The 60400-nt window shown below is 41.1% G+C and overlaps 3 protein-coding genes across 3 annotated transcripts; 2 read left to right on the top strand and 1 right to left on the bottom strand.

The window, feature by feature from the left end:
- The first annotated feature begins 17589 nt into the window (after positions 1–17589).
- Positions 17590–18900, top strand: LOC140225941 (uncharacterized protein F54H12.2-like). The gene has a single exon (XM_072305978.1). It carries the CDS (start codon positions 17590–17592, stop codon positions 18898–18900), a length of 1311 nt encoding a protein of 436 aa, XP_072162079.1.
- An 8259-nt stretch (positions 18901–27159) lies between these two features.
- On the bottom strand, positions 27160–45630 carry PIG-M (Phosphatidylinositol glycan anchor biosynthesis class M). The gene is made up of 3 exons (XM_072305976.1): positions 45346–45630; positions 30886–30930; positions 27160–28596 (listed from the first exon to the last, which is right to left on the bottom strand). Exon 3 carries the CDS (start codon positions 28569–28571, stop codon positions 27354–27356), a length of 1218 nt encoding a protein of 405 aa, XP_072162077.1. The 5' UTR covers positions 28572–28596; positions 30886–30930; positions 45346–45630; the 3' UTR covers positions 27160–27353.
- A 1798-nt stretch (positions 45631–47428) lies between these two features.
- Positions 47429–55895, top strand: LOC140225940 (meiosis regulator and mRNA stability factor 1-like). Its single transcript, XM_072305977.1, has 7 exons — positions 47429–47581; positions 49676–49797; positions 51516–51892; positions 52753–52896; positions 53840–54000; positions 54788–54911; positions 55707–55895. The coding sequence occupies exons 2-7, from the start codon at positions 49776–49778 to the stop codon at positions 55878–55880; spliced, it is 1002 nt and encodes a 333-aa protein (XP_072162078.1). The 5' UTR covers positions 47429–47581; positions 49676–49775; the 3' UTR covers positions 55881–55895.
- The last annotated feature ends 4505 nt before the right edge of the window (positions 55896–60400 follow it).

Below are 60400 nucleotides of genomic sequence, written 5' to 3'. Positions count from 1 at the left end.
TCTTTCTTTCTTTCGCAATTTTGGCACTTGCGTGATAGTAGTAATAGTCGCCACTGGGAACCATCAAACTGTTTGACAGGTCCTATTGTTCTGTTTGACAGGTCATTATTGTTCGGTTTCTATTGTTAGGTAACTATTGTGTTGGTTCTATTGTTCGGTGACTAATGTGATGGTTCTATTGAATAAAATATTGAAAAGAGAATAATAGTGGTAAAGGTTGATGGATGATCTTTTCTTTGTATGGATGAATTCTATTATGCAACAAACAAAGGAGATCTTTTATAAGAAATCCAGGCTTTTATATTGGTATTTTTGAAACCTTTTGTTTGGAATATTTTGATTGTTGTGAATAAGAAAAGGATACCATTGAAAAAACTACTCTTATTTCATAGGTATTGTTGTGTTCGAGGAAGAATAGGTCTCCTTTATAATAAATCCAGGCTTTTGTATCGGTATTTTTGAAACCTTTTGTTTGGAATATTTTGATTGTTGTGAATAAGAAAAGGATACCATTTTAAATACTGGTCTTATTTCATAGGTATTTGTGTTGTATGAATGAAAATAATGACGAAACCAAGGAAGTAAAAGAGGAACGCTCATGGGTTGATTGATTCCGAAATTGAATATTAAGAATTCTTTGTATGGTCGGATGAATTAAAATATTCGAGAGACCCAAGCGTTTCCAGACGTAAGATTATTCTCAATACATCAAGTCTTTCTTTACGGAGCTAGGTATAACAGTGAGCACCGCACCGCAAAGAGAGGCCGATAGTATGTTTTTTTTTATTTTTTTTAAATAAAGAAAGGATCTATCTGTACAGCGTTGTCTATATTAATGTGCTGACATCGCTCCACAGACGGACCCTTTTTTCTGAATTATTCATACGAAAAGGATAACACCGAGAAGTACATTTATAAGTAAAGTGTATTTTCCTATAAAGAGAATCTAATCCCTACCTAGTGGGACACGAAGTTTACAAATATGTAGGGGAGCTTAAAAAACTAAGGTATTACAAAATATGTAGTATAAAAAATCAAGAGAGTACAGAAATGTACTTTACAAATGAATCCGAGAGAAAACTTACAATCAAAGATCAATATTCTGTTTAAAAAAATATGATACACGAGACAGAGATATTACAGGAAAAAGTAGTGTTCCATTTGCAGGAAAAAAACTCAAGTCGGTCCGGACTAGAACTGAAAAGCAATCGTGCGAATCCCGTCCCGCCTATCGACACCGTTTAAGGGCTCAGCGACTGGATTATCACATTCATACGGTTAGATCCCGTACCGCCTATCGTCACCGTTTAAGGGCTCAGCGACTGGATCGAAAAAAAATCAGGAGCATACAGAATAACTCGAATAACTAGTAGCCGGACTTTAATTGAAGACCGAGATTTCTTTCCATGATCGTGTCGAAAATGAATCCTACACAACCGCGTTGAACTTCATAGAACTTGTATTGTCCTACAGTAATATCGTCATAAAACTGGTTATGCAGGACATCCTCAGGACACTTCATCCCAAACAGTTTTGTCTGGACAGCGTGTCTGTCGTATTGTGCAGCTTCATATTTTAAAGTATCACAAAGTTTGTCGAAAATGAATTGAAGTTTTCTCTCGTCAGCTAAACATCTTTTAATACAACAGTCGATGCTGGGTATAAGGTCCTTGAAGGTGGTCCATGTAGACTCCGTGATGAAGATTTGACGAGCGTAGAATCCAGGAGGAGCGAGAGTTTCCCCGATGACCACGCAGCTTTTGTCCTTTATTTTAGTGAACTCCAGTGACCGTCTCACAGATCCAAGCATTATATTGGGGCGAGGCACATTATGCTTGAGGTAGAGATCGATTTCCGACACGTTGGCGACGAGCTCATCCCATTCGTTGGGTTCAAGGTCGATTCCGTTCGGCACATCAGTATGTTTCAGAATTTTGATGCAGGTGGAGAAATTCGGATTTTGACGATTACCGACGATGATTTCCTTCGCTCCGGACCGTGTGAGGGAAAAGGAGTTGTTCATAATGGTGGGTAAGATCAGCTCACGAGGGAATTCCAACTTTTTGCGCGATGCCATGGTGAACGGAAGAAACAACGCGGGCACAGAAGACGCGACAGGTCAGCAGACAAGAGCAGGACTGATCAAGCGCGGAGGGTGCAAGAATCTCAGTGGCAAGGTCTCCATCCCCACTCCGCTCTCGCGACCCTCCCCCCTCCCCCCCCCCCCCCACCCGTGTATCTTACCCCTACTAGGTGTCAAGCACCCCCCTCTCTTTTTTTACAGTTTCCGACAACAGCACGATTGAACCCCTCCACTAACACCACCAGAGTGGGGGTTATTCTGGAAACATCGATTGATTCTTTTCAATAAGATGGTATCGTTCTTTCGAGGAGGGCCGGGAAAATGTTGAGAAACTGGTACATAGAGTGTCCGTTTGCCCGAAAATGGATGAAGAGAAGGCAATACTGACCGCATACTGAAGTGTTCAGACTTTGCAGCTCTTTTGGATTGAAAGTCCATTTTTTACAATTTTTCTGCAAAAAGTTCCTATGAGATTTGACGGTAGGTGGTAACCCATAACTGTCGAAGTACTCGCCGTTCCTTTCAGAATCAATGAAATAGCTATCCAATGGCTACCAGGCTTGGAGTCAGGATCGGTGTTAACAATCATGCCACAGGGTAAAGGCGTTGCGTTCGGGAGAGTGTTGGCTGCGCAAACCATTGTAGGAATCGGGAGTGTCGCCAGACCCGCAGCCAATTGAAGGGTGTTCATAGTGATACAACCAGTGTTTCAGCGCTGTCACATCAGCGAGAGCGCATCTGTAACCACTGCGTTTAAGCAAATTATGATGGAAACAATGGAGCTGTGGTTTGGTTAGATTTCTGACGGACGGGCAGTTCAGTTCCTCTAGATTAGTGACGGCTAGTCCTAGGAGAGTTGAGAGAAACAGTGTGATTTCACTCCCTTTCGCGTAAATGGATGTAGCCCGATCGGCGATTTCACGGACAGATCGGAGCCATTCCTCATACTCGATGTCACCATCGTCCCATTTCAAACCGTGAAAATCGTGGGTTAGATGACTGGCCTCCCTCCTCCGACCAGAGTCCAATTCCGAAAATTCGAAGGGAGGTTTGACGACCCAGTGACGGATAGCTTCCTCGTCTACACTGGAGATCGCGCACTCTTTCACTACAAAGCGATTTGAGTTTGATTTAAAACACTGGACCGAAATTACGAAACCGCATCTTTACTGCACGGCGTACTAGCTAGAATGAATGCACTGGTAGAGTCCCACAACCACTTTTATCTACGCGCCAAAATCAACTATAACATTCCTGTTCCTATCGATCTCGACAACGTTGTTTGTCAAATTCAGCATAACTTACGATGGTCACCGCGTTAGCAAGAGCGGCTTTGAATCTGAGTTCCAGCCTCAGATTGCCATGTCGCACTAGACTCCAGTGGGATTTTACGTGAGCCTCAAGATCGGGCGTAAAATCTAATGCTATCAAGGCGTACCCTTGTTCGTAGTCTGATCTGGATATTCTCATTGCCGGAATCAGAATAATGGATACCTGTGCCTGAGAATAGAGTGTGGTAGGCTCTGATGTACTCGTTGTTCATCAAAATCGGGTGTCAAGATCATACCGGGTATCTGTTGACCGTCGACGTGGAACGAGACATAGTTCATGCCGAATGTTCAAAGTTGAAAGGGTTAGTCGTTATACTGCCTGTGAAAGCTGCATTGGTGACCAAACCTACAATAATTCTCGTTGGTAATTGCCCATTCACTAAATTGTCCAATGACGCGCTCTGCACACCGGCGGCGATTGTGTTGGTTCTGACATCTACTCTGGTGATGGGGTATTTGGCAGTGGTTTTCTCTAGAGCTCTATAGCGTGATTCAGGAGGATGGTCGGAGAAACCTTCACACGGCGTACATAGAGGGTCGCCTCGATGATATTAATTTTGTAATCGTTGGCGTTCGCAATGAGACAAAAAAACGTCTCGAGACCTGACAAATTTCAGGCGCAGCTCCACTCCGTTGAGCAGGTATTTCTCTTGATTGAACAAGTCCCCGTGAACTTTTCCAATCATATCGACAGTCTTACTGCGCTTCGTAAATGCGCGCGGCGCGCTTTCAATCCAGCGCTATCCGCAGCATCCATCTTTCCAGGCTTCATCCTTAACCCAAAGGTTACACGTCACATGAGAATTCTTAGCGGCAGGGCCGTAACTGAGCAAGCTCTCAAGGTAGCTCCTGTAAGGATAGGCGTTGCTCGGGGACGAGACAATTTTTCTGGTTTAGATATGTGTCAACCTGGCTAAACAAAGAATGAAGCCAGTTGTTCACAGGGCCTACAATGTCGTCGTCGGCTGCGGCCAAAGCCGCGCCGTCCGCTTTCTTGACTATTTTGGCTTTGATACCGAGTAGTGTATGGCTCAAGTCAATGTACTCATCGCCTTGCCCGGGAACTACGAATTCCAAACTTGAAGATTCGTTAACGGATGAAACAGGCTTGTACTGAACCCATCCTCCGCTCTCAATGTGCGTTTTGTGTAGGCGGCAGGCTGAACAGATCGAGTTCGGATTTGGAGCAATCGCAACTGTTGGAATGGACAAACGCCATGGTTCTTAAACCCCGAAAATATCAGCTTTGCTTCGAATCACTTTTTTACTGCGTTTCGCTTTTCCTGCTTTCTTACTACGTTTCACTTTTTTACCACGTTTTGCTTTACCACGGCGGCCTTTTTTCACGGACGTCTTGTTTTTTACGAGAGCCCCGCTTCGACTGAGGCGACTTGCGTTTCTTTTTGGCTTTATAGCCCTTACCACGAAGGACTGCATCTAAAGCTTTTTCTCTTCATGTTTTGTTTGAAATCATTGAATCGTCCTTCAAAAGCTTCTTTAGGCGCAATGTTCTGTTCCAGATCACCCATAAAGTCTGCTCCCGACTGAAATAGCTCTTTACCGAGCATCTGAGCGCACGCTTTAAAACTGGCAATGACGCGCGCGAAACAACCCTTTGAGAAAACTGCCGATACCATGACCCCGCTGGTGCGGCGAGCCGCGAAACACACCACGATATTGCCCGCGCCGTTTGGTAATACATTAGCTCGGCTACTGAGACACTTTACGAAAATGAAGCTTAACGTTCAACTGTCCACTAGCGAATGGTACATTTTCACCCAAATCATCCCTTATATCCACTTCGATACGGTTAAATTCTCTTTTCATGAGAGGAATATAATGAGGATGAGTGAAAGTGTATGAAATCTGCGCTCCGGGCATTTTGCCGTGCTTTCCAACGTTTATGATGCGCAACAACGGCGCTAGAGTATCGCCTACCGGCTGCGGCTCTATTATATCTGTGTAAACGTACATATGACTCGGAATGAGAGCGTCTAATCTAGCAACGTCAACCCCTTCGGTTGTACCGAAGAGATCCTTCACAGGCATATAGAAGATTTTCTGGAGCAGAGGACTGAGGGTCATACAAACGACTTTAGGTTTAGGCACAATACGAATCCTACCGTTATTAATCAAAACATCACCTATCATAGAAAACTCTTGGTTATTTTTCATTTCTCCCATTAGGCTAGTGATTTCCTTGTACGGGCCGCCGTTGAGGTGTATCACTCCCGTTTCCCCAGGGTCCTCAGGCGTCTCTGCCCCTTGAACTTGGGTGTTGCCATTCGCGATGACAACGCGAGGTGTGGGTTTCAGCCGATACCTTACCCATAATTCCGACGAACTAGTATCAAACGAGATGGATAGTGAATCTCGACCAAACCACATTCCCAGTTTCCTTGCAAACTGATACGTTTCGCTAATTGGGTATTGAAACGGGTAATTTTGTTATCAGGGAAAATATCCATTGAGCTGTTGGAAGGTAATGTCACAAAAAAATGTTCACTCATGACTGGAGACTCACTACTTCACTTTCAGGCACCCAAGAAGAAAACTTACTAGGCCAACCTTTTCCAGCTGACGAGAACTTCAGGAATGCCCTTTCTTTTACGTTGATCGAGAATTTTATTATTTTGTAAGCCTTAGATTCGTCAATTCGCACTGGTAGTTCAGGTTCTTATGTACTCCCGTGGAACGGTAAGTGAAGCAAGTGTGGAAAATATCTTAATCTCTTCATTTCGATGCGTAAAAAAAGAATTTCGATGTTGTCAAGCTCAATTTTGCGTCCAACCCCCCAAAATCAAGATGGCGGCCAAAATGGGGGCTCGGGGGGAAAATTATGGAATTTGATTTTGATGTCATGATTGGGGTCAATTCTTATGTAAATTTGGTCGCAGAATCCGAATTTGAGGTCCAAAATACTCTCCGACCCCAAAGGGATGCCCCAAATCCAAGATGGCCGCCAAAATCTCCAAGATAGGGTCAAAACTGCGATACGTATGTAAAAGTGCCAAGTAGGGTGTCCTTGGTAGGGTTCTTTGGGTCGGAGATTTCACCTATGATGTCAAAAACTTACCACGGATCCATTGAAGCCCAAAAAAATCAAAATGGCGGCCAAAAGGGCTGCCGTTGCGGGGTGAAATATTTTGTTGAGGCAAACATCGTCGAATGAGGTGTCACTGTATAGGTTTTTTGGGTCGTAGATTCCAAAAATGAGGTCCAAATAACAAAATAAGCTGATAGAAGTTCTCGAAAAGCCAAAATGGCGGCCATAATGGCTGCCGCCCAGGCATTGAACGCGTTTGAACAGTAGGGTGTCCCATTTTGGACGTTAAAAAAAAAAAAAATGCGAAATCCAACAGAGATACCTGCCAAAAAGTTGTCTCATAGTTAGAAAAAAAAGCAAAAAAAATCTCAGGGTCGTAGCTAAAGTTTGAGTGGTCCCGCAAGGTACTTAAGATGTTTCACCGATTTCTCATCTTGGCAATCTTGGCGATCTTGCAGATTTTTTTTCGGTAAATGCAATCGAGGTAAAAAGTCGCAAATGCGGATAATGAGACTTCTGATACTATATTTTAAGAGAAAAATAACGGTTTGGACCCACGAGGATCAGAATCCCCCTCGTTCTTAGCTCTCAAAATGCAAAAATCAGCGATTTTAGCATTTTGTAGTCAAACCGCTGCTCGACCGTCGCTCGACTTAAATGTCGCGGCATTTGACGCGCTGTTTCACAATGATCCCATTGTAGGAGTGAAAAGTCCTTCAAGTATGTTCATTAGAGGTGTAAGAGAGTCACTTTGACCAATTTTTGTTGCTTTTAAACATTGAGCTCATCGTTTAAAATGTTTTTTATTTTTTGTTTTTTTTTTGTTTTGTTAATATAATTTTCCTGTTTTTCATCATTTTTTAAAATGGTTTAAAAAGCGAACAATATACGTAGATGGTCAAATACTTCCTCTAAAACAGTTTTTGGATTCAAAGCCTCCCAAAAAAGCCGATGTTGCCATATTTTTATCCCCGGAAAACACAAAAAAAACCGAGTACCTATTTCAGTATTTGGAGGCTGTTCCTCACCGAGCTCATTGAGCAAATTTCAGCAAACCTTGAATTTTCATACGTTATGACCAGATTACTAGTGATTATGTACATGTGTTTATCTATACAGCCTCCCACCGCGGCGCGACGTTGCCATATACCATCGATAAAATTCGATAGAAATCCGCGTTTCCTTAGATTTGAGCCATTTTTTCGGATATTGCACATGGAATACATATGGGTCATTCCACGTCAACGCAACCAAGCTCGAAACCCGACCCCCTCCGATTTGGCTGAAAATTGGTGTACGGGGTCTTTATATCATATTAAGAAACCTATTTTGAAGGGTTTTTCCATCTGACGCCCCGTTCGCGAGATATCGACCCCAAAGATGGGTGAATTTTAGCGGTATTCAAAACACCCCGTTTTAGCGATTCTCATTTTCTCGACTCTCCTCTCTTTGACTCTCCATAGCGAGACTCTTTATCAATCCATCATGCTTTGAAAGAGTGTTTCTAGACCACTTTTTCATGTAGATTCTGAATATGCCATTGAAATTGAGCTTAGAATTATTTAAATGGCCGTAATTCAGGCTTTTTTAAAATTTACTATTTCTTTGCCATTCAATGTTCAAACTGAAATATCCAAAATACAGTCTCTCCGATTTTGTGTGAGTTCTTCATAGAACAGTGCATAGAGCGCGCTAAATATGCTCGTACAAGTAGAGTAACATCCTCGAATTCTTTTTAGGGGGTCCGGCCCTTCCCGCATTGCAGGGTCCAGCCCTACCTTCTTCAGGACCCAGCCCTACCTTCTCCAGGGCCCAGCCCTATGTGGTTAGTGCTCGCCCCGCCTCAGGTAGGACTAGGCCCTGAGGCAGGTAGGGCTGAACCTTAACTTCAGCATGGGCCTGCCCCTTCGATGTTTAGGTGAAGCATTTTACCTACCCCGGGTGTAGGGCCGACCCTGCCCCGCAGGTCCTAACCCTAAACTCGTTTTTTTCCGTGGAGATAGAAGGGGATCATACCTTGTGCCAATATCTATTATTTTAAGACCCTGCGCTTATAGACGACCCATTTCTTACGATTTCTAGTCATGATGTTTGTGCACGAGGATGCGACTTTCAAACATTGACCGTGATCTGAGGACCATAAAGAAACAGTGCCACATTTAAAAAACACGGGTTCTCAATGCTGAATTTTTGCCCACCCTTAAACCTAGCCCTCCCCCCCAACCCCGTCCTTTTGGAAGGGTACCGATTGCTAAGAATGCTGCCTCGTAATTTCCCCATTTTTTTCTCAAACCGCAAAATGGAAATTCCTCTACCCTCCCAAAGTCCTTCAAGGAGTTTGCACTCCCTCAGATTTGGAGACATCACAAACATCATGCTTAGAATTCGTAAGAAATGGGTCGTCGATAAGCGCAGGATCTTAAAATAATGATTATTGCCACAAGGTATGATCCCCTTCCATCTCTGAATACTGTATTTTAAGTTTTACATAAGTATTCCATGTGCAATATCCGAAAAAAATGGCTCAAATCTAAGGAAACGCGGATTTCTATCGAATTTTTATCGATGGTATATGGCAACGTCGCGCCTCGGTGGGAGGCTGTGTAGATAAACACATGTACATAATCACTAGTAATCTGGTCATAACGTATGAAAATTCAAAGTTTGCTGAAATTTGCTCAATGAGCTCGGTGAGGAACAGCCTCCAAATACTAAAATAGGTACTCTCGGTTTTTTGTGTTTTCCGGGGATAAAATATGGCAACATCGGCTTTTTTGGGAGGCTTTGAATCCAAAAACTGTTTTAGAGGAAGTATTTGACCATCTACGTATATTGTTCGCCAAAGGAGTTCAATTTTGGTGTAAGATGAGTCGCCCTTTTTAAACCATTTTAAAAAATGATGAAAAACAGGAAAATTATATTAACAAAACAAAAAAAAAAACAAAAAATAAAAAACATTTTAAACGATGAGCTCAATGTTTAAAAGCAACAAAAATTGGTCAAAGTGACTCTCTTACACCTCTAATGAACATACTTGAAGGACTTTTCACTCCTACAATGGGATCATTGTGAAACAGCGCGTCAAATGCCGCGACATTTAAGTCGAGCGACGGTCGAGCAGCGGTTTGACTACAAAATGCTAAAATCGCTGATTTTTGCATTTTGAGAGCTAAGAACGAGGGATTCTGATCCTCGTGGGTCCAAACCGTTATTTTTCTCTTAAAATATAGTATCAGAAGTCTCATTATCCGCATTTGCGACTTTTTACCTCGATTGCATTTACCGAAAAAAAAATCTGCAAGATCGCCAAGATTGCCAAGATGAGAAATCGGTGAAACATCTTAAGTACCTTGCGGGACCACTCAAACTTTAGCTACGACCCTGAGATTTTTTTTGCTTTTTTTTCTAACTATGACAACTTTTTGGCAGGTATCTCTGTTGGATTTCGCATTTTTTTTTTTTTTTAAACGTCCAAAATGGGACACCCTACTGTTCAAACGCGTTCAATGCCTGGGCGGCAGCCATTATGGCCGCCATTTTGGCTTTTCGAGAACTTCTATCAGCTTATTTTGTTATTTGGACCTCATTTTTGGAATCTACGACCCAAAAAACCTATACAGTGACACCTCATTCGACGATGTTTGCCTCAACAAAATATTTCACCCCCCGCAACGGCAGCCCTTTTGGCCGCCATTTTGATTTTTTTGGGCTTCAATGGATCCGTGGTAAGTTTTTTGACATCATAGGTGAAATCTCCGACCCAAAGAACCCTACCAAGGACACCCTACTTGGCACTTTTATACATACGTATCGCAGTTTTGACCCTATCTTGGAGATTTTGGCGGCCATCTTGGATTTGGGGCATCCCTTTGGGTCGGAGAGTATTTTGGACCTCAAATTCGGATTCTGCGACCAAAATTACATAAGAATTGACCCCAATCATGACATCAAAATCAAATTCCATAATTTTCACCCCCCGAGCCCCCATTTTGGCCGCCATCTTGATTTTGGGGGGGTTGGACGCAAATTGAGCTTGACAACATCGAAATTCTTTTTTTACGCATCGAAATGAAGAGATTAAGATATTTTCCACACTTGCTTCACTTACCGTTCCACGGGAAGCTTTTTTTGAACATAAGAACCTGGACTATGGCACGAGTTCAAATTCGTAAAATAACCCGTCAATCTTTTCTCCACTCAAATCCTCGAGTTCATAAACGGGTATCGGTCTCCGGACTACCCCTTATTGATTTTGAAGATTTCCTCCGTAAAATATGTGTCGTAGCCGTGCTCAAAAAAATGGTACGCTTGCGAGCGATTCGCACGTGCATGCCGACCTTTAACCTGGCTGCATCAACGTTCCCTCCCTACCCTGTACAAATTTTTCCAAACTTGCAGTACATTTGTATCGTTTACAACATCGATAGGGCGCATTTTGATGGATGAGTGAACTGTATTATTATAGCTGTTTACCAAATCATCAAGAACATCGATATAGCGATAAGAATTTTTATAGGTTAGGTAGCGCCACATGCGCCCTTTAAGAGTCCTGTTAAACCGCTCTATCACCCGCGGCTTTGACATCGGGATTTTCGCGTCGTGTAGAAATTGATTCCATTCTTTTTAAAGAAATTCTGACACGCTGCTCCCGTAAACTTCGCTACCCTTATCGCTTTTCCAAGTGATATGGCCGCCGACCTTCGGCTAGAATACTTTCGAACGCCTTAATTATTTCAGTATTATGCTTAGATTTCAACGGTCTTAACCCAAGCGTACTTACTCAGGACGTCAATACATGTGATCAAATAATTGTAACCATCATTATACTTTCCGATGTTTTCTCATGTCACAAAGATCAACTTGCCACAGCTCGTCAATGTTGTCGACATTGTATCGGTTACGGGGGAATTTTTTACGGGCTAACCTAATGCAGAGTATAAGTATCCTGTGCTGCCAACCAATGCCTAACGTTTTCCAACGACTCTCCTGAGGCTTTGGCTAGTTTAACCACGCTGGAGAAACTCGCGGGTTAGCAGGATCATAATAAATTTTTTTCCATCTTCTGAATTTTAATTAAAATTGAAAGGCTCCCAAAACACACTTTTTACGTACCAAGAATGGCCTTATGATTTTTAGGATAAGGATCCGAATGTACTTTTTTGACCCTCTTGTGGACTATCTTAGAAATTGAAGGCTCACCTTCCGCTTCAGGTCTGGGTGCATGACCAGCCGACTCAGGTGTTAAAGTTCTAATAAGGTTCCCAACGCGACGGATTCCAATAAGTTCCTGTGGGATATTCAGTCTCGAAAGCTCACGATAAAACGGCTCGTATCCGGTCGGTTGACCGGTATTTTTACGTTTACGCACATGCATCGTTTGTAAATCGACGATGTTCGACCCTGGGATGGAATTATCCCCTATAGCAACCTTACCCGTTTCGTCCCATCGTATTTTGCCGTCCCGCTTTAATCTTTGTAGCAAAACTGAGGCCTTTAGACGGTATGTTGGTGGAACTGTCGCTAAAATATCTGTTTCCACAAACGCAGAATCTCCTTCCTCTTCTTTGGGCTCCCCCGCCCCCCTCATCCCCATGCCTACCGGAGTCACCACTCTCGTACATCAATTTCAATGGTTTACGTCTCTGCTCAACAAATTGTAAGCAGCGCTGTAGAACTTGCTGGTACTGCGCCCATTTTTCAGAGTCGGTCATGTTTGAAGAGCGAAGGATTTGAGACAGCTCCTTATGCAGATTCTCCAAAGGGTCTGCAGAAACTGAAGCGTGCTTCAATCTCTCAAAACTCTCCGAAGGGACCAAAATCATTTCTTAGCATGTTCCATCTCGAAAACTTAAGATTCAGTAGGTAAGGTAAGGTAAGGTTAGGTTAGGTTAGGTAGGTTAGGTTAGGTTTTTTTTGGGTTAGGTTAGGGTTAGGTTAGGTTAGGTTGGTTAGGTTAGGTTAGGTTAGGTTGGGTTAGGTTAGGTTAGGTTGAGTTATGACAGGGCAGATGAAAGGACTGCACTCAGGATAGGGCCTAAAAGTAAAGGAATGAAGTTCCCACCTTTCTGCAGTAAGATTTTTTTCTTGGACTTCCACCCCCCTTTTCTAAGTGCCAAATTTCTCAACAAGACTTTATAAGTACTCAACTTTTTCTTTTCTTCAGATTTAAGAGGGACTCTACCTTTCAGCAAATTTAAAGAACACTCACAAATACACTTTATCAATTGTTTGTCTGCCTCCATATAAAAGTGATGTCACAGACTAGTCATACAAAATCTTGTATCATCAGTTAAACTAATTTAATCTGCAATTTTTCTGTTTTGTAAACTGTCGGGACTGGGGAACTCGAAGTTTTAGATACTTGACCAACAATTAGGTTAAGTTTTTCCTATTAGTTTGTAAGATTTTCATTTTTGTAAATTTGTAAAAAAAAATCTCTATTTTTAAATATTTTTTACATTATATATTTTGAATTTTTTACTTTCTTTGGACATTTTGAAAGTTTTTCCTACTTTTGAACTAAAAATATATTTTTCATTTGTGATTTTGATTCTCATTTTTTTGCATCAATTTTAATCGACACCTTCTCTGGTTTGATCTTTAAATTTTGTAGACATTTTTTTTTTCAAAGTTTTTGAAATTTGAAATTGATGTTGCATGCGTGATATTTTTATTGAGAATTTCCTTTTTTTGTGTTGAGATGATGTTTTTTGTGGCTCAAATTTTCGAATTTTTTTGTGAATAAAACTTGAAAATTTTTGAAAGTGTAAAAAAAGTACTTGTTCTCATTTTATTTTTTCTATCAAATATATATTTGAAAACCTCTTTTTTTGAAAGTCAGTCATCAACATGTGCTCAAAGTGGAGCCATCCTTGGGCCTGTATTGTCTCGGGACCCAGTTATAGTGGGAAAAGTACTTTCGTTTTAAAATTTCTAGACAATTTGAAAGAAATGTGTGACACTGAATTTTCTGATATAATATGGCACTTTAGTCTATGGCATCCTGATCTAGATATTCCTAACATACGATTTGTGCAAGGACTGCCAGACGCAGACTTTGATACCGAAGGTCCAACTCTCATCATTCTTGATGATTTGATGAGAGAATCAGGGAACAGTAGTGTTTTGGTAGACTTATTTTCGAGGGGGTGTCATCATAAAAATATTAGTATTTTTTTCATAACTCAAAATATTTTTTATAAAGGAAAAAACCAGCGTGACTTGAGTTTAAATTCTCACTATTTAGTTTTGTTCAAAAATCCAAGAGACAAGACGCAAATCAGATTCCTCGCTCAGCAAATGTGCCCTCAGAACTCTAAATTTTTGCAGGAGGCTTTTTCTGATAGCACAAAAGAAGCTCATGGTTACTTGCTGGTTGATTTGAAGCAAAACACTCCAGAGCATTTGCGTTTTCGTACCCTGATTTTTCCTCAAGACGGCGGTATGGTAGTTTATGTACCTCGAAAATAAGTCCATAAATATTGCTGTCTCTCGTTTGTTAGGATCAGTATTAAAAATGACGCGAGAGGTGAAGGCTCATGCACACTTGCTGCAGGCTCTCTTGAAAGTTTCTCGTAAGCAAAGACTAGCTATACTAAAGGAGGCAGACAAACAATTGGTAAAGTGTATTTGTGAGTGTTCTTTAAATTTGCTGAAAGGTAGAGTCCCTCTTAAATCTGAAGAAAAGAAAAAGTTGAGTACTTATAAAGTCTTGTTGAGAAATTTGCCACTTAGAAAAGGGGGGTGGAAGTCCAAGAAAAAAATCTTACTGCAGAAAGGTGAGAACTTCATTCCTTTACTTTTAGGCCCTATCCTGAGTGCAGTCCTTTCATCTGCCCTGTCATAACTCAACCTAACCTAACCTAACCTAACCCAACCTAACCTAACCCAACCTAACCTAACCTAACCTAACCTAACCTAACCCAACCTAACCTAACCTAACCTAACCTAACCCAACCTAACCTAACCTAACCTAACCTAACCTTACCTTACCTTACCTACTGAATCTTAAGTTTTACGAGATGGAACATGCTAAGAAAATGATTTTGGTCCCTTCGGAGAGTTTTGAGAGATTGAAGCACGCTTCAGTTTCTGCAGACCCTTTGGAGAATCTGCATAAGGAGCTGTCTCAAATCCTTCGCTCTTCAAACATGACCGACTCTGAAAAATGGGCGCAGTACCAGCAAGTTCTACAGCGCTGCTTACAATTTGTTGAGCAGAGACGTAAACCATTGAAATTGATGTACGAGAGTGGTGACTCCGGTAGGCATGGGGATGAGGGGGGCGGGGAGCCCAAAGAAGAGGAAGGAGATTCTGCGTTGGAAACAGATATTTTAGCGACAGTTCCACCAACATACCGTCTTAAGGCCTCAGTTTTGCTACAAAGATTAAAGCGGGACGGCAAAATACGATGGGACCGAACGGGTAAGGTTGCTATAGGGGATAATTCCATCCCAGGGTCGAACATCGTCGATTTACTAAACGATGCAGTGCGTAAACGTAAAAATACCGGTCAACCGACCGGATACGAGCCGTTTTATCGTGAGCTTTCGAGACTGAATATCCCACAGGAACTTATTGGGAATCCGTCGCGTTGGGACCTTATTAGAACTTTAACACCTGAGTCGGCTGGTCGTGCACCCAGACCTGAAGCGGAAGGTGAGCCTTCAATTTCTAAGATAGTCCACAAGAGGGTCAAAAAAGTACATTCGGATCCTTATCCTAAAAATCATAAGGCCATTCTGGTACGTAAAAAGTTGTTTTGGGAGCCTTTCAATTTTAATTAAAATTAGAAGATGGAAAAAATTTATTATGATCCTGCTAACCCCGCGAGTTTCTCCAGCGTGGTTAAACTAGCCAAAGCCTCAGGAGAGTCGTTGGAAAACGTTAGGCATTGGTTGGCAGCACAGGATACTTATACTCTGCATAGGTTAGCCCGTAAAAAATTCCCCCGTAACCGATACAATGTCGACAACATTGACGAGCTGTGGCAAGTTGATCTTTGTGACATGAGAAACATCGGAAAGTATAATGATGGTTACAATTATTTGATCACATGTATTGACGTCCTGAGTAAGTACGCTTGGGTAAGACCGTTGAAATCTAAGCATAATACTGAAATAATTAAGGCGTTCGAAAGTATTCTAGCCGAAGGTCGGCGGCCATATCACTTGGAAAGCGATAAGGGTAGCGAGTTTACGGGAGCAGCGTGTCAGAATTTCTTTAAAAAGAATGGAATCAATTTCTACACGACGCGAAATCCCGATGTCAAAGCCGCGGTGATAGAGCGGTTTAACAGGACTCTTAAAGGGCGCATGTGGCGCTACCTAACCTATAAAAATTCTTATCGCTATATCGATGTTCTTGATGATTTGGTAAACAGCTATAATAATACAGTTCACTCATCCATCAAAATGCGCCCTATCGATGTGAACGATACAAATGTACTGCAAGTTTGGAAAAATTTGTACAGGGGTAGGGAACCGGTGATGCAGCCAAGGTTAAAGGTCGGCATGCACGTGCGAATCGCTCGCAAGCGTACCATTTTTGAGCACGGCTACGACACATATTTTACGGAGGAAATCTTCAAAATCATAAGGGTAGTCCGGAGACCGATACCCGTTTATGAACTCGAGGATTTGAGTGGAGAAAAGATTGACGGGTTATTTTACGAATTTGAACTCGTGCCAGTGCGAATTGACGAATCTAAGGCTTACAAAATAGATAAAATTCTCGATCAACGTAAAAGAAAGGGCATTCCTGAAGTTCTCGTCAGCTGGAAAGGTTGGCCTAGTAAGTTTTCTTCTTGGGTGCCTGAAAGTGAAGTAGTGAGTCTCCAGTCATGAGTGAACATTTTTTTGTGACATTACCTTCCAACAGCTCAATGGATATTTTCCCTGATAACAAAATTACCCGTTTCAATACCCAATTAGCGAAACGTATCAGTTTGCAAGGAAACTGGGAATGTGGTTTGGTCGAGATTCACTATCCCATCTCGTTTGATACTAGTTCGTCGGAATTATGGGTAAGGTATCGGCTGAAACCCACACCTCGCGTTGTCATCGCGAATGGCAACACCCAAGTTCAAGGGGCAGAGACGCCTGAGGACCCTGGGGAAACGGGAGTGATACACCTCAACGGCGGCCCGTACAAGGAAATCACTAGCCTAATGGGAGAAATGAAAAATAACCAAGAGTTTTCTATGATAGGTGATGTTTTGATTAATAACGGTAGGATTCGTATTGTGCCTAAACCTAAAGTCGTTTGTATGACCCTCAGTCCTCTGCTCCAGAAAATCTTCTATATGCCTGTGAAGGATCTCTTCGGTACAACCGAAGGGGTTGACGTTGCTAGATTAGACGCTCTCATTCCGAGTCATATGTACGTTTACACAGATATAATAGAGCCGCAGCCGGTAGGCGATACTCTAGCGCCGTTGTTGCGCATCATAAACGTTGGAAAGCACGGCAAAATGCCCGGAGCGCAGATTTCATACACTTTCACTCATCCTCATTATATTCCTCTCATGAAAAGAGAATTTAACCGTATCGAAGTGGATATAAGGGATGATTTGGGTGAAAATGTACCATTCGCTAGTGGACAGTTGAACGTTAAGCTTCATTTTCGTAAAGTGTCTCAGTAGCCGAGCTAATGTATTACCAAACCGGCGCGGGCAATATCGTGGTGTTTCGCGGCTCGCCGCACCAGCGGGGTCATGGTATCGGCAGTTTTCTCAAAGGGTTGTTTCGCGCGTCATTGCCAGTTTTAAAGCGTGGCGCTCAGATGCTCGGTAAAGAGCTATTTCAGTCGGGAGCAGACTTTATGGGTGATCTGGAACAGAACATTGCGCCTAAAGAAGCTTTTGAAGGACGATTCAATGATTTCAAACAAAACATGAAGAGAAAAGCTTTAGATGCAGTCCTTCGTGGTAAGGGCTATAAAGCCAAAAAGAAACGCAAGTCGCCTCAGTCGAAGCGGGGCTCTCGTAAAAACAAGACGTCCGTGAAAAAAGGCCGCCGTGGTAAAGCAAAACGTGGTAAAAAAGTGAAACGTAGTAAGAAAGCAGGAAAAGCGAAACGCAGTAAAAAAGTGATTCGAAGCAAAGCTGATATTTTCGGGGTTTAAGAACCATGGCGTTTGTCCATTCCAACAGTTGCGATTGCTCCAAATCCGAACTCGATCTGTTCAGCCTGCCGCCTACACAAACGCACATTGAGAGCGGAGGATGGGTTCAGTACAAGCCTGTTTCATCCGTTAACGAATCTTCAAGTTTGGAATTCGTAGTTCCCGGGCAAGGCGATGAGTACATTGACTTGAGCCATACACTACTCGGTATCAAAGCCAAAATAGTCAAGAAAGCGGACGGCGCGGCTTTGGCCGCAGCCGACGACGACATTGTAGGCCCTGTGAACAACTGGCTTCATTCTTTGTTTAGCCAGGTTGACACATATCTAAACCAGAAAATTGTCTCGTCCCCGAGCAACGCCTATCCTTACAGGAGCTACCTTGAGAGCTTGCTCAGTTACGGCCCTGCCGCTAAGAATTCTCATGTGACGTGTAACCTTTGGGTTAAGGATGAGCCTGGAAAGATGGATGCTGCGGATAGCGCTGGATTGAAAGCGCGCCGCGCATTTACGAAGCGCAGTAAGACTGTCGATATGATTGGAAAAGTTCACGGGGACTTGTTCAATCAAGAGAAATACCTGCTCAACGGAGTGGAGCTGCGCCTGAAATTTGTCAGGTCTCGAGACGTTTTTTGTCTCATTGCGAACGCCAACGATTACAAAATTAATATCATCGAGGCGACCCTCTATGTACGCCGTGTGAAGGTTTCTCCGACCATCCTCCTGAATCACGCTAGAGCTCTAGAGAAAACCACTGCCAAATACCCCATCACCAGAGTAGATGTCAGAACCAACACAATCGCCGCCGGTGTGCAGAGCGCGTCATTGGACAATTTAGTGAATGGGCAATTACCAACGAGAATTATTGTAGGTTTGGTCACCAATGCAGCTTTCACAGGCAGTATAACGACTAACCCTTTCAACTTTGAAACATTCGGCATGAACTATGTCTCGTTCCACGTCGACGGTCAACAGATACCCGGTATGATCTTGACACCCGATTTTGATAACAACGAGTACATCAGAGCCTACCACACTCTATTCTCAGGCACAGGTATCCATTATTCTGATTCCGGCAATGAGATATCCAGATCAGACTACGAACAAGGGTACGCCTTGATAGCATTAGATTTTACGCCCGATCTTGAGGCTCACGTAAAATCCCACTGGAGTCTAGTGCGACATGGCAATCTGAGGCTGGAACTCAGATTCAAAGCCGCTCTTGCTAACGCGGTGACCATCGTAAGTTATGCTGAATTTGACAACGTTGTCGAGATCGATAGGAACAGGAATGTTATAGTTGATTTTGGCGCGTAGATAAAAGTGGTTGAGACTCTACCAGTGCATTCATTCCTAGCTAGTACGCCGTGCAGTAAAGATGCGTTTCGTAATTTCGGTCCAGTGTTTTAAATCAAACTCAAATCGCTTTGTAGTGAAAGAGTGCGCGATCTCCAGTGTAGACGAGGAAGCTATCCGTCACTGGGTCGTCAAACCTCCCTTCGAATTTTCGGAATTGGACTCTGGTCGGAGGAGGGAGGCCAGTCATCTAACCCACGATTTTCACGGTTTGAAATGGGACGATGGTGACATCGAGTATGAGGAATGGCTCCGATCTGTCCGTGAAATCGCCGATCGGGCTACATCCATTTACGCGAAAGGGAGTGAAATCACACTGTTTCTCTCAACTCTCCTAGGACTAGCCGTCACTAATCTAGAGGAACTGAACTGCCCGTCCGTCAGAAATCTAACCAAACCACAGCTCCATTGTTTCCATCATAATTTGCTTAAACGCAGTGGTTACAGATGCGCTCTCGCTGATGTGACAGCGCTGAAACATTGGTTGTATCACTATGAACACCCTTCAATTGGCTGCGGGTCTGGCGACACTCCCGATTCCTACAATGGTTTGCGCAGCCAACACTCTCCCGAACGCAACGCCTTTACCCTGTGGCATGATTGTTAACACCGATCCTGACTCCAAGCCTGGTAGCCATTGGATAGCTATTTTCATTGATTCTGAAAGGAACGGGAGTACTTCGACAGTTACGGGTTACCACCTACCGTCAAATCTCATAGGAACTTTTTGCAGAAAAATTGTAAAAAATGGACTTTCAATCCAAAAGAGCTGCAAAGTCTGAACACTTCAGTATGCGGTCAGTATTGCCTTCTCTTCATCCATTTTCGGGCAAACGGACACTTTATGTACCAGTTTCTCAACATTTTCCCGGGCCCTCCTCGAAAGAACGATACCATCTTATTGAAAAGAATCAATCGATGTTTCCAGAATAACCCCCACTCTGGTGGTGTTAGTGGAGGGGTTCAATCGTGCTGTTGTCGGAAACTGTAAAAAAAGAGAGGGGGTGCTTGACACCTAGTAGGGGTAAGATACACGGGTGGGGGGGGGGGGGGAGGGTCGCGAGAGCGGAGTGGGGATGGAGACCTTGCCACTGAGATTCTTGCACCCTCCGCGCTTGATCAGTCCTGCTCTTGTCTGCTGACCTGTCGCGTCTTCTGTGCTCGCGTTGTGTCTTCCGTTCACCATGGCATCGCGCAAAAAGTTGGAATTCCCTCGTGAGCTGATCTTACCCACCATTATGAACAACTCCTTTTCCCTCACACGGTCCGGAGCGAAGGAAATCATCGTCGGTAATCGTCAAAATCCGAATTTCTCCACCTGCATCAAAATTCTGAAACATACTGATGTGCCGAACGGAATCGACCTAGAACCCAACGAATGGGATGAGCTCGTCGCCAACGTGTCGGAAATCGATCTCTACCTCAAGCATAATGTGCCTCGCCCCAATATAATGCTTGGATCTGTGAGACGGTCACTGGAGTTCACTAAAATAAAGGACAAAAGCTGCGTGGTCATCGGGGAAACTCTCGCTCCTCCTGGACTCTACGCTCGTCAAATCTTCATCACGGAGTCTACATGGACCGCCTTCAAGGACCTTATACCCAGCATCGACTGTTGTATTAAAAGATGTTTAGCTGACGAGAGAAAACTTCAATTCATTTTCGACAAACTTTGTGATACTTTAAAATATGAAGCTGCACAATACGACAGACACGCTGTCCAGACAAAACTGTTTGGGATGAAGTGTCCTGAAGATGTCCTGCATAACCAGTTTTATGACGATATTACTGTAGGACAATACAAGTTCTATGAAGTTCAACGCGGTTGTGTAGGATTCATTTTCGACACGATCATGGAAAGAAATCTCGGTCTTCAATTAAAGTCCGGCTACTAGTTATTCGAGTTATTCTGTATGCTCCTGATTTTTTTTTCGATCCAGTCGCTGAGCCCTTAAACGGTGACGATAGGCGGTACGGGATCTAACCGTATGAATGTGATAATCCAGTCGCTGAGCCCTTAAACGGTGTCGATAGGCGGGACGGGATTCGCACGATTGCTTTTCGGTTCTAGTCCGGACCGACTTGAGTTTTTTTCCTGCAATATCTCTGTCTCATGTATCATATTTTTTTTAAAACAGAATATTGATCTTTGATTGTAAGTTTTCTCTCGGATTCATTTGTAAAATACATTTCTCTACTCTCTTGATTTTTTATACTACATATTTTGTAATACCTTAGTTTGTAAGCTCCCCCTACATATTTGTAAACTTCGTGTCCCACTAGGTAGGGATTAGATTCTCTTTATAGGAAAATACACTTTACTTATAAATGTACTTCTCGGTGTTATCCTTTTCGTATGAATAATTCAGAAAAAAGGGTCCGTCTGTGGAGCGATGTCAGCACATTAAAATAGACAACGCTGTACAGATAGATCCTTTCTTTATTTTAAAAAAAAAAAAAAAAAACACATACTATCGGCCTCTCTTTGCGGTGCGGTGCTCACTGTTATACCTAGCTCCGTAAAGAAAGACTTGATGTATTGAGAATAATCTTACGTCTGGAAACGCTTGGGTCTCTCGAATATTTTAACTCATCCGATTATACAAAGAATTCTTAATATTCAATTTCGGAATCAATCAACCCATGAGCATTCCTCTTTTAATTCCTTGGTTTCGTCATTATTTTCATTCATACAACACAAATACCTATGAAATAAGACCAGTATTTAAAATGGTATCCTTTTCTTACTCACAACAATCAAAATATTCCAAACAAAAGGTTTCAAAAATACCGATACAAAAGCCTGGAATTATTATAAAGGAGACCTATTCTTCCTTGAACACAACAATACCTATGAAATAAGAGTAGTTTTTTCAATGGTATCCTTTTCTTATTCACAACAATCGAAATATTCCAAACAAAAGGTTTCAAAAATACCAATATAAAAGCCTGGATTTCTTATAAAAGATCTCCTTTGTTTGTTGCATAATAGAATTCATCCATACAAAGAAAAGATCATCCATCAACCTTTACCACTATTATTCTCTTTTCAATATTTTATTCAATAGAACCATCACAATAGTCACCGAACAATAGAACCAACACAATAGTTACCTAACAATAGAAACCGAACAATAATGACCTGTCAAACAGAACAATAGGACCTGTCAAACAGTTTGATGGTTCCCAGTGGCGACTATTACTACTGATACATAACTCCAAAGTCCCGCCAAAATTCAGAAACAACGATGATTTTCCAGAACTTCCGCAAACCATAACTCCAATAGGGGGCACTTTTGGGGGGAAAACCCTTATAGGTAGGGAAAAGAGTCTTACTTTGATCCGATGATCACGTCATTTGTATAATCTAGAGTCCCTTTATACTGAGAGTCAAGACAATTTGAATCCATTTCTGATTGGTTCCCGTATTTTAGGCCTCCACAGTGTCAAAAACGGGAATAAAGATTACATTTTCACCAATTGCAAAGATTATAATCTGGAATGGACCAGGGAATTACGGGTTCGGCAAGGAACAAACGGAACGAGAGGAGGAACGGAGAAAGGCATTTGAGAATGGGCCGATCAAAGATTACGAAAAACGTTCAATTTCTGTAATCTTTATTCCGTTTGTGACATCCATGAGCTGAATTGTCTTGACTCTCAGTATAAAGGGACTCTAGTATAATCTGAGTTCCAGTGGCGAGGCGCGAGTGATTGATTATCGATAGTTGCCCATTCAAAGCTATGATAAAAAATCGATTATTAAGGTATTCGTTGTGAACACCCTGTTTATCGATCCTTTTCCTCGGGTTTCAAGGGGGAGATATGGATAATCAATCACTCACGTCTCGTCACGGGAACTCAGATTATACAAAACTGTAGAACAATCGAAATATCGCAACGCCACGCCACTGCTGAGTCCCATTTGTTCGGTGTTGAAAATACTTGTTCATACCTCATCTAAGAATTATTTTCTAAACTTTCCAATTTTCTACGTAAAATTTTGAAGAAAGAACGGATCCTGTTCTTTTCCAGCCCTCAGACCCATTGCAAAATGTGATCCTATATAGAGACTTACGGCCATGTGCTAAAAATTGAACCGTTGAAGATCAGTCGGAACGATTAAAATTATATTGAACGGAAATTCTCTCTCGACAAGGAAGGGGGCTAAAAATATTGCGATTCCCTCCCTCACTACGTTTCTGACCCCGAAATAAAGACAATTTAAACAAAATTTCTTGGAAGAGGTGTTCCGAGAGCTCCGGTCAGCGACCGACCAGCCAAAACCCCAGGGGCGGACTGGCCCTAAATTAAGTATGGGGCGGGCCCCTAGGGGGGTCTGGGGGGCCCCAGTAGAAGGGGGGTCGGGGGCCCTCCCCGGAAAATTTTGAAAATTAGGCCCTTTTAGAATGAATTTTACGCTATTTTAGACCCTATTCTTTAATATTATTTTTGAAACATTATCCAAAAAGAGACCAGAAATGCAAAACTTAGTATATTTTCTTAAACTGGATGAAAAAAATGAGAATCAGTTGTATACTTGGAATTCAACTTTTATTTTCCTCTTCCAACGAAAAATTGTGCCAAAGCTAAATTAGTATACAGAAGATACATAGAATCAAGTAGAATAGTAATAGTGACAGTCTAAAAAGAACACATTCTGAAAAACACAGTTCGGATTTTTTTGTTCGTTTGTTTTTTTAAATGTACTTTTTAGCCGCCAAAATTGACAACTGTCTTAATTTCTTTTGAACGTTTTATTGGATCCTTTCTTCGCTCTGCTCATAGAAAAATCAGTGCCGTTTACTAGTGAAATGACGCGTAATGAATGAATAAATCGATGGTTAAATTCTGAAAACACGTAACTCGGAATCCGCATCATGTCAAAAGAGGCCTTATGTCGCGGGAATTTTTGAATTAGAAAAAAGTCATTGGGGCTGCCCATACAATACGTAACGTATTAAGGGGGGGAGGAGGGGGGTCAAGCCCAACGTTACGTAACTCTTTTTTGCCATAAGACCTTTTTTTTCCTTGTTAATTTAAAAAACTGACCAAAATAGGGGGGAGGGGCGAGGCTTGTGTTACGTATTTATTTATTTTTTTTGAGGGGGGGGGGGATGGTTCGAGCTTGCGTTACGATGCGTTACGGAGGGGGGATGGGAGTAAAAAAATCGGAAAAACTGCGTTACGTATTATATGGACAGCCCCCATTATGGATTTCGCTAAAGGGGGGAAAAATCGCCGAAGGCCCCTACGAAATCCCTTGAGGAAGGTAGGAAAGGTTCCCTACTAGGGGCCTCCAAAGTTCAAAATTGCATAGAAATGCGCCCTCGAGGCCTCTCTGAATCAGTACCAAAGGGCCCCCGGCAAAAAGGACCCTTTTGTCGAATCGGCGATAAAGAGCCCGGTGTCTTGAAGGTCCTTAGAGGCGGTATAAAACCGCATCAAGGCCTCTTCAAATCGGCAATAAATGGTCCCTTGGAAACGGCAAAAAAGGACTCCTTCGAATCAGATAAAGGGGCTCTTTTAAGGTCCTTAGAAGCGGCAAAAAAAGGCTCCATCGAGTCTTCTTCGAATCGGCAATAAATGAGTCCTTCCGGGCTCTTCCCAAATGACAAAAAAGGACCCCTTTGGACTTATTCGAATCAGAAAAAAGGGCTCTCAAAATGCAACGCCCTTAGATACGGCATGGCATAAAAAAGCTCCTTCAGGGCGCTCTCCGAATCGGCAATAAAGTGTCCTGTCCTCTCAGGAGTCTCGGGCCCCTTTCTCGAGGACGAACCGAAAAAGCCCTCGGGCGCTTCTTCGAAACGGCGAAATACGGCCCTTCAAATCGGCCAAAAGGGGCCCCTCCGGGGCCCCTTTTGGCCGATGAAAGTGGGGCGATCGCCCCATCGCCACCCCGGCCAGTCCGTCCCTGCAAAACCCTGTTTGACCTCAACTTTGGAAAGCTTAGGACGCCGGGCGATCACAAAGCGTGCCACTTGGTAACGCGGCAAGGGCAGACTCGCAGGAGAAATTTCCGGTCCGTGAGAGCTTTCCTGGCCTCTCGAGTCGGAGCTCCTCAAGATTATTTCCTGTTTTGTTTTCTACCTCTTGTTCTTGCAATTGTTGCTGCGGCTCCGCCTGGGGGGAGGGGGGAGAGGGGGCGGAGGGGGTGGCGAAGGCGTCATCAACTCCAAATAACTCCCCCGCCCTTGCGGGACTTAAGTACCCTTAAGTATCCGCATCCTCCCGTCATTAACTCGTTACGTAACGGGACGGGGCCCGTGATGCTGCCGCGGTGGGCGCCGTAATCCGAGCGTCCAGGAATTCCAGAATCGGATTCACGGGTTTAGCCAGAATCTCCCTAACTCCATCGAGAGATGCCATATTTTTTCTGACGTTTTATTTCTACGCCCGAAAAATGAAATGAACACTGAAAGAAAGCTCCGGCCGTAGAAGCCGTACTTACGGGTTATACAGAGATACCGTCCGCGTTCCGGGCTCAGAGGCCGAAAGTTTCGGGTGTAACACCCGGAGTAGTCGAAGCTACGGCTTCAGCACCCGGAACTTTTGGCCTCTGAGCCCGGAACGGACAGTATGTCTATGCAGTCTGAAACTTTTGTTTCACTGAGGAGGGGCTTATTTTTGTTAAAACCATCCAAAAATGGTTGTTCATTAGATAAAGGACCTTTTGGGATGTTCTAATCGTCAAATGTTTGTACAACACTCTTCAACGTTGGTAATCTTAACTGAATTCTAATGTTTTTTGAACCGAAGTTCCTTTTTTAGTGGACGGCCCTGAGTAGAGACTCTCCAATGTTACATCCCAGAAATGCTGTTTTATAACCGAGAAGAGCGGTAAATGCAAACATGAAATTTCGAGAGAATAAACCTAATATTCTCCGAGTGCAAAATGTCATCGAATAAATCCTCCGTGCTTCTTCGAGCGTTCAATTATCATCTGCACGACTCCAAGAAATCATTCGAGTGATGAAGAATGGACGAATTTCATCTTTAGCTACGAAAACGAGGATTGTTCATTTCACGTTACGAGAGACAGTACAAGCCACCCTCTGCGTACTTTTTTTTTTTTTTTTCTGCTGGTTTAATGGTTTTTTTTTTTCTTCTTTTTTTTCTGCTGGTTTAATGGCTTCGTGTCTATGGCACCTTCAGCCAACTTTAGACAATGTTTAGTGTCCGTAGACATCAGGCTCCATGCTCCAGGCTTTTCTAATTTTCAGGGATTAGGCCGAGGAGAATCTGTTTCTGCAGATCTACTTACTCGTCAATTCCGTGATAATTAGACGCCACCACCGGGATTCGAACCCGGGACCTGTTGACGTAGAGTCAGACGCGCTGACCACTAGGCCAACCTGGCCGGCCTCTGAGTACTTGAGTGGTTACGTTATCGAACTACAGGGCGTGGCTGGGGAGCCCCCCCCCCCCCCCCCACACACACACACACAGAAAAAGCGTGACCGTACGTAGCCACTCAATGCTAGACCCCTGCTAGAACCCCCCTCCCCACAAAATTGTTCCAGTTACGTCCACGTTAAACAACTGACAAACTTAAAGGTTTAAAGAGTCAGCAAAGAGGGAGAGGGGTACTATTTCGCACAATGTAGGTAACGGTAAATACTGTGTTCTTATGGATTATGTGCACTTCCTGCTGTTTTGTCGGAAATTGTGTTGTTTTTGCGTACTTTCTGCAGCTCTCTAGTTCTCGGATTTTTTCTCTTGGGGGGGGGGGGGGGGGGTACACTCCACGAATTTTGCTATTTAAGGGTGATCATTCAGTTAATTGGACGTATTTCTGTTAAACGGAACTAAGCGCCATGGAAAAGCATTGCGAGTATAGGACGGAACGAGCATCGCGTTCCGTAACACCCGCCAGTCCAGGCCTCCCTCCCTCTCCCTTCCTCCCCCTATGGCGCTTAGTTCCGTTTGATAGAAATACGTCCAATTGAAATTAGATTTGTAGAAAGAACTCGATATAGAATAATAAATTGTTACTGCTTTAGGACAGCTATCACTATCGGGAAGTTTCGTGGAATTATAGAATTCTCTGTCCTCTAGGTTTTTAACCATAGGTACAATGTCCTGACTTTTTTAAGATTTTGGACATGAAAATGCCTTAAACGAGGTATATCTTGTGTGAAGTTCGAACTCTTCTGAAAAATAATTTGGAAAACTACGTCCAAAATAGTATGAGGAAAAAGTAAGTCGATAAGAATATAGAATTCACACATTTTATTAAATGCCATACATTTTGACATAAATTTTCATTCGTTGATTTATAAATTTACGAAAAAGACAGGAAAAAATGATAAAATAATAGGGGAACAACGTAATGAGATCTACGGTAGTATGAGTTCATACTATCAAACACACAAGCGAATTTACAACTCTTTTTCAAGAAGCCTTAATTTTCAGGGTGAACTTGGACACTGATAAGCCTTGATCAAGTTTGAAAGAACAGCAATGTTACTACAAAAGAAGGAGATGCTCTGCCACCATATGAAAAAGAAGGTGTTCTGGCCTTTGAATTCGAGCTGATAGGCTGGTAAAAGCCAGGCCAGCTGCATGAAAAGCCACAAACAAGTTAGGATGATCAACTTACGCCTCTCTATTTTAATATTGGGCAAGCAAACTGGGAGAAAAGGAAGGAACCATACAAAATATTGAGCTGTCAGAACAGGATTGTACATAACCACGGTGAACGTGAGACAGAGCAAGCAGAATGGTACCTGCTTCACACTGCGAAGTCTTAAGGAAAACGCCAATAAAAGGACTAGTTGGGGCAAAAACATCATGATTTTGAAGACATTCGTTTGGTTTAAAGTTGATCTTAGGTACAAAAAAAAGAAATAAACGGAGAAATTATGACGAATGTCTTTCCTGACCAAGTGATAGATGTATGTTTCGTACAAAAATTGATGACCGTACAGGGCGAAAAAATAAGCTGTGATAATAGCTAAGGTGACAATGCACGTCAAAACAAATTTCAATCTTGGAATATTCAACTTAAATAACTGAATAAATCGAATTAATTTTCGAAAGTAAGATTGCTGCTTTCTTCCATGATGACTAGATTCTAGAGGTACGGCTAAATAATATACTAAGCTATAAACGATGGGAAACAATCTCAAATGGATGGATAAGCCATGACAAATTCCAGCGAGGGCATATCGCTCCTTCAAAAATAAATACAATGTCAGCAAACTTAAAAAACAAATTATGGAGTCCGAATTTCCTCTGGTCGAAATGACTATGGACACTGGATTGTAAAGCCATAATAAGGAATAACCAACGGCCGTGGAGCGTTGAATATCATTATTTACCAGCAGAATGACCTTCTCTATGAGAAATGCTATACAGATATCAAAGCAAGAAAACAGGATTTTCCCGAAGACATGGTGCAAAAAAATCCCTGGAGTCAGAAGATATGCGAGAAGGGGCGTGTAACGATAGGTCGATCTCGTGTACGGCGAGACATTTTCAGTGACGTAACGAGCAGCGTCCATGAAGACCCCATAGTCAATGTCTGTAAAGGGCACACTAAAAAACCGATCTTGGAGCTCGCCGTATCCAATGAGCAACAATCTAACAAGGAAGCCAATGATGCAGTGTTTCGACAATGTGCGCATGATTCAACTTCTTCCAAAATTTTCACTGAAAAAAATCCACCACAATGTTTCAATCTAAGGTATTGGAAAAACTTCACAATTATTTCAGGGTGTCTACTAAAACAGGCTGGTCAAAAATAAGTACTTATACAGTACTTTTTCAGTACATTCTCAAAAAATTCAGTACCTCCTCCAACAGAAAAATCCCGTACTTTTTCAATACTTCCATTTGATGAAATGAGAAGAATTTCAGAAAATTGAAATTGTGGCAAAAATGACACCAACAAAAAAAACAAAAAATTCCGGACCTTTTTGCGGAATTTCCACACTTTTTCAGTAATTTCGGACCGCCCTTAAAAAATCAGTACTGTTTCCGGACTTTCCTGAAATTCCGGACTGGTAAACACTGTTATTTCTTCGAGTCAAGTCTACAAAGAACCATTGCAAGATGGTAAAAACTGTTACAGCAACAGAAAGACAACTCAAAAAAATTTTCCTCTCTCTTTTTCAAAATAACAAAAGCATTCAAAAGTGTTGACAGTGCATAATGGTTTGACGGTAAAATTACGATTGAGTACGATTTACTGATTTTTCCGCCTTTTCCTTTCCGCATCAAAAACTAGCCGACTAGGCCCTTAAATTCGAAGATTCATGGTAGGAAAGATCTGACGCTATTGACATCGTGGACTAAGTTCGCCTGCCCTCAATGTGCTTAAGTGCCTGATTAGTTTGTTTTCGTCTCAAGATTATCACTGCGCGGTTGCGTAGCGTATTAAGGACCCTACGCGTTTACGAGCTTCCTTTCGTTTATTTTGACGTCAAGAATGTTATATCAAGAAGGAACGCAATGTAAAGAGTGGAAATTCAAAACTTGGTAAGCGCCATCCGGTGTTGATTGAATTGTGCAACTGTTTTTCTCATTTAAAGGACATCCAAAGATCTGAAAATTATATATCTTGTCATGAAAGCGGGAGAATTTCCCCATAATGATTCACTTAAACGAAGGTACATGTATTTAGGCTCGGTTACAATGGAGAACAACACGCACAATATTAGCGACACTTGATGGCGCTTAACAAGCTTCCAATTTTCTATCTGTGAGCATTCTAAGGTTGCCAAATATCCTCGGATAAAATATTTATTTATGAGAAAAGTTATGCATATTTTGCGTTGAAATATTCAGATACTTCGGATCAGATTGTACAAGAAATTCACTGAGCAACAACTTACAGAAGGATATGCTCAGGTTTTATTGTTGAAAAAAATCGGCATTTCACCTAATTTAAGAAAATCTGCTGACGTCCTGAGACTTATACTGCTGTGCTAAGGAGGAACGTCGTATAAGCATTCAAATGCTGCCAAATTTCCTCCTAGAAAATATTTATTTTGGAAAAAAGTTATGAATATTTTTCTTTGAAATTTGTTAACGTTTCAGATCAAATTACGTACACAGTTATGTGAAAAATCGAAAGAAAGATATTTAAAAATTATCGTTCCGAAAATTCGTGATCTGTCGCAGGAAATTTGGCAACGCTTGAAGGTTCATACGTCTTTCTTCCTTAGCACGGGAGCGACAGGGGGTTAGTGTGATGTCGGCTCTACCACTTCTACAGACTATGTCGACGGTGAAACTACCAAACCACGTATCTCGTTTGCGGTGTTTAAAAATCTACGCTCGCATTTTATTTTTTTGAAGTAGACCAAATCAATATCATTCCTTGAAATTTTCACAGAATTTTCTCCGCACGAAGAGGAAAAATCACAGAAATTTTCAAGACTGAACGTTAAGTAGTTTTTCATTTAAAAAATGAAGTATGACAGGAAGTCTGCGACGTCGCAAACCGAGATACGTGGTTTGGTAGTTTCACCGTCGATGTGCCCTTTCAAACATGGATAGAAATTAAGTTCATCGAAATAGCCGAGAATGGATCTTATCATCGTGGCAATACTGAAACTTGATTGTGACCTAAGAAGAATAAGTGCTTCGATTGCGACGTTTTGAAATTTTACTTTTCACGGGATAGTTAACCAGCTTTGTTAGTGGGAATTTTCACCAATTTTCTCCACGCAACGAGAGATCAAAGGTTTCTTGTTAAATTCTTTGAGTATTAAAAAATAAAGTAAGAAAGGAAATAATGCAACGTAGCAAAACCGAGGTACGTGTTTTCTATTTTTGCTATCGATATGATAATGAAGCTAACGGTCCCAGACGGAGTGAGTTACAATATTCGCTCGTTAATGTCATGATGTGTTGAGTGGCATTCAGAGCAAGCAAATGAGTCTCGGCTATTTAGATGAACCTGATTAGTGGTAATGATAATGTAGATGTACTTACGATAGAATAGGTTCAGCGACATAGACGGGGTTATTGCCCGACGATCTGTAACAGAAGAATCATGAAATCAGTCGGGGACATAATATAAAAAAGAAGTGCATGAGACTGAAAATACAGCATCCCTTTCTTCATCGAGAGAGAAAGGAATATGATATTATTTATCGTGATGTGGCGATGCAAAGAAGTTAAAAAAAGGAGGTCCAGTAACTGAATAAGTTACGTAGAATATTTTATTATTCGAGACAAATAGTTTGGGAGCAGAAAACTTGTAAGGACTGCTTCATGACCTAACAAACGTTTGGACGTATTTCTGCCAAACGGAAGTATGTGCATTAAGACATGAGCCCTGAGACCCATTAGAATACATGCATAACAGGGCTCACGTCATGATGCACTTAGTTCCGTTTGAGCTCAGGCTCCACGAGGAACGACTAAAATCTCAATTCTGCAAGAAAATTCCATTCGATAATTCCGTTCTGGAACCATCAATAAATAAGGCGGAAAGTTTAACAGAAAGCTCAAAGCCAAAGTCCGCGAATTCTATCCAAGGGCTAAAACGTGGAATTCGCGGGAAAATGAGAACAAGTAGAAAGAAGTAGAACACTTCGGTAAAACTACACAAAAAAGAGGGTTGTCGTGTCTTTTCTCTGCAATCTTCTTGGTGATTTTACACAATGCATATTTCTTTTTTTACAGCTCAAGAATTTTCCTCATGAACGGCCCCGAAGGTGCGTGTAAATCCCGATCACAGTACGTCTACGAGCTTTGAAAAATACTATTCTTGACTTTTCCAATATTATGAAGACCAAGGTAACAGAAACTTCCGACCGTTGAAATCAACTTATTCATCGATCAAATCGACGATGAAATTTAGAAGAAAATTGATTTTCTGGGTTTATCATTTTCAAAAGTTACAATTATCTAGGATCCTCTTTCTGACAGTCGTAAATACTTCAAAGAATAAGAGAAATAAAGCAAATGTAAGGCTCCTTCACTAATTTCCCTGAAATTTCTCTATTTCCCCGGAAATTTTTGAGTTAAAAAGTTTTCCTTGACTTTTCCCGGTTTTCCAACCTCTGCATCATAATTATCTGTAGCGCATGCTATTAAACGCCAGTTCAGCTTATATCCAAGATGGCTGACATTCCACCCCCCTCCCCCTCCAAAATAAAATCAGGCGCAGGAGCACCCCATTGAAGAATGCTCAATCGTGCTTCAACTTTAAGAGAGCATCACTACCACACTGAGGAAGAAAGACGCATGATCCTTTGGACGTTACAAAATTTCCTCTGAAACTTACGAATATTTTCCTTCAGATTCTGATTAAATTGTAAGTCTGCTGCATTATGTCTGAAAATTCCAGGGATAACCTTAATACAGGGTTGCCACAGAATTTAGATAATTAAGCTCCCTGACATTTTCCTGATTTCCCTGACACATTTTGGCGAAATTCCTTCACCACTAAAGCTATGCCATATGGTTAAAAAGGCAGAATTAGAAATATTTTTCAGAAAAAAATTGTCGTTCGAAACGTCAAGCCCATTCCGAAAAGCAATTGAAGGTGACTTGATGCTTTTTCCCCTCACATTTTCGTCATTTTCCCTGACATTTCCCGGTATCCCTGACAGTAGCAACCATGTTCAATACCTAACCTCAAAAATAAACATTTCATGGGTAGAAATACGGCAACAATGAAATGTTCATACGGCATTTTTACACAGCAGGAGCAGGGCAGAACCTCGGAGCCGCGCGAAGGCGAGACTGGTAAATGGACTGCCACAATTTCCATACTCCTCGGAAAAATTCCTCCTCAGGGTCCTGATTACTTCCTTCTTCTCGGTGAAATATTGAATAAGCGACGACGAGAGGAAAGCGTGGGCCGACCGGAGTCCGGGGGGAGGGGGTGGGGGATGAAAAATCACGGCACGAAAAAAAATGAATGGACGACCACAATAAACGATACAACTCAGGGCGCGAACATAAATAAATGACAAACGAGGAAACAAGCCCTAACCGAGGGGGGTGGCGGGGGGCTCGGCGGTTTATTCGCGCAGGGGGGGGGCAGAGGGAGGGAGGGGGTTGGAAATCCGTGCAGCGATGCTTGGCTGCAAATTGCGAGGGTACGGGGGGAGGGGGGTTGCTTTGGGATTAGTGGAACGGGGGAGCAGTGCAGTGGAGGCACTCTGGCATCCAGCTCCAGGCTTCAGCTTTGACTACTGTGAGCGGAGCGTAGAAGGATGCTGCAGTGAAATTTGAATCCTTCCGCTCCAGATCCTGCCCTGCTTCCGATTTTTGAGCAGAGATTTTTAAGATGAATTAGGTTGGTACATAAGCAGTGTCCGAAACTCACAGGCGCCAACGCGCCAAATGCGCCTAAAAAATGAAGGCTCTGCGCCAACGTGGCCCCTAAAAATTGCCCCCTAAAAATACGGATTTTCATAGGAAGTCACATAAAGAAAGAAAAACAAATATATTTGAATGAAAGAAGACTCAGAATTTTCAGCACTACAAGTGAAAGCTTTTTCTATTCTTCACGTTTTCATTCTTAGTGCTTTTGTCTTCCTCAAGTTACAGCTAATTACTGGTTCTGTTTCGAAAACATCTTGCGTCTAACTTTCCACTGAATGCGCCGTAATATATAGGCAAAGAAGCAATTTGGCCTCTAAAATATCTTCAATGGCGCTTAAAAATCGGGCTTTATGGGCCACATGGCTCCTAAAACTCAAAGCTGAGTTTCGAACACTGTTCAAAAGGAAGCCATCGATGTGTTCCAGTACGCTTACATTAAGCTGTAGAGAGAAACAAGCAAAGCTATTTCGAAAGGTATCGCATACGAAAAATACTAGGCGAATTTTATTAGAACGCCTGGATGCAACTATTCGGGTTTCGCGGATGTCCGTGTTGCATACGCACGGATATGCAGGCGTTTTGAGTCTCCGCGCACTCACCGCTCCACGTCGCGTCGATACGACGGCGGGCAGTACTGCCACGATTCGCGTGTTTATTTTCAATTATTATTCTATAAAAACTATCCATTTGCTAAATACAATCCTAGCTTTAGCACACTTAAATTACAAGGTCAAAACTGCAATAGCGGAAAAATAAAACCGACAAGCATGGAGGCTACTTCAATAATAATCATCCATCGCATTGCTAAGGCGCGACGATACAACTATTTGTCCTCTCCGGAATGCGTGGGGTATCACGCCACAATTGAAGGCGTTTTCGAAAATGCAAACTTTCCGTATCAGGATTCTTGTTTCGCATAGATAGGGTGCCCACTAAAACTGGCTGGCAAATGTTAAATACTTATAGAGTAATTTTTCAGTGCCTTACAAGCAGAAAAACTCAATATTTTTATGGTACCGTAGAGTGACGAAATTCGAAAATACCTAGTCGAAATTCACGCGCAAATCGCAAACAAATGAAGTAACCAGGAAGTTCGAAGCTCGTGGGTAGCCTGAGAATCAACTAGCTTCACAATCTCGATCTGGCGCAAAATACTGCACTAAGAATCATTGCGCGACGGATTGCATATTTTCCGGGCTGTTTTAAAAAAACACAACACCAGTGGCATGAAGCAAGAAATTCTGGACCTGTATAGGAAATTTCCGTACTTTTTCAGTACTTCCGAACCGTCCTAAAAAAATCAGTACTACTTCCTGACCAGTTGACACATTGGGCCTTCAACGAAAATTCCTAAACTTTACGGAACGACAAAAAATGTTCTGATCCCTAACCTCCTCGTCTCGTCTGTAGTGACGAAAACACTGAAAATCGGGCGAAGCTAACAAAAGAGACTGACTTTTTGAAATTCCCTGATTATGGAAACCCTGAGGCTTCCTTCAAACTCTCTTCCCAGGATCGCCACAGTATTTGGAAGATAAAATTCCCTGACATTTCCCTGACACATTTGAGTAAAATTCCCTGACAATTGACATTGCCGGATGGTTGAAAAGACATAATTTGAACAATTTTTCACGCAAAAGTTGTTGTTCAAAACGTCAAACCCATTCTCACAGGCAGAGAAAGGTGAATTGACAATTTTTCCCGGACCCTTTCATCAATTTCCCTGATTTTTCATCAGTTTCCCTGACATTTCCAGGTTTTCCCTGCCTTTTTAAAATTCCCTGACATTTTCCGGTTCTCCCGGTATTCCCTGACTGTGGCAACCCTGAACCTTCCTTCGAATTCCCTTCCGTGCTGAGTTTTGAGCCACCCTGTGAAAAACTAAATTTGGAAATTTGAAGAATGCCAATTGTTTCTGCGACAAATTTAATGCGGATGAGTATATTAAACAGCGCTTAATTTACGTCAAAAAAGTGCTTTAAGCCCGGACATGGCGTGTGGCGGCCGTCCAAGTGACTCAAATTGAAGGAACAATCCAATCCTACCCGGACTCAAAATCCGAGTGTGGGTCCTCGGGGATGAATCGTGTTGGTTACTTTGACCGAGCCGAGCACCGAGGAGTCGAAAGTATGCAGCATGCAGCACGTGTCTGCCCGCCTGCTCGATAATCGGGATTTCTCGACAGGATCCGCCGGGATTCGGGGCGGAATTCGACAACCCTGCTTAGCGCCGAGCGGAGGCTGGAGCGGAATGGGCGGAAGGGTGAAGGGATACTGGGATAGGGAGGAGGGGGGAGGAGGGATTAGGATAGACACCGAGTTCTGCAAGCCGGCTCGGCTCGGCTTCGCGCGCACTCAAATCGATTGCCCGCACCTTTGCCAGCTTTGCTCCACTCCGTTGACCTTACCATCCTCCTTCCTAACCTCAAAATCCTTCTTCTTAATATTTTGGTGGCTTTCACTCCAGTAGAGGAGCCTACAGCCATCTGGAGACATTTATTATAATTTTTTAGGAGTAGGATTTATTAAAAGTAGGGTTGGGAATATTTGTGGTGGTTGTCTTGAAGAAAAAAAGGGTAGAATCTAGAAGAAGAAGATCAACACCATTTTTACACCCTGAGACCCTCCAGAACGACTTCCTATACCATAGTTAGACAACCTTCAAATTCTACCAAAGGTGCTCCATTTCCCGCAGCTAGAACCGAAATTCGGAACTTTTTAGATTTTCCTGAATTTTTCCGGAACTTTTGAAATTCCCGGAACGTTTCGGATCTTTTGCATTTTACAGAATTGTCTCGGAACTTTTGAAGAAATTTAAAAAGATTACCGGAATTTTTGACGGCCATGGATTGGGAGCACTGCTACCATAGTTCCTAAATGTGATCCGTTTTCAGCAGCAGGGACGGTCTGGACTTTGGTGCCAGAGTGCTTCGGCACCACAAAAATCTTGACGGGTGTCTCAGAAGGGCCCGGAGGACTTCTTTAACTCCGGAGGACTTTCTGGTAGTCAGTAGGGCCCCTCCTGAGAGGAGGATCAAACGTATCAGCGACCCCAGAATTTTCGAGCCACTGTTCAGAAAACGGGATCCACGGGATCTCATCATTCGCATAAACTCAAAATTTAGTTACTGATGACAACGTAGGGAGGAGAGTTCCCCAAGCATTTCGGAACAAAAAAACGGGCTTCATGTGGCCTCAAGATAAGAAATCAAGCACTTAGTGAAGAATTCTTAGGCATGACTAAGAGTATACAACCTGATCACCAACGGCTGAGAAATGGGGGCCGAGAAATAGATGGAGAAAAAGGGAATTTTGGCAAACCATCTCGCAAACTGTTAAAAAATTTTCTCACGCAGGATTGAGATTTACAGGGGTGCAGAAACGGTTCAATCGGCGAATCGCAGACTGATCGCGGAGCAAATGAAAAGGCACCTGAAAGGGGTAAAAAAAATGTGAAGATAGGAGGCATAAACCTGCTGAGCGAATTCTTTTTACGAAGGAGACTGTGTAACGCGCTCTCTTATGCGAAGAAAATAGTTAAGCGCGCTCTTTGATGCGAAGGAAATAGTAAAGCGCCATCTTTTATACGAAGGAAACGATAAGGCGCACTATTCTTATGTGGACGGCAATGCGAAAGCTGCCTCCAAAAATGTGAAGGCGAAGAACTTTCTGCGCCCCTGATTGAGAACACTGATCGTCGGCGGCTATGAAAAACTGCACACTCGTTACTTTTGCGATAAACATGATCATGCATAGAATTAAATACCCAAATTCCACGTTCTAGAGTTACTCGAAACCATAAGTTTCTGATCCGCTCAACATGATTTTCATGCTTTACCAAAACAAAAACCAAATAACTCAGTTTGCTGTACTACCGTGCTGAGGGAAAACGCCGTACGAACCTTCAGGCGTTGTCAAATTTTCTTTCATAAAACGCGAATTTTTTGGTAAACTTATGAATATTTCTTCCCAATTTTTAGATGATTTTGTTCGCAATTTTTAGGATGATTTTGTTCGCAATTTCTCCTAAAGATTCTGAAAATTTAAAGGAAAAATAATCATAAATTTGCTCAAAAATAAACATTCCCTCAAAGGAAGTTTGGCAACTCTCGAATGTTGAAGCGGCGTTCTTCCATAGCACGACAGTGCACCTCCTGCGCGCAACGGATCCACTGCTCCAGTAGCCAGTTCCTAAAATATTCCCTCCCTGGACACAACAGTTTTGACGTCCGTGCGTAATTTTTGCGTCAGCCCTCATTGAAGGCTCTCTGAGAGCGCGGAGACGTGCCATGTATTCCGGGTGGCTTCCTCGTTCGTTGCTCATGTCGCACAGTGGATCGAGTTAATGGGAGAGGTCGGACAAAATTTGGAAATTTTAAAAGCTCATAACTCCGTTTATACAAAACTTTGACGTTCTAAAAGTGAGTCCACCCTGTAATTTCCTTCCAGAAAGACCCCTAAAAATTTAAAACAAGACGAAATAAACATCAAAATTTGCAGTTAAAGTCAAAAACATCATGTCCGACCTCTTTAATTGACTCGATCCACTGTGTGTCGCCGACTCTCCTATGGGCGGAGTGGGCGGGTCAGATACTAAGCCAAGAGGTTTCTGTCGGTACATGATTCGGTGACCCATTTTAAATATGCTTGATGCGGGTAATGGCAACCGAGTGTCGCGAAATCAAAAGCCCGCTTCAATCCTTCATGCTTCCTCCGCCCGCGTCGTCGACTTTGATGTGTCACGTTCTTTGAACAATCTATCGCGAGCTTCTATTGAAGCAGGCTTTAATCGCTGGCTTGAAATGGTTTGTTGACGTTCGTCCCCGTTGAATGCCTTCCACGAGGGCCCTTATACAATCGATTTCGAGCAAGAATCAGGAATTTAAAATTGAACCATAACCTATACTTATAATTTTTGCAAGGAACACCGTGAAGCTGTTGGTTCTCTTTGAAACCTATTTCAGGGTGTCCGCTGAAACAGGCTGGCCAAAAATCAGTACCTTTACAGTTCTTTTTCAGTATATTCCTAAGAAGTTCAGTACTTTTTCAGTACCTCCGATGGACAAAATTCGGCAAATTTCAAAAATCTGTATTTCCTGCTCAAATTGCGACAAAATTGACAGAAAAAATGAAAAAGTTCCGGACCTTCTTGCGAAATTCCGCACTTTTTCGGTACTTCCGGACCGCCCTTAAAAATCTGTGCTATTTCCGGAAATTCTGGACTTGTAGACACCCTGCTATTCTCAGGCACCGAAAAACTCTTGAAGTTAAGGCCGCAATGGAGGAGTGCACATAGGAGTGCAGAACAGGCCTTAACTGAGGGAATCTTTCTGCGAGTTCAGGAGTTCGATTGCATACAAAACCGAGTGTATTCTAGTGTCACTAGGTGAAATTTACGAATATGTAGGTCAATCACAATTCCCAATGCTAGCTGGAGCAATGGCCCAACTATTCAGGTCCAAAAGATGGATACGTTGGAGGAGACTACGAAGGAAGAAAAAGAGTCTCAAACTGTGCAGCAACATTGAAAAAAAAAAAATAATAAAGTGATTGCACAGATCAGGCTTAATCATGTTTTGATAGATACATCGAGCTCTTCTCTAATGCTGCCTGTGGTCTGGGTTTATCTCAGGAAGCTTCCTGTTCACAAATGAATAATGATGCAAGATTTGTAAAAAATGACGATGGATAAATAATGATAATGGGCCTGTTAAACACCAGAGATATAGTCGGCTGAATAATCTGGGTAAAATCGCTAAAAAATCATGATCAGCACAAATAAAATTGACTCATTAACGCCCACTTGGCATGACACTTGTTCCGCACTTTCAAAACTACCACTGGTACAGCTGGCATTTTCCCCGTTTTCCGACTCCTTTTTTTTCGAGAGGGTATTAATTGGATTGCATTTTGCAATTAGGAACTATAATTTCTGGCTCCGTTTAGAAATAACGAATGTACCATTAGTTTCCCTAAACACTTAAGTTTTTTTTACAAATGAGCCAGAAATTATAGTTCCTAATTGCAAGATGTAGTCCAATTATTCAAGGGAGAAATGTATAACACCCTAACCTAAATAAACAAACAACCAAGGAGGCCGTTAAAACATCTTATTGGCGCGTAAGGTTTTGACAGTATGAGGCGTTTTGATTCGGGTTTTTCCACCCACATGGAGCGAAAACAAGGCTTAAAATTTGTGAAATCGTATGTGAGAGAGTGTAATGCCAGTTAGCAAAGTTTGGGCATTCCACGTGAAAAATAGTATATTTGCCTAAGTGCACGATGCCTATAAATGCGAATTTACCTCTTGCAGAACACAAAGTACGAAATGAAAAAATACTCGAAATTATGTACAGCCTTATAAGTTGAGCCGAGAGGAACAAATGTACCCCGGATCAAGTCCTAAACTCGCGCAAATGGGTGGGTTTCATAAGCACGTTGAGCGCCCGAAGTTGATCGCTACGGCGCCTGGATGCAACTATAAGTGTCCGGCGGTTATCCGCGTTGCATATGCAAACAATTGAAGGCGCACTAGCAAGAAACAGTACGCCGACCGGCCACCGATGATTGCATTTAGTGTCAGCGCGACAAGGCATCGAAATGCGATATATTAAAGCATTGGTAAAATTAGGTTTTGCTGAAGAATGATAGAGTACTTCCAGTGCGACTTGAGCTGTAAGAGTTATTGTTAGGTTTGGGAGTTGATTTTGGCAACAAACAACGGCAACAAACGAAACAATGGCACCAAAGTATTTCTCGCGCCTTAAGTCAAAAGTCCTGGGTACACGACAAAACTTGGTTTTGAAAGGTTTTCTTACACTTGTGATTTGATTTTGAACTGGGACTGGTGCCACTCGCAACTTACTCTCGTACTTATTCTCGCAAAATACACGAAGTTAAATGTGTCGAATTGAAAATCCATCTCCGTGAGGACGTAAGTTCATAGGCAGGGTGTCTACTACAACAGGCTGGCCAAAAATCAGTACTTTCACGGTGCATTACCAAGAGATTCAGTACTTCTTCAGTGGGTACCTTTATTTGACGAAATTCGAAAATTTCAAGAATTTGAATTTCTCGCTCAAATTGCGATAAAATGACAAATGATGAAAAAAATCCGGACCTTCCGCGGAATTTCCGCACTTTTTCAGTACTTCCGGACCGCCCTTAAAAAATCAGTACTATTTCCCGAGAAATTCAGTACTTTCTCAACAGAAAACTTCAGTACTTTTTCAGTACCTCCAATTGACGAAATTCGAAAAATTTTAAAAATTTGAATTTCTCGCTCGAATTGCGACAAAAATGAAAAACAATTCGGACCTTCCGCACGTTTGCAGTGCTTCTGGACCATTCCTAAAAAATCAGCACTTCCTCGACAGAAAACTTCAGTGCTTTTCCAGTACCTCCACTGGACGAAATTTCAAAAATTTGAATTTCTCGCTCAAATTGCGTCAAAAATGTCAAAAAATTAAAAAAACCCGGACCTTCCGCGGAATTTCCGCACTTTAACAGTTCTTCCGGACAGCCCTTAAAGAATCAGTACTATTTCTTAAGAAATTCAGTACTTCCTCAACAGAAAACTTAAGTACTTTTCCAGTACCTTCAATGGACGAAATTACAAAAATTTGAATTTCTCGCTCAAATCGCGACAAAAATGACAAAAAGTTAAAAAAATCCGGACCTTTCGCGGAATTTCCGCACTTTCACAGTTCTTCCGGACCGCCCTTAAAAATCAGTACTATCTCCGGACTTGTGGCCAACCTGATAAGGTCCAGTTAAGTACACGATCAAATTGAGCCATCAATTTGGGCCTCTCATTGGTCGCATCCTCACCTCAGGTCTTTTTCCACCAATCAGAGCTTCAATTTGATCGTGTAAATGGACCAATACGGCGTTTTCTTTCTGGCGGATCGCGGCGTCGCAGGGGCCGAGGGCAGCGCTCTCGCGCGGCAGCGAGCGACGTCGGCGTCCCTTTGGTCCTGCGCAGCTTCATCGGGAGCGGGCCAAGCTCGTCGAAGGCGAAGCTCCAGGAGTTGGCTCTCGTCCCTGATCCCGACGGAGCTGCTCCCTGCTCGCCCGTCCCTCCGCGCATCCCCACCTCCGCCACCGCGCCCTGCCCTCGCCGCCCGCGGGAGCTTTGACACCTGACACTCGCCGCTCGCGCTGGGTTCGCCGGTCGCGGCTCCTGGCACCTGTGCCTCGCACGCCGGATCAAGGTCGTCCATCAATGAAGCCTCCCCATCTCAAGTACCTATCTTCGGCCTGAATTTCACCGACTCACCCAGAAAAAGCTTGTTAGTCGAGGAATTTCCAACTAACCGTTCATCATCGAACAGGGCTCAGGCTTTTTTTCATTTTTCAATTCCCTTGCTTTCTTCGCTTTTCCTCAACTTCACTGGAAAAAAAACACATTGGATCCAGAGTCCAGACTCTTGAAAACATTGACAAGAAAAATGACTCTTGATTCAATCAGATTATTTTAAGCTTAAATCAAATGGAAATCCGCTTAAATTAATACGCTTGGTTCTTGATTTAAGCTTAAATCTGATTGAATCAAGAGTATTTTTTTTGTCGATGTTTTAGAGTCTGGACTCTAGATCCAATGTGTTTTTTTTTTGCAGTGTTCAAAAGGAGGGGTATCGATAAGGGCCTTTTTGCCCCGCCCCGCCCCCCCTCCTCCTCCCAAATCTGGAAATGTACGCGGGTTTTCCAAGTTGACCCAATGTAGTTTACGGAAATTATCATGATTTGATCCATAGACCACTGGATACAGGTTAAACGGTTGCCTAAACATAGGTCTGCAGGCGCATTTTTGTGAAAAATGCGTAATTTTCTATCACTCCGAGGCTTTTTTGACACCGAGCACATCGTCTAACAAAACGAGCTTTTGATGTGTTATCGAAGGGGCCGAGCAGAAAAAGGTTGATAAAATATGACGATCTAGCCTCGAGACAAGATGGCACTATGTGATGAGACACGTAAACAATTTCCAAACGCGATTTTCCCATGAATTTCGGGTCATTGGGGTCTTTTCCCAGACTTAACCCCTTTCTATTTGACTGTGGCCACCCTACTGCCGCACAAAATAGATAGGTCTTATTGTTAGCCTTCCCATAATGTAAGCCCCTTGTTAGTTCCTCGAATCTTTCACAATCTTTACGCTTGTTCTAGACAGTCTCCCCACTTCAAAATGAGATCACGGTCGCGCGGTTGGGAAGCTTTCTGCACTCAATAATCTACATGAAATTTCGCGAGAAGCACGATAGTGCCAATAGTTTCATTTACAATCAACCCTCAAGTCTACCCTCAAGTTTAAAAAAAAGGGATAACATTGAGGTCGTAATGGTTGAGCAACCCAAGTTAGCGAATAAAATAATTTTTTTTAAATGCATTACAGTACTTTGCAGTTGTTCTTTTAGGTGGGAAGGAGTCTTGCGTGGACAGAAGAAACTAGACCATTCGCGGATTATCTGATTGGGAGACCCGTGAGAAACTGGGAAATTCCCGTACCCGGCCCTTGATTTTTCGGGAAACTTAGATCTTTCAGGAAATAAAGGCAGCTCAGTGACGATGATGACGGATGGGGTAGAAGTAGAACTGGGATTTCATTCCTGCCTCGACTGATGTGAAATATTTCAAAATCGAAAGTAACGACTCTAGGTAGCAATATGCGCCTTTGGAATGCGATAGTGACGACTTGGCTGGTAAAAACTCCGAGAGGCTAGGGGGAAAATGCTAGGGAAGTAGAGAGAAAATGGTACAAATTGATTCATGATAAGGGATCCGCCGAGCAGAAGAGAGGGGGTTAGGGGTTAGGATTGCATCCATTGCATACACCATGCACGGCTCCTCTGCGACAATCGCGACTAACTCATTATTATTTGTGCTTTTTGTGGTTACTTCGGAAAGCCTGATATGAAATGTCGAACTTGATAAGAGGTGATGGTTGCCCAAAACGACATTACTTAACCTTGTGAAGACTCATTGAACAGAGGTTTCTCTTTTATATAATCATCGGTTTTCGAATGAGGTACCCCAGCTTTAAAAATAATGTACTTGCATCCAGGTGATAAGTGCTACGAATTGACGTGTGTCGCTCTGCAACGTTGAAAACTAACCGTCGTACTTAGATAGGTACCACTTTTCAGAGGGATGTTTATCTTCAATGAAAAGTTAAAAAAAAAAAAAATGGGTACATCACATCCCCTTGTCAAATCGCGAGAAAGTAAAACCACCCTTATGGGACTACAGGAGCGTTCATCAATTGGGTGACATGTGACTTTCTGGGAAGGGGGGGGGGGGGTTGGGGGTGGTATTAGTCAGCATTACAAGGAGAGGATGGAAGGGAGGTCAGGAGTAGTGTTACATAACCCTCTCATATGGTCGTTGAAACTCCAAATTTTCAGAAATTTCTTGCAATTTCTAAACCAGATTTGAATTTTCTTACCTTCTTACAGTATTTCTTGCTTCTCTGTAGACCGCCAGCAACACCAAACAATAAAATACATGCATCATCATCATTTCTTTGATGTTATTTGTCATATGATCAATAAAAATGCAACAAATTGTGTACAGCTGTACATTCAACATTTTCCCACAATTCTGGAGGGGATCTGAAAGGAGGGAGGGGTCTGGCAAGTGTTCCATAATTATTGATGGATGTCTGGGGTTGCGCTTCGAAGCTATCCAAAGGGAAGGGATCGAAGACGGGTTTATTTCTCCAGATAAAAATTAAAGATTGTCAAAGTTTTGTATTGGTTTCGTACCAACCCAAATGTACTGCGAATAAAAAGTTTTGTACCCATCATGTAAACTACAGAAATTTAAAATAGAGGAGAAGGGGCTAGGGAAATAAAATCCCCCCACCTCACAAATTGTTCTTTCCAAATCAACGGTGCAGAAAGTTGCAAAATTCGAATAAATTGCTGCCATTTGCTGTTGTGCTTCGCAGCCATACTGCTGATTAGTCTCATGGAAATATGAAAGATTTTCTGGCAAAATCCCCAATTTTATAGTAAAATATAAGTTTTGCCCAATTTATAGAAAGTATTGACGAAACAAAGCAAACTTAGTCCTACGCCAGTAAAAGGGTCATCATTTTTTCAAAATTCCCTTACTTTTGTCGCACACAGATCATTAGATCAGACATTTTCTGAATCCCTCAGTGGAATTGATCTTGAGAGTGTACGGGGTATGATATTAATGACTACATGATTTTTCATCGAGTTCACGCCACATGAGTTTACTTTTACAGTGTTGACAGAAGATCCACTTTCTTGATTCTTGCAATTACTTTTGATGCTGAACCAACACCAAGAGATTTTTTTGTTGCAGTCTAAAAGTGTAAATAAATTAGAGACCCTACCAAATGAGTTTGGACTTATTTGGTAGGGTCTCTAATTTATTTGCGCCTCCCTTAAATAGACCTAATCGTATATTACTGCTCCTCCCTCCTCCGCTAGAGCCCCTGCTGAAGGAAGGAGGTCTGGTAAAATTCTGAAAACTTACACTAAATTATTTCTTCCGGTAAGAAAAACCAAAGTAAAGAACATAGCTAGAAATACTTTCTTAAAAATTTTTCATAATCAAGTTACACCTCCAGTTCTGAAGGAAACAAATACCTAACAGTTGTAAAATACTGCAGATGAACATCAAACAAGAGATGCACAGCTTTCTCTGCGCCAGCTTCTAAGCAACGTAACAAAATCTTGGATAATCATACATAAACCTTTTTCGACAAAATGATACAGCTATTGGGTCTCTTTGTAATGCCTCCGCTAAACAGACATTGTTAGTGCTTTGCAATATGTAATTGAAGATATTGGACCACACCATCTCTCAGTGCATCAAGAGGTGTAATATTTGAAATTATAAAGTCTCCGTTACTCTCAATGGAATTAATGAGTAGACAAAACAAAGTAATCTGAATTTTGTGTTGAAAGAGGACTGTAGTCAAAAGTAAATGAGAGAAAAAGATGTTCTTGGAAATGAAATTTTGATAAGAGAGACAAAAGAAAGGGTGCAATGAGTTACCGATAGAATCTGCGATATGAGGAGAACGACTAGAAAAGTTGAATGAAAACTTGAAGTTTTATAGATAAACAAGAAAACTTACAGACGCTTCAATTGCTATCCGTGGAATCGGCGAGTGGGAAGGAGACTTCACAATGGCACAAAAACACCTCGTAAAATTAATAGAAGCACAACAGTAAACCTTCAAAGCTTGGAATATAAAATACTAGGAAAACTCTGACAAAAACTAAGAAATCATTTTACATCCTAATGGGCACTAAGTGGTTCACAAATCACAAATCACTGTTCTCCGATCTCCCGAACGCGATTCTCACCGATACGCCATTTTGGCTACGGAATGATAAAATTGAATTTATCTCCTCCGCTTACCTCACCCCTCTCACCGCCTCCCTTCATCCCCTCTCGGCGTCCTCCTCTCTCCCAGAGCCCCTCTCCCAATTGGGTGGAGGATGGTTCTTTCTCATGTTGTCAAATTGACGTGCGGAGTTTGGAAGGAATTTATTTTTGAATCCAAAATGTATCCTGTTTTGAGCATCGTAATTAATTTTAGCACAGAATCTGTTAAATAAGCGCCTCACAATCTCTCTTCAACTTTCTTTTTCCGTTCCGGGTCCGACATAATGAAGTCGCAAAATAAATGAGATCTGATAACAGCGCAGGATCGTTGATGAGCTGAGAAACAACCGATTTAATATTCGTTGATCTGAAAAATTCTCCTACTAACATTCAGAAGGGACATCGTCGGAGTTGCCGCATCTGTGTTTCTTGACTTCTGAGTTTTCTCAACGTAATTTTGGGCATGAAGGGAAGGAGAGGAGCGGAGGGCTTGCTTTTCTTACAGCCTCTCTGAATTTAAAAAATCTTTTGAATGACGTCATTGTCGCAACGATTTCTAAATTTGATCTAAACTTTGATCAAAGAGTACAAAATTTGTTCGTCCGAAAAAAAAAAAAAAAAAAAAAACACTGAAGCATCAGTTTTTCCATTTTTTCCTTGCGAAAAATCAACAGCGCAACAACACGCATCTCAATAACTGACATTGTTGCAAAATTTCCTTACATACCTACTCTGCAGGGCACAGGGTGTCCCAAAAGTCCGTATACCCCCCCCCCCCAAGACATTGAATCACGCACCCCCCCCCCACACTTTTAAAATTGTCATTAACCGAGCTATTTTGACGAAACTTGGGGAATGAATCTAGGTCAAAGAGAACTACTTACTTTTTGGCATATCCAAAATCAGAGAGGCGGTGGCCCGCGCCTCTAATTTTTTTTCTAATGGCAACCCCCTCCTTTGACACCTATCCTCTTTTGACTCCTTTGACATCTATACCTTCCGCGCAACCTAAGACAACCGAGAAAAAAACCTGGTACGGGTGATCTAGAACATCCTGTAAAACAATCATGCGAGGGGAAAAAAGTAGGTGACTGGAAATTTGCAACGTCGCAAACCGAGGTACAAGGTTTTATCATTACTATGTTCCACAAGTACCTACTTGAGTAGAGTCCTTCAGAGTGGCAAAATCTCATGAAAAACAAAAACTTAAAATTTCACGTGAAATATTTCATGATCCAGTTTATGAAATATATTGAAAAATACCGGTTCCTTTACCATGTTTCTCAAAGTGTAAAATTTGTGACTTTCTTCTGTTTTTGTATGTTTGAGTAAGGGTTGCATACTCTAGCCCCTGAAAAATATGAAATACTTCACTGCCTCGTGAAATTTCATGAAATATTTTACTGCCTCGTGAAATTTCATGAAATATTTCACTGCCACGTGAAACTTCTTGTAATATTCCACTGAAATTTCCAAACTTTCACTTCTTTCTCCTCTGGTCCTATTGCTTGGCTGGTTAAGAAAATGCGTTCTATTTGACCAATTTGACCGTCTTTTTGTAGGAGAAGTTTTTTTTCAGCGCTCAACGTCAACGGTCAACGTTGTTGGAGGTGAACGAACAGTCGATAACTTCCGTTCAAATTCTAAAAATTTCCCGCCCCGAAGTAAGTAAATTAATTGAAGTTTTAGAGAACGCTAGACAGCTAAAAATGCTAGAATATCCTGCATTAAAGTTGCGAATCAGCAGCCTCTCTCTCTCTCTTCAGAGGAAATAAAAATAAGAATAAAAATTTGATTATTATCCAAGCCAAAATGTGAAGATGATATCCGGAAGTTGAGGGTTTCACCATTTGTCAAGTTGGTTGCATTTGCTTCCGTCTAGCCTAGGCTCAAGGCTGACTGAACTTTTGACTCGACTTTCCAGTTATTTTTTAGTTTTCTCGTTTCTCCATGAAATCAGTGATGTTATCATAGCGCAGCAGGTAATTAGCATTTTGTTTTCATGTTCTCTTCTATTATAACAATACCAATGCTCTCTTTGGACTCGATGTCACATTACTTTCACCTCAACTGTCTGATTTATAGGTTATGCTTTCATCAACAAAGCCATTCTTCATCCTTGAAGCAATCTCCCAAATATTGCTAGACTTTGTTTTTGCAGGAAATAAAAGCAACATAAAGTACACTCAATGATACATTCCAGTCAATGCACCATCTAAGATTGTGGTAGATCATCCCAATGCCATCAGGTACCCTCCAGTCACCAATGTGTTACCAATGATGCGTTAGTAATTTTCCATTGGTAGAATTTGCCATTCATCGCACCGCACACTTTTCCCCTATTTTCTTGAAGATAGAATGTCCATATTGTAGACGTGAAAACGCTCTTAGAAGCTGCAGTAACGAAATTTTCCAGCATGAGAACCTTATATTTGATGGTATAGTTGAAGTATGTTTTCTCTTTTTTGTTGCTACCTTCCTGCTTTGATCGTGTCTCTTCCATCCAATTTTCCCTCTAATTTACAAGCCTTACCAAACCATTTAGTATAGTTAATGCTCTCTGGGTCTCTTTGCTTTTTAACTTGCTCTCTGCATTGTATTCTGAATTGAATTTCGCCTTGAAAACGAGAGGTTTCCTGCCTACCAGCAAGTCATGACAACCTAAAGATTAGATCCTGCTCTCAAATGTGAAACAATTTTCCTGTAATTTGCTCCTCTGCATATTCCACTCCTCTGCTATTACTTTCTCCAGTATCTTTTGCTTTAAGATCTGAAGATATACGTCTACCTTGATTATTTTCTGCCTTTTCTAAATTTTACCAGAAAACGTAAGTAGGTTTGATCCACCCTTGAATTGATAATGGATCTATTATTGACACTTTCAATAACCTCCCGTATATTTGCTAACAGTATGCATGTACAGAACCATCATCCCCTCGCATGGAGTATAAAATTCTCTTTTACCAATTTGAATTGTTTCATGAGAATCACCGAAGCATCTATATTGAAGATCACAGATCACTCAAGTCCACACTTTTGCTAAGTAACTCACTAAGTCCTTTGAAAGCTTGGTGCTAATCTCTAGAATAGTCATTTTATTTTAGAGTTTTTCTTGGCAGACCTTGATTGACCCCTTCACTGAAAATTCAGTCAAGAGTAGGTGACAGATAAGTTGATATTCAAGGTATTCCTCACCCTGTATGTGCCTGCCAAGTTTTGGGCTGTTTCAGCCTGTAAAGTTTTTTCAATTCAAGGTAGAAATTGTGAGAGGATTCTAAAGTAAATTTGGTGTGCTTGAAAGTGCTACTGTTGTCATGTATATCTGTTCAATGGGCTGTGTAGGTAATTTGGTAAGTAACATACAGAACAGGAATATGTAGAATCAGAGCTCTAGCAGTTCTGCCAGGCAGGCTGTTTTAACAGCATAGCCTTGTGAGTGAATATTGATGGTATTGAGTGCAGGGATGGTTTACTTCAAAGAATTTGCCACATAGTCCCGAGTCTGAAAATAATTGGCAGTGATACCCATTATTTAAAATCAGCTGTACTGTTTCATGTGAGCCGGGAGGTTGGTGGGGCGAAAAGTTCTGGCATTGCATGAAGAACAATTTAATCTTATTTTTTCAATCGTTGTGTGCCTCGCTTAACTGGGGTTGTTATTAATCTGTCAGAAAAATTAGAGCGAAAATTTCTCAAACTTACTGATGCCCCTAGTGCGCTTCTGATTGTACACGTATACGTACATGAAAATTTATGGCTTTTGTTAATGTGCAACATCCCTAAGCAAAGGATGCGTAATTAAAGGTGGAAGGCTCTGTATTTTAACTGGAATTTTTTCACAAGTTCCTTGTAATCTCATTCTTGTAATATTTTGCAGCCTGAAGGCAACTGATGGTTTACCAAATTCATATGCATCTTGTGTGGTCTAGATCTTGAAGTAAAATTTGACCACCCATTTTGTTCGAATTCCCCTCCCCCCTTACTTACTCCCTGGACTTTACTGAAATTATTTTATCAAATCAAATTTATGTAATTCTCAGTTTCCTCATGCTGTATGTTTCCTTTTTTCTTTTCAGTTTTGAATTTAAATGATAAGTACAAGTTTTTATCTTGTAGTTATAGCAGAAATCATGACAAGACACATTGCGAGTGCAAGCTAGTCGATATACGTTGAAAATGAAACGTAATCGTGCAAAAGGTATGGTCTCTTTATTTATTTGTTTTTAAAGTTCTCTATTTTTGTCTTGAAAGACTCAAGTGACGCATTAAACACCTACTAACCCCCCTGTATGAATAAAAGTGTAATGAAGCATTGAGTACACTTGTTAAAATATTTGAAAATACTAGAATTTAAGTTTTACAGGGTAGGGTTCTATCAACTAAAGGGGTAGGGTTAAATCAATTCTTTTTTAAATACATTTTCAAGTATTTCTTCTCAAAAAATGTTTCCCCTAAGCCAAATTTTGCAGTTCACACTCTTTAAAATCGGATACTAGTTTTGAATTGTTGTTGATTGAGTTTAAAGGTTTTAAATGTATTAAAAATATGGCCTCTTTTATTCACTTTTTTTAAATTGAGTCATGTTTAATTTTAAGTTTTTGCTGTGCATTCACCAGGATCTTAAAAGTATCTTTTTTTTTTTTTCATTTTTGCTGCTCATGCATACCTGTTTTGTAGAGAGTTTGTTTCACAAATAAATTGCCATGACACTCTCTTGGTAACCTTCAGAAATGTCAATGGCAGATAAAGTATGAAAGAAACATATGTTTTTCAATGTTATGCAGCTTTCTTTAGTTACCAAGGAACAGTTTGTTCAGAGAAACTAAAGCTGTAATGATTCTAGAAATTTCTCACTCTGAGTGTCTCACTTTTCACGTGATTTAAGAATCTAGTTTTTGCTACACTGCTAAAAATACCATGAAAATGCATGAATTTGTAAAACAGAAACTCATATCAAGTGAAATTCTGAACAAAAATCAAATTTTGTGTTAATGAGTTTTTCTAAATTTTTAAAGTCGCATCAATAACCTGGCAAACTATTTTTAAGTCTGATACTGATGCCAAGTTCTACAAATTTTAATTTTGAAAGGATTGTGGCCGTTAGAGCTTCAAACTCTCCGTTTTGTGAACGTTCAATAACTCTTTATTCTCTGTAGATTAAATACTTTTCTTTCAAATTGTTGACATTCACTAATTGCAGGAGATTTTACTTTCTCTCTCATTCTTGAATTTTCATGTAAATGTGAGTGCTGCTTTTCGAATTCTGGTCCAATTTACCTGTAATTCTATTCTCACTAACTGTTTTAAGACCCTTTTTGGAATTTCAACTTTCAAGTCTGTAATCAATTTTAAAATATGTTTCACTACTCAAGAATCGCAAAACAATAAACATAGGTACGCACAAAATAAAAATGTAGGTATGTCATTTTTTATGACCATTAAGAATTTCACCCCTTCAAATTTCTTCTACTTAAAAATTAAATATCTTTATGTCTTACTTTCCCACTTTGCATCAATTTGGCGCCAAAGAATCATATTAATTCAAATAACCAATATTTTAGTTCTGAAGACAGGAGAAATATTTATTTTTTCTATAGCCACAGATGAAAAGTAGAAATGAACCGTAGTGTGTTAGTGCATGAGAAAGATACCACTTTCTCAAAGAAGTAGCATAAGCAACTTTCCAGTTAGTCTCTTTCCTGAAAAGCAGCTCTGCTTCCTTCTTTTAGAGAACTGAAAAGAAAATTCAGGAAATGAACGGGGGAGGGAGGGGACTTTGATTGCTTTCACAAAAAAAAACTTCGGGGCGTATTCCAGCACTTTCAGCACCCCTGTTAGAGTCTCTCTAATATTCAGATTAAGCACTTTTTATCCTCTAAAATCTCGTAACCCTTTGACTTTTTTTTTTTCTCACAGGTGTGTCGAATTCTGTCGACTACCACAGCTGCAGCGAGCTAGAAACGGGGACTTACATTAAACTGACCTGTGATAATCGTGAAAGAACCCAGTCTCCTTCCTCAACAAATTTCAAATTTCCGCCCCCTCCACGGCTGCGAATCCCAGCATCCTCAAGTGCGAGCCGACTGCCATCTGCATCGGCCCTATGCTACCAGACTGTCTCAGATTTTGAGACCAACTCGGACACAAGCCAGTCGGACTCCAACACAGAGGTTGTGAAAAGGTCATCGCCCATTCCTATAAGAGGGTATCAGTCTGATGGTAGTCCAGTTCAGTATTCCATTCCCAAAACCCTGCCGCCTATTGGAGTGTTTTGGGATATTGAAAACTGCCAGGTAGGTAATTTACATAAAAATAATAATCAATTCCAGTAGTTCAATTTTTTGCCAGTGGAATATTTGAAGACAGCTTACGGATTCGCAGATAGACAGTAGGAATAGAAATTCTCCAGCCTCCACTCTCTCTTTTATTAATGAGATTTCAAAATTTTCTGGATTGAAATAAAAGCATAAGTACCTATTGGGACTAGTTAGCTCCTTCATGTATTCTGCTGTAGTCAAACATTTGTTTGAATCTGAATGATCAAAAAATTTGTGGTATCGGTTGAAGCATGAAGGTATAACACCATGATGGTGTGTTATAAGCTTCAGATCGGTCATAGTCAGGGAAAATTTGAAATAGTCGGAGGCAAAATTGGGTCTGGGAAACTGGGAAAAGTGAAGACATAAGAGCAAAATGACCCAAAACTCATAGTAAAATTGCTTTCACAGAAATGATGAGCTTTTGCACATCACATCACATAGTTTTAGATCGTTGCCTGGTTGGATCAGTAAATCCTGAAATTACTCTATCATTATCCATCATCATGCACGGTCTCAATACAAGAAAATTCCGGAAAAATAAAAAATTTTAATTTTTCAGTGCACTTCCTTGCACTTAAATTGTTTCCTGTAAAGCATTTCGGATCTTATGAGGCTCCATCCTAAGTCATCAGGAAACTGCTGGAAAGCTGGAAAAGTCTAGAAATTCCAATTCTAAATGTCTGTGGCAATACATAGGACTGAACAATTGAGTCATAAATAGATCCTCAGCCTCCTGATTCACATAAAATATTTAGTCATGAGTCTCATCAAATACACTAATTATATGTTTTAGATGTATGTAAATCACTTTCATGCTTCTTGGTAAATTTCAGGTTCCTAGAGGTCGTTCAGCGGTTGCAGTTGCTCAAGCTATTCGTGATAAATTTTTCAGTGGCTACAGAGAAGCTGAGTTTTTAGTTGTTTGTGATGTCAAGAAAGAAAATGCTCAAGTCATCCAAGAACTCAATGATGCACAGGTAAGTCACTACTAATTGAAGCCCCTTTCTTTGTTGATGTTTTCTGTCCTGTCCTCTTCTTGCTCTGATTTTTTCTTAACACACTTAAAACACAGTTGGCAAAATAATGCAGTCCTAGGGTTGACGAGACTAATGAAATTGTTTGATCTCAATCCTGATAACAGGACAGGTGCATCAATGCATATTGTCTCTCGGAAACTAATATTAGGATGTATTGATACAGAAGCTAAGTAAGTGCAGATGATGATATTAGAAAGGAACTATCTATTAAAAGGATAAATTTTACTCGAGTATTGGAATCTGTATGCTAGCTTGGGCCAACTTCAATGCTCAGGCGCTGTCACAAATAGGGGACTTAGCTGAAAGAAGGCTTAACCTAACAAGCTGGAGGTAGAAAATTTTCTCTGAAGCTTCCACATACAGAGACTCAACTCAAGTGACGTTTTATGAAGTGAAAATTGCATTGTGTCAAAAGAAGCTATCTGTAGGAAAGGAATAAAAAACCCAAATGACCCTAGCTTTCAAGGGAGTCTTAGTGGTTTTTGCAATGTTCTTCATTTCTCGTGCCCTGCAGGTCAATTCTCTTCCTCTTTCCCTATATTTTCTCTATTGAACATACTATTATACTGATGTCTATTTCAAAACTTTCATTCTTTTGCCGTAAAACCTCTTTACTGTTTTTTACTTGGTGTAAAAAGAGTTTTTGCTCACAAAAAAGTGTACCACCCTCAGATATTCCCACTAATTTTAAACCCTAGGTAAACTAAATCGAACAAGTCAATCATGAAACTCTCAGAGTAAAATTGTCTAAGATGCTCTTTATCTTTTTCTTACTGCAGTAACATAATGATAAATAATGTGGTATCAATCTGATGATCAATGAAACTTCAATAGAAATTGTGTCTCATTTTTTGTATTGGATCATCTTTTTCTTTTTTTTCAGGTAAATTTAATTCATGTTAGTTCAACAAGTAAAAATGCAGCTGACGAGAAATTGCGGCAGTCAATCAGACGATTTGCAGATATTCATGGGTCTCCTGCTGCCATCATTCTTATCTCAGGCGATATCAATTTTGCCGCAGATTTATGTGATTTAAGACATAGGTGAGTTGGTTAACAAGCCACATAATATATTCATGTGATTTAAAAATGCATGTGAGTCTGTATTAATCCCAGTAATAATATGACATAAGTTGGGCAAGTATTAGTAAGAAGTATGATGTAAGGAAGGCAAATGACCACATTGCTGAAAAAGTTGAAATTGAAGGATTGGTAGTGCTCTGCCTAATGGAGTGTTCTACCGATATTTAAGTGCAAGAAATGCCTTAAACGTTACATCATAGAGGAATTATGGTGGCTTGAAGTTTGTAGTTCCAAAAAATTAGTTCTCAGAAACAATTATGTGAAGTTTTTTTGTTCTTTTGTGGCTCATGATTGTTAGGTTAAAATGCAAGTTTGCTCCTATGTTGACTTCAGAATAATCTCAAATGCTTGCTATTCAGCTTTTAAGATCGTAAGAAGTATTTATTGTTGAAAACTCAATTTTAAAAATTTTGCTGCATCTCGACAGATGAACCAAATTCTGGGAAACGTTTATTGTCATACATTTAAATAGTTCCAATGGAACATATTCATATAAAAACAAAACAGGTTACAGTGGCCTAGAAAACAGAGCACTTTTGTGTACCCCCTGAGTTGTCAATTTGTAAATAAATCTGTGTTTTTTCTATTTCTCATTGTAATCTTGCTTGAGGTTTTTAAATTTTTTTCTCCCTCCTATCTTAACTTGTTCAATACCTATCAGTGCTTTCACTAGTCTAGCATGCAATAGATGGTGTGAGACCCTCAGTCCCAACTCAGGATACTCATGTAAATTATTTTTTTTTTCCAGGAAAAAAATTCATGTTATATTGTTACATAATGAAGTTTGTTCAGAGAATTTAATGTTGTGTGCTACAGAAAATCATAGTTTTAAAGCTTTGACAGAGACTCTGCCATTGCGGGGAGCCCTTAAGGTACGTCTTTTACGCATACTAATACTTCTTTTCTCGTTAATTTGGAGGTACTAAAATCATATAACATAATGTTTTATGATGTATGTAGCTTCAGAGTTCCTAAGTAATGATAAATGCTAATTTTCTAAGAAACGGCTTGAATCAACAGGGTTGAGGGTGAGAGGCAGATAGAGATTCTCTCTGTTGACAGAAAAAATTTCCTGGAAATTAAATTTACAACCGCAGCTGCGAAACCATCATTTTCAAAGATATGTTTTCCCCCATAAAAATCTTCAGTGTCACTGCATTTTTGAAAGCATTTCTATAATCTGAGCTCCACGAGTTCCTGTCCTCTAGAACTTACAGCTGTGGTGTCCAAATTGCCAGTTTATGTAACAAAAATGACCCTCCTGTTCATGGTGAAATGATAATTTTATTAGCTTGCATTTTCTCAGTGTTAAAACTTGCTCATTTATAATTGAAAGTATCATTTCTTATTAAAACCAGCAAATGAAAATTCTGCAATTTTTCAAAGGTTAAGAAGCACGAAGACTAAAAACCATTTATTTTCTTTTCTTACCAGAAGTTTACAAGTTATAATGAATATTCCAATGAATATTGTAATTGTTATTGTATGGAAATTGAATACTGTGAGGTAAAAAAATGTTAAACTCCAGAGTAAGAAATTGAACTTGAAACCCACGTAACGTTCAATTTTTCTAAAATCTATGATCAGTAATTCTTTTTTCTGTTCTAAATTCTTGATATTTTTCCCTTATGTATACTGATTTTCAAATTCATTATGTTTTTCCTTAGAATGGCAATCAGCCAGTTGAAGTTTTGGTTTCAAACTTACCGTTGGGTCAAGATGCTGCTAGAATCAGAAATAGATTAAAGAGGTTATCAGAGAATTGCGGGGGTCGCGTTGGCCTAGTCATTGATCACACCACCAAAATTCGCTTTCCCTCTATGGAATTCGCCCTTCGGTAAGTACCTTAATCTTTCGTTTTGTTTAAAGGTGGATCGGTATAATTGGGAAACTGACATTTTTCAGCGATTGCAGGTTACAGAAAAAAGTGAAGTAAGCCACATCAGATATTGTTCAAATTGTACAAGTTCATCATTTTTAAGGAAGAAAACCAGCTTTAACCAATAAAATTTTCCCTCCTGCTTAGCGTATGGTTTAGCTATCGGGAAGCTCAGTTATATTAGTCCAAGAAAAATAAAAATACCGTCGCTCTCTAGTTTCATGAGTAGAGAAAATTCCCAATGTGCAAAATGCAAATGCACTCAGAGCTTCACAATCTGCGTGAGAAATTAGCGGTTTTTGAGCTTCCTGCTTCAAAAAGGATACTTCAACACAGGTGAATATTCTGTTAGAGGAGTCGTTCGAGCGTCAGCAATATTCATCATGGCCGACGCCAATTCGCCAAAACACGTGTGGTCGGACAAGATAACACCTGAACAGGGTTAGACCAGATAACAATCGGCGTATTTACGTTCATATTTTCCTCGCCTGCCTTGATTGACCCTGAACTCTCCTCGACTTACGCGGGAACTGCGGAAGCGTCGGCCATGATGAATATTGCCGACGATGGAGCGACTCCAACTAAATGTTCACCTGTGCCGTAGTATTGTTTTTGAAGCAGGAAACTCCAAAAAACGCAAATTTCTTACGCAGATTGTGAAGATATGAGAGCATTTCAGAATTTGCCGATGTGCCCATTGTGATTTTTGAGGCATTACTATAGGAAACAACTCTTATTTTTGCTCTGGCAAAAGTTTTCAACAGGCCCATTCTAATAGATTCAATCCAACGTTGGAATCTCCAGTCAGTGATCATTTTATTGTAACCCGGAAAAGTCAGGGAATTGTATCTTGCAGCCATCCCTCGTTTTCAGCTAGGGTCAATTACTAAGAAAATCTTGTCATTGGCGAGACCTCATTCTCATGCGTCAAAATGAGAAGGGGGATAGAATTATCTTGCACCATTTGCATAATTCCCCAACTACATCTATCATCCATATTTGTAGCTTTGATAAAACAATTGCAGCGTCGGCTACGTTATTTTATCACAGAGATCCTACTGCACTTTTTCTCCGTGCTAGAGTGTCAAAGATCATGGGTCTTCTACAATAAAATGGCTGCTACGGTTTTCACTTTTTCGCAATTTGATACTTCGTTCTTCCTAATGGAGCGGATATGCACTATATTTGCTGACTCCAAATAGATGCCCCACCTCTGAATTGGAGCTGGTTCTCAATTTTGAATTGTCTCTATTATAGACAACCTTCAAAGAATGTTTGACCCTCCGGTATACTCTCCTCCTTTTTTTTTTGTCTCAGAATTTTCTTTCCGGTCATAGGATCAGACAGTTCTCAAAAATTGAATTATTCTATTAAAAACTAGTATGATTTAAAAGTGACAAAACTTTAGAAAACGTATTCAATTTTTGATACTTTGTAAAGCGGCAACAGCATGCTGCGCATCATATTTCCATACCGAAGACTTCTCTATCCTCCAGCAATTTCTTATAACTAGTGAATAAATGAGTTAAGTAGTTGCAAATTGAGATACCGTGCTGCAAAAAATCATTCGTTATTAGGCATATTCAAGCTTGATGAATTTGCAAGCAGTAAATATCTGTGCTTAGGCAGAGATTATTTTTAGCAAAGCCGAGGAAACTTTAAGGAATATTATTTGTATTTAGCAATTGTCCAGGCAAAACCAGAAAAATGATTGAAATTGATCAGAGATTTCTCAGCAAAGTAAGAGGAAAGGCTAAGAATTTCAGAATGTTATGATGCAACCCTAAGTAAGAATCATCTGAATCCAGAATGAGAAAAAGTTGGGACTCATTTAAATGGCTAGAGATCATGAAAGCTGACTCAAGCCAACAGAATGATAATACCAAAGACTTGGTTTGAAGACTCATTCTATTTTATCAACATTCAGTAATAACATTCTCAGAATTTTTAAATTTTTCCATTACCAATTCGGCTAACATAGACTTTACCTACTTGGACGTTGTTGACACTCTCTTTTCCCTCAGTCACTGTGTGAGTCGTTTACTCACAGTGTGAGTAAGTCCAGGCTTGCCTTACATATACCCCATGTCAGACAAAAAAATCGGAAAAAGTGCCACTTTTGATTAATGCACGATTGCATAGTGCATACAGCAACAAAAAATCTAAAGATTCATCTATCGATGAGCATTTATGTAACGTGACTCCAGCAGTAGCGTAGCCAGAAATGATTCATATGGCCAGTGGGGGGGGGGGGGGGGGGGGTCGGGAAAGACCTAAGATACATAATGCCTAATAATCACAAAATTTAACGTTTTTCCCGAAAATGTATCAGTCACGGGGGAGGGGGGGTCTAGAACCCCTGAACCGCCCCTTTTTCCAGGCTATGCCGCGCCACTTGCATCCACCCAATCAAAAAATCGAATCTTCTTATTATCTTTTAACAACTGCGGATCATCGTCGTTTTGCAGGCTTTCTCGGGACTTCTAGGTTTGTTTAGACATAGCGATAGACACAGAAGACTTGGGTGGTTTGGAACGATCCTATTGGCTGAAATGGGTGGTTCCTGTGAACTAAAGGCAGAAATGCTGAACTAACTATAGGGTCTCTCGTGGGCTGCCGTTAGTTACTCTATTATCTACCTCCTTTGTCCACTGCAATCACCCTCTTCCACCAATAGGATGGCTGTATTTTCAGTTTGTCTCCTTTGTCTATAGTTTTGTCTATCAGTTACAATAATCGGCCCGCGCACTCTAAGGATCGCGGCAACCGCAGGCGGCCGTGAAGTAATTCCCACAAGTGATGACCTAATTTCCGCGAGGCAAACGGAAAGTTTCGCCACAAGGCAAAAAGTTCGATGACGAGGAACTGTTGGTGATTTGAAACTTTTTGCATCCCTGGCTCTGCAGGATCAAAGAGAAATTCAGAAAGTTGCCCGATTTTGTAGACTCTTACGGCTGCTTACGTATGACCGGAGTTATTCGCAGGTTTTCGTGGACACTCGCGTATAATCGCAGATATGCATTGATCCCCGCGTGTTAGGAGGTTTTTCCGCGATTTTCATGTTACGTCGCGGTTTCTCACGTCCGATCTCGGTCTTTTGCTCATTCACCACGGTTTTACGGCATGGTGTCTAGTTTTTTAAAAACCGGGGAAAACCGGGATTCATCAGGGAATGAAAATTTACCGGGAAAATCAGGGGAAAATCAGGGAATCGGCTCCAGAAACCGGGAATCTCTTCTCGAACCACCCAAGGATCATTTCGTTTTCAAATTTGGCGGTCTAATCTGACGTGTGCCAAAGAAATGGCTGTAAGATGAATTAAGTCGATATGCATATCTAAAACTCTGGAGAATTATATTCTTTTCCCCAAGAAAATCCCGGGATAGTGGGAGAAAACTTCGGTTTCTCATCAGGGAATGAGCTCCTGAAAATCGGGGAAAAATCAGGGAATGAGCTTTGCCAAGAAAACTAGACACCATTCTTTACGGGCACACGCAAGAGCTTTACTCAAAATTGCCGTGAAAAAATGAAACGACCGAAAAAGTGAAAAATGAACCGGTTAAGGCGATCCTGAGACTGCCCTTTCAGTGGCGAGGCGTGGATGATCGATCATCGAAGTTTTCCTATTTGAAAGTATGGTGAAGAATCGATTATTAAGGTGTTCGTTGCGGGCACCCTGTATATCGATATTTCTCCGTAGGTTTAAATGGCTAATCAATCGATAAATCGCAAATCATGCCACGCCACTGCGCCCTTTTTGCACCCAGCGCATTTACGAGCTGTGAATTGGGAGGGGGGGGGGTGCCTCGTAGGAAAAGGGCGTAATATGCATCAAATTGCTTTTTTTTCTTTTTTTCTTCTTCTTCAAGTAGCCTATTGGCTAATCCCATTCAGTTCTACTCTTGCCTTTCTTCTTCTTTACTAGATTCCTTCCCTGTCTACCTCCGTCAATAGTCTACCTTCACCCCAATTATTGTTTTGCCCAGCCAAATTGCCAAAATTGCTCAGCTTTTGACGTGTTTCTTTTTCCAGTAGGGTCATTCATCTTTACACGTTCGTCCTCTAAAATTTTCCGACGTGATCATTTTACAGTCAGTTTTGTAATTTTTTTAACGGTCTTGAGCACGTGTCAAGGACGAATTCCCTTCCTCATTTCCTCACTTGGCTCGAACCTCGTTGTGTTTGACTAGAAATGCCAGCGCCTTTGAGCACTTCGCGAACATAAATGGGAGCCTATCACGAGAGCGTATTTCCTCCTATGATACCGTGCTGATAAAGTGCATGACCGCGAAGAACAGCTCCAGTAAACCCGTCTGTTACAACAGCAGTTCTCACCGTTGGAATTTTGTTTTTCCCCGCAGAAATCCTTGTTAGAATTGCTCGAAAAATCAGCATGAGCACCGCTCTTGCCAGCTCGCTCTAATTTCTCACTGACCAAGCCCTAACGGAAAAGAGAGTCGTTTGTAGAAGAATGTGGCATCA

Source organism: Bemisia tabaci, unplaced genomic scaffold (assembly GCF_918797505.1).
Source record: "Bemisia tabaci unplaced genomic scaffold, PGI_BMITA_v3".
NCBI lineage: Eukaryota > Metazoa > Arthropoda > Insecta > Hemiptera > Aleyrodidae > Bemisia > Bemisia tabaci.
Note: the sequence above shows the minus strand (reverse complement) of the source record. Positions and strands in the feature narration are given on the sequence as shown.

What these genes read in the sequence shown, in the direction of transcription:
- LOC140225940 (XM_072305977.1), top strand. Translation starts at nt 49,776, where the DNA reads ATGAAACGTAATCGTGCAAAAG. An exon ending in AAGAACTCAATGATGCACAG is followed by an intron (nt 52,897 to 53,839) that starts GTAAGTCACTAC and finishes CTTTTTTTTCAG; the next exon opens with GTAAATTTAATTCATGTTAG. An exon ending in TTATGTGATTTAAGACATAG is followed by an intron (nt 54,001 to 54,787) that starts GTGAGTTGGTTA and finishes TTTTTTTTCCAG; the next exon opens with GAAAAAAATTCATGTTATAT.
- PIG-M (XM_072305976.1), bottom strand. Translation starts at nt 28,571, where the DNA reads ATGCGCACATTGTCGAAACACTGCATCATTGGCTTCCTTGTTAGATTG.
- LOC140225941 (XM_072305978.1), top strand. Translation starts at nt 17,590, where the DNA reads ATGGCGTTTGTCCATTCCAACAGTTGCGATTGCTCCAAATCCGAACTC.